This window comes from Amblyraja radiata, chromosome 4 (genome assembly GCF_010909765.2).
Source record: "Amblyraja radiata isolate CabotCenter1 chromosome 4, sAmbRad1.1.pri, whole genome shotgun sequence".
Taxonomy (NCBI): Eukaryota; Metazoa; Chordata; class Chondrichthyes; order Rajiformes; family Rajidae; genus Amblyraja; species Amblyraja radiata.
In genome coordinates, this window is record NC_045959.1 from 75113660 (window position 1) to 75185748 (window position 72089).

The 72089-nt window shown below is 42.2% G+C and overlaps 1 protein-coding gene across 1 annotated transcript; it reads right to left on the reverse strand.

The window, feature by feature from the left end:
• Positions 1 to 12415: 12415 nt before the first annotated feature.
• bpnt2 (3'(2'), 5'-bisphosphate nucleotidase 2) lies at positions 12416 to 54263 on the reverse strand. Its single transcript, XM_033019757.1, has 5 exons — positions 53625 to 54263; positions 30208 to 30370; positions 24512 to 24607; positions 22283 to 22444; positions 12416 to 13074 (listed from the first exon to the last, which is right to left on the reverse strand). Exons 1-5 carry the CDS (start codon positions 53970 to 53972, stop codon positions 12800 to 12802), a joined length of 1044 nt encoding a protein of 347 aa, XP_032875648.1. The 5' UTR covers positions 53973 to 54263; the 3' UTR covers positions 12416 to 12799.
• Between the last annotated feature and the right edge of the window lie 17826 nt (positions 54264 to 72089).

The window sequence follows — 72089 nt, forward strand, 5'->3', positions numbered from 1 at the left end:
TTGGAATGATTTGCAAGCCAGTTTCAAATTAACTAAGTGAAACGAGTGTAACTATGTTTTGAGATTTGTGATCCGTCAATAATTTTGTCAACAACTTTAACTAATTACCTTTTGATTTACTATATAATGAACTTCTAAATCGACATCTCTGTTCCAGAGCACTGGGGGAAAGGATTGCAGTTAAAGCCTGTCGTGTGGAGTTGAGTGCAAGAAACAAGGAGAGGTGTTGCCATGAGATTCAAATCATGAAAAAGTGAGTATATTTTCAGAGACCTCTGGAGTTTCTTTAGTGATGCAGTGGATCTTGGCTTAAAAAGTTTCACAAACTTTTTGCCATCACAGATAATCCATTTGTATCCAGCTATTTGTTCACAGTACAGCACGAACCATTGACTAAAGATTTTTTATGAAAATCAATATATTTGTGATTTGTAGTTATAGGTTTTGAGGGAACAGTGTGCTCAATTTTTTGTTACCTGGGCATAAGAATAGTGTGCAAGCTGAAAATACCTGTTCCTTTGGGTTAGGTGGAACATGGAGGAAATTCTTAGTTTGATTTTCCCGTCTCCCAATCAAGATCACTGAGGTTGTGGTATTTTGTTTTGCTGGGATAAGGTTGTTCCAAACAAGATTCTGTGGAAGATTCTGTAAAATATTGTGAGTACATCAGAACCTTGGTGGCTACAGTTTGAGTATTAATTTGTATGTTTCAGCAGTATAAAACAGTATGTTTCATCAGTTTGTATGTTTCATGTTTCATGCAGCAAGCAAGCATGTCATTGTCCTATCTGGGACACATGACAATAAAACTCTCTTGACTCTTGACTTCATCATTGAGTAGCACAAGAGTAAGACAGAGTATTGCATGAGGCATGGCACAGGGGTGGCACAGTGGTAGAGTTGCTGCCTTACATCGCCAGAGACCTGGGTGCAATCCTGACTATGGGTGCTATGTGTATGGAGTTTGTACGTTCTTCCTGTTACCCTGTGGGTTTTCCCCGGGTGCTTCACACTCCAAAGACGTACCGGTTTGTAGGTTAATTTGGCTTTGGTAACAATTGTAAATTGTCCCTAGTGTGCAGCATAGTGCTCGTGTACGGGTATCGGTGGTCAGCGAGGACTCGATGGGCTGATGTGCCTGTTTCCATGCTATATCTCTAAACACTACTAAATTAAACATTTATTTAAATTTTTTTATTTTTTTATTTTTTATTTATTTATTAGAAGTAGACATATTATAAAATGTAGTTACATATTATAGTAAAAAAAAAATTCATATACATGTCATATATTATTAAAATTTTCCATTATCAATTACTTCTGCTTCTAGTGTTTTTATTTTTTATAGAAAGAGGGAAAAAGAGAGGGTAGAAAGTTACAAATAAAAAAGAAAGGAAAAAAAACACAACAGAAAAACAAGGGAGGTGGAATGGGTTACCTGTAATACGTCAATGGAGATAGGTTCGTAGGTTATAAAGTATAGCTTTTCATCTGTTCCTGAGTTCAAGTTTCAGTTGGGTCCTCGTGCTGTGCCAATCTATCCCTTCAGATAGTTAATGAATGGAGCCCAAATTTTATGAAAAAGATCTTGTTTGTCCATTAAGACAAGTCTAATTCTTTCTAAGTATAGGGTCTCCGACATTTCCGTAATCCACATTTTAATTGTGGGGGTTGTAGGGCCTTTCCAAAATTTTAATATTAATTTTTTTTCCGGTTATTAAACTGTAGTTGAGGAAATTTCTTTGGTTTGTTGTGAGTGTTAAGCTTTGTTCTGATATTCCAAGAATTATTAATTTTGTGTCTGGGTCCAGTTTTGTATTAATAACCTCTGAAGTTATTTCAAAAATATCAGTCCAGAAATGTTTAAGTTTTATACAGTTTGCAAACGTATGTGTTAAATTAGCCTCTAGATGTAGACATTTATCACAAATAGGAGAGATTTGTAGGAAGATTCTATTTAGTTTTATTTTAGAGTAGTGTAGTCTATGTAAGACCTTGAATTGTATTAAAGTATGTCTGGCATTTAATGAACATTGATGTATTTGTTGTAAACTTTCGTCCCACATATCTTTCGTGATAGGGTGACCTATTTAATTTTCCCATTTGTATCTATATGGTTCGGTCGGTGGTACCTCGTTGTTTAGTAGGGTGTTATAAATATAAGCTATTAGTTTTTCAGTATTAGGATGCTTGTTCAGACATTCATCAAGAATTTCTGATTCCCTATTCCTGTAGACTTGTGTATTAGATTTAACATAATCTCTAATTTGTAGATATCTGAAGAAATTATTTGAGTGCAGTCCATAATTCTGTTGTAACTCTTGAAATGAAAGAAAAGTACCTTTCCCATAAAGATGTCCTATATTTTTGATTCCATAATTTTTCCATTGTGTGAAACCTTTGTCCATAAAGGATGATTTGAATAAAGGATTATTTACAATGGGAAGGCAGAGTGGTATATTATTCAATTTTAAATATTTTAATTTATTTCTACTGAAGCCTGATAACAAATTGTTCCTCTCTTCTTTGTCAATAATAGGCAATTTTCTTTGCATAGTTAAATCTCAAGTATAAAATTCAGGCAATTGTTTTGCAGTTGGGATTATTTTTTGTTTCAGTTTGCATATCAGGCCAATAGTAGAATTACATTTTAACAAACTTGTTAATTGTGTTGTCTCAGTTTTTTTCTCTCCTACCATTTAGATGCATTTGACTTGTGTAAGGGTTATCTGAAGATCACTTCTGTTATCTTGTCCCAAAAAAGGTTAAACATTGCAAATGTTGCTAATGCTTGAGAAGGTCCTGAAGAAGTGCAGGGTATTGCCTTTAATGATGTCCCTCTACTTGCGATGGTGTTCTGTACAGGAGGTAACTTGCGTAAGGTAATTATCAAGGTCATTCTAATTCATTTTACTGAGTCTAATTTTGAGGTTAATGAGAATTTAATTTTGTTACAAATGTTTAACAGAATTTCATTATGTACTAAACCTGCATGTATTTGGAGACAAGTGGAGTACCCTTCATTTTTGTAATTTAAGATCAAGAACACAACTTAAGAAATAGAAGCAAGAGTGGGCTGCAGTGTCTCAATCTTGTCTCAGCATTAGATGGCATCAAGGCTAATTTGATTTTTGAGGACTGAACCTCACCATCCTGCCTGTTTTCTATAACCCTTTACTCTCCTCCCAACCAAAAATCTATCCATCTATGTCTTCATACTATTCCGTGTTGTAACTCCACAGTACTTTGGGATAAAGAATTTCAAAGTCCACTGAAAGAAAAACATTCCTCGTCATGCTCATCTTTTTTGAGGCTCTTCTGTGAGGGTAAACATTTCCTTTGTCAAGCCCCTTCAATCTGTGTGATTCATGCAAATCATCTCTCATTCTTCTAAACTCAAATCTTTCATTCAAGCAAACCCATTTATCACAGAAATCAACTTGGTGAAATCCTCTTTGAAGTGCTTCCAATGTGTACAATGTGGGAGCAAATCTACAGGTCGTCCCCTAATATTTCCTTGAGTTTCTTCTCTCCTTCCTTTTCTTCTCTGGTTCCTGTTTACTCATCATAGTGGGTTGTGAGCCATTTTTATCAACTTGATGCTATCTTTAACTTTCTAGGCCATGCATGCTTGATCTTTTTCCTAGAATATGGAATATGAATTCAAAATACCTCCTTAAATGTCTCCCACTGCTTATTTACCATCTTCCCTTTTAATCTCTGTTATCATGGATTTGAAAAATAACATTTCTCTTCATTCTCTTGCATTGTTCTCGAGATAGAAATTTAAGAATGAGAATATTAAGTCTTGTGTTCTCTTCTTTCTGAGAATATCTGCAGTCGATCTCTCAATAATTTCCTCTTGGATTTGTATATATCACTTGATAGCTTAATGTCTGAACCTGATTAATAAGTAATTTTATCCTTTCAAGTGGAAAGATATCTGAACTATTATTTTCTAATTCAGGTTTTGAAACTGGAGCTTCATTCAACTTTATTTACTATCGAAAACTCCACGCTAAGTGGTTGGATCAGATTATAATTAGTTACAATTGGTGCTGGATACATTTAAAACATAACTACAGTCAGTTAAATGAGCATTATACTTCTCTTCATCTAAATCCGGCCCTGGACAGCATCAATCATGGGCTCTCGGGGGGCGGTAGCATCCTACAGCCGGGAGAGCGGAACGGCTTCAGGCGGGGTTGGTCAGAGCCGGTGGGGGAGGGGGCAGCATCCGGCAGCCGGGGAGGGGACGGATTCAGGCTGACGTTGTCGGGGACGGTTGGGGAGGGGGGGGGGGGTGAGCATCTGGCAGCTGGGGGAGGGGGACAGCTTCTGTCGGGGGCCGATGGGGGGGGGGGGAGCGGACTGCAGCAGGGGAGGGGAACGGCTCCTGGAGGGGGCTGTCGGGGGGGGGGGGAGCATCCAACAGCCGGGGGACGGCTTCAGGCAGGAGCTGTCAGCTGGGGGGGACGAGCGACCTATAGCCGGGAGAGGGGGACGGCTTCAGAGAGGGGATGGTGGGGGGCCAGTGCCTGGCTCCCTCAATCCCCCACTCACACGCCTCACTTCCCATGGATCTCGAGGTTGCAGCTGTCGGTCTCACAGTCGGCCAGGATCCAGGCGCACTCCGCACTCCCCGAATGAGCCCGGGGATTTATTCTCCTCGCCCCGGTGATTGGCAGCGGGTGCCGGAAGGGTCGTCGTCGTCCTGGCGACTGACAGGAGAGAAGATCAATCTGAAATCTTACGATATTTAAACCTTCACAACTTTTGAAATATTCCACCAATCGGAACAAAACTGGGGGTGCTTGCGCAAATTTAAAAACAACACAAACCGGAAGAGGACAAGATGAGAGTTTGTTGGACCCGTTGGGTCCCAGTCACACGGTATAATCACCTGGTATAATGTTTCTTTACCTAACAGAATTGTTTCCCACTAAGTGCTTTTTATCAAAACTATGTTATGTGATGTTTTATGATTGGGAACTGTCATTCAATGTATTTTGTAACCCTTATTGATGGTTGGCTTGTAGGGGTTGACCCGCCCATGTATTTTCACGCTAAGGGTCGTAAGGGTATAAAAGAGGGGAGAGCACATTGGAGTGTGCCGATCTTCTGGGATAGCGCATTGGAGTGTGCTGATCTTCTGGAGTTGTTCTATTCGCACGAGGCTGATGGGCTCAAATGAGTAGAGACAAGGATCGGACCCCCGGTATTGGACTACATATTGTATTGGTGTTGTATAATAAAGCGAGTTGGATTCGAGTGTTTCGTATTCGGTGTTTGACTGAACCAGAATAGAGGGGTAAGATTAGGACCGGAATTACATGTGGGGAAGAAATAAAGGCCAGTTATATGTTTAGTTTTACTTAATTACTGAAACATTTCTAGTCAGCGAAGTGTCAACTTAAATGTTTTTAGGATGTTTTCATGCGATATAGTTAAAAATGAATAACCAGTCACCATTATTCTCTCCCAGTCTGAAGAAGGGTCTCATCGTGAAACATCACCTATTCCTTTTATCCATAAATGCTGCCCAAGTGACTAAGCTAATCCAGCATTTTGTGTCTTATTTCCATTGTTTCCTTAGTTTGCATATGCACAAGATAAATAACTTGTTCATTTATAATTGGCAGTTTTCTCAATGGCGTCAATCAGTACAACTTTCTGCACATAGATATTTATTTTGGACCACATAAGATAATATTATTCAATTTGCATTGCATAGCATTCCTGTAGTATATAATGACCAGGTATCAACAATAAGGGTAACCTTCAAAGTAATAAAGAGACTGATATCAGATAGACAGGCACTAGCAAATATAAGGGGATGTCTAATCAAGCTATAGTATTTTTAACATTGAAATTTAAAAATGATTTATAAAGGGCTTTTCACCAGCTTCCCCCCCCTCCCAACTATTTTTCAGATATTCCCAACTGATTTAACACCAGCTAATTAATTTTGAAGTGCAGTCAATATTGCAATTAATGAAAAATGAGATAATTTGGACACAGTAAGACCCCACCAGTATCAATAATAATGACTAGAGCCAGGATTTTGCCATAAATGTCATAAATGCCTTTTCATGCCTTTGTTGATGATTTCACCAGGATGCCTTTTTCACAATTGCATGCCTAATCCAGCCTTGTTTTGCCGTTTTGCTAAAAGGTCGTGCTATTTTCTCTAGGTGTACCGTGATTACAATGATATATATATTTTTTTTTAAATATTTTATTTTATTAGAAGTAAGTACAATCATATGGCACCAAAGTGCCTAATATATATTTTCATAATACATTTTATGTACAGCTTTTTATTTTTTTTGTTATAATAAAGAAAGATGAGAATAAGAAAAATAAATTAGATAGTAAAGGATAGAAAGGCGTGAGATATATAGTGTGCGAAGAAAAAGAAAAAAGACGAATGAGTGCAGAAAGTTGAGGAAAATAAAATAGAAAAAAGAGAATAAGACATAAAAATTTTTTTTTTTAAAAGGTAAGGAGATCATTGTTTATAATCTTGACCAACCCTCGTCCAGTCCTGAAACAGTTAGTTTTTACAATTGTGTTGCACCATATGATTCCAAAAAGACGACAAATGGAGACCAACTCGTTATGAATTGGTTTGATTTATCCATTAGGAGGAATCGCATTTCCTCAAGATGTGCGGTGTCCAACATACTTGCAATCCACATTTTAAGCGTTGGTATTGATGTATTTTTCCAAAATTTAAGTATTAATTTTTTTGCTATTATTAAACAATAGTTAAAAAATAAATTTTGAGATGTGTTCAATTTATTCCCATCTTCCATTACTCCAAATATAATCATTTCAGTATTAGGTTCCATTCTTATCTTGAATAATTTTGTAAATATTTCAAAAATATCACTCCAAAATCTATAAAGTTTTATGCAGGAAACAAAGGAGTGTGTTATAGTTGTGTTTTGGGATAGACATTTATCACAAATGGGGGATTATATTTGGATAAAATTTGTTCAATCTTGTTTTTGAATAATATAATCTATGTAAAATTTTAAATTGAATTAGATTATGTCTTACGTTAATCGAACATTTGTGAATATATATCAAGTACTTTTCCCATGTAACCTTCGTAATTTTTATCATTAGTTCCCGTTCTGATATTTTCTATGTTAACACGTTAACATGAATGCTATTATTAACGTGTTAACATAGTATAACTTACAAGAAAACTTCCACCACCGGGGTAAAACCTGGGACGCCACCGTCAGTCAATCATTCATTCGTGCCGCTGCCCGCTGTTTCAGTCTTCTCCAAGATCTATTGAAGAAAGAACTGCAGATGCTGGAAAAATCAAAGGTAGACAAAAAATCCTGGAGAAAATCAGCGGGTGAGGCAGCATCAATGAAGAGAAGGAATAGGCGATGTTTTGGGTTGAGACCCTTCTTCAGACAGATGTAGGGGAGGGGGTAAAAGAAAGGAAGAAGCGGAGACAGTAGGACAAGAAAGAGAGCTGGGAAGGGAGAGGAGGGAGAAGATCAGGGCTATCTAAAATTAGAGAATTCAATGTTGATACCGCTGGGGTATAGACTACCCAAGCGAAATACCCAAGCTTGTCTCCCCGCTACATTTACTGCTGGCTCCAGTCGCAAATCTGAGTTTGAGTGATCTGTGCAAGGCGTTCATTGATGCTGGAATTCCACTGTGGAAATTGGAAAACAAATCTCTGAGGTGTTTTAGAGAAATACACAGAGGAACGTATACCAAGCGAGTCATCATTACAGAAGAATTATATTGACAGCAACTTCAACATTGTTGTGCAGAAAATTAGAGATGAAGTTGCATGCAATAAATATATGGATCTCAATAGTCGAGACAACCAATGCTGTGGGGAGATATGGTGCCAATGTGATCACCGGTACACTGGTGGCATGTCAACCATCAAAGGAGTATTTGTTGACATTGGAAGTATTGGAGAAGTCAAACAGCTCAACTATTGCTCAGTTGTTTAGATCTTCACTTGCTGTACTTTGGCCAGAAGATATAAAACATGAGAATGTTCTTGTTTGTGGTTTAAAGTTTTATTCCCCAAAATGTTGCATTTGACATGCTTAGCTCAAGGACGTCATACAATTGCCAAGCACATACGTAGCTTGTTTCCAAATGTCGATCGCCTAGTTTCCAATGTCAAGAAAATTTTCCTCAAAGCACTGTCACGTGTGCAGTTGTTCAAGGAATTGGCACCCTAGATTCCGCTACCTTCTCAGCCCGTTTTGACTAGGTGGGGTACATGGCTCTCTGCTGTACTCTACTATGCTGCACATTTTGAAAAGATAAAATAAATCGTCAACTGTTTTGAAGAAGAAGAATCTGCTGCAGTCAGGATCGTCAGTGAAATCATGCAGAAAAAGTCCCTCCACCGCGATCATGTGTTTATTGCTTCCAATTTTGCAAACTTCCCACAGGCTATCACTTCCCTTGAGAAACGTGGTGAAAAATTAGTGAATAACTTGCAGGTTTTCAACAAAGTAACTGACAATATTCGTAAAGTTCCTGGCGATGTAGTTAAAGACATACAAGGAAAATGTGAGAGAGTGACTTTAGCTAACAAAGATCTTGAAGAAATAGAAAACATAGCTAAAGTTCTCATAGGTAGTTGTAATGCACAAGATATCAATATGAATATAGTCTATAGCTTGTTTCGGGTATGCACCAGTGACCTCAGCTGGGGTAGAAACACGTTTTTCACAACTGCAGCGTATTCTGTCTGACAGGCGGCATAGTTTAACACCAGATAATTTGAAAAGATATGTTTGTGCAACTAGGCAATTTTGATCATTTAATGTAGGATACCTTTATGTTATCATTTTTTACCATATTTTGTTGGTGGAAAAAATGCCTTTATGCCTTTGTCAATAAATGCCTTTTTCGTGCCTTTTTTGTCATTTTATTATGCCTTTTTGCCTGCCCATTTCAGAGTTCTTTAGTGCCTAAACATCCTGGCTCTAATAATGACCATACAAGCCATTTCTGTAATGTTGGCTGAGGGGTATGTAGTAGACATGCTCTGACCAGGTCAAAGTAACATTAGCAAATTTGCAGATGAAACAAAACTGGGTGGCAGCATGAACTGTGAGGAGGATGCTATGAGAATGCATGGTGACTTGGACAGGTTGGGTGAGTGGGCAGATGCAGTTTAATGTGGATAAATGTGAGGTAAAAACAGTAAGGCAGATTACTATCTAAATGGTGTCAAGTTGGGGAAAGGGGAAGTACAACGAGATCTGGGGGTCCTTGTTCATTAGTCAATGAAAGTAAGCATGCAGATAGAGCAGGCAGTGAAGAAAGCGAATGGCATGTTGGCCTTTATAACAAGAGGAGTTGAGTATAGGAGCAAAGAGGTCCTTCTGCAGTTGTATAGGGCCCTAGTGAGACCACACCTGAAGTATTGTGTGCAGTTTTGCTCCCCTAATTTGAGGAAGGACATTCTTGCTTTTGAGGGAGTGCAGCGTAGGTTTACAAGGTTAATTCCCGGGATGGCAAGACTGTCATATGCTGAGAGAATGGAGCGGCTGGGCTTGCACACTCTGGAGTTTAGAAGGATGAGAGGAACTCTTATTGAAACATATAAGATTATTAAGGGTTTGGACACATACGCTAGAGGCAGAAAACATGTTCCCGATGTTGGGGGAGTAATAATTAAGAATAAGGGGTAAGCCATTTAGAACGGAGTTGAGGAAACACCTTTTCTCGCAGAGAATGTTGAGTCTGTGGAATTATCTGCCTCAGTGGAGGCCGGTTCTCTGGATACTTTCAAGAAAGAGCTAGATAGGGGTCTTAAAGATAGCGGAGTCAGGGGATATGGGGAGAAGGCAAGAACGGGTACTGATTGGGGATGATCAGCCATGATCACATGGCTCGAAGGGCCGAATGGCCTACTCCTGCATCTATTGTCTATTGCTAAAATTAATCTGTTTACCTATGTTTCTTTAGCGTGTTAATGCACATAATATCCTTTCAAAATAATAACTTGCATTGATGAATAAGTTTCCCGAATTTCTCAGCAGCATAAACAAAAACATATTTATACTTGCAATAGATTCTTTAGAATTTACAAAATTAAGTCCTTTCAGTTGCATGTGTTTGTATTTCACTCAGCACTCAGATTGCTTTCCCAGGAACAAGAATGCTAAATGCGCGAGCACTAAATGGGTGCACTGATCGGCAGAGTAAACATGAACAAAGTGAACACACTCAGCAAACGCTCTGGACACATTCCACAACCCAGTAAGCTTTGATCATTTTATAATTTTATTTTGTTTTATAGTATTTTTTTTGTAAAAATATTTTTCCCAGGACCAAGAACATTGTAACAGATCAGTGCTCTGCAAGACAGAGACAAGCAGGACCAGTGTACTTGCACTCAGAATGGAGAAAGTCTATATTACACAGTTGTTAATGTTTTAGGTTTTACGCTTACAAAGTTGCTAGATTGGCAGAGGGGATAACCACCTCTGCTCCAACTTCATTACACTTTTATTTATTTCACACATCACTCTGTCGTATTTAATTCCACAGTTTCTTCCTCGAATGGCTTCTTAGTCACAGTTGCCTTTATAGTGTCCAAAGGCAGAAATGGTGCTTGACAGTATCAAAAATGCACATTTCCAGAAGAGGACAAAAGATGGCGGGGAAGCAGGAAACCAAACAACATATTTTCCCAAGTAGAGCTACTAATGCTACTGCCTCGACAAAATCCATCCCCTTATTTCAGAAAACCCGAGGGAACAAACCTGGGATTTCTGAAGTATCACATTGAATAAATGTTGAGTCCTCCACGAGATTTGTATACGGACAGCTTTTAGACACACTTAAGCCATGATATTAAATGTAATCTAAAGCAGAAGCATTATTTTCAAAGTGTAGGCAACCTAGTCATTAATAAAAATAAGATCATGTAACCACTGCAAGAGAAAAGCGGCAAATTAAAATACTTTCTAATCATGATCAAGCTGAGTAAGAATGCAAATCCAGAGCTGTCTAAAATCAATAAGTTACAAGATCTTAAAAATAACGATCACCTTTGGATTATACTTTACAATAAGAGCACACAAAAAACTACTTTAGTTCCACAAATACTTCTATTTACATAGAAAGGTTAAACCACTAAGTAACTATGAAGATTTGTCTGAAAATACAAATGGCATTTGGACAGATAGATGTTCAGAGCAAGTACGGATAAGAAGGAATCACAGCAAATCTAAAACACAAGATGTACGCCATTTTGTTGGGGCTATTCAATTGTGGACAGAATAACAACTATCTTCATTCCTGAAACTAAGGTCAAGACATTTTAGACTCAAATTTGATTCTCCCTACACGTTTTGCAATTGATTCCTTAAAGTTCACCTTCAAAATGTAAAATCAGACTGCTTGAACTGCAAGGTATATGTATATTGGATTGTTTTAATATATTAAAAAAAAATCTGAATTTTGATATAGCAGAATTCTGTAAGCTGCCATTGATTGATTAATTGGTAATATGCCACCCACAACAGTAACCAGCTATATGAATGTTACATGAGTGCACAAGTCTGTGCTGGGCTGGCCAATTTCAGTGGAACAGCAAAGGGCGATTCTCTGACTAGTTTCTAGCAGTATTCCAGTTCCTAATCACAAAGCAGTGGAGGCTGCTGGAAAAGCCAAATCACCATCACTCACTATCAATGATTGGTTCTTTAGTTTAGAGATGCAGCGCAGAAACAGGCCCTTTGGCCCACCGGGTCCGCGCCGACCAGCGACCCCTGCACATTAACACTATCCTTCACCCACTAGGGACAATATTTACATTTACCAAGCCAATTAACCTACAAACCTATACGTCTTTGGAGTGTGGGAGGAAATTGAAGATCTTGGAGAAAACCCACGCAGGTCACGGGGAGAACATACAAACTCTGCACAGACAGTACCCGTAGTCGGGATCAAACCCGGGTCTCCGGCGCTGCATTCACTGTAAGACAGCAACTCTACCGTATGGTATTCATGGTACCCAGGTTCAATTCTAAACACATAAAGCAGTGACTTTGAGAGAAATATGAAGAGATAAGGATGCAAAAAACATAAAAATTCCAGTGCACTAAGATCTTCCTACTTAATGTAGTCTTGCATGTCGAATCATTCATTATTGCCGAGCTATTTCGCAGTAATCATTTAAATAAAGCTGATTTGCCAAAATAAATAAACCAGGTTCAATTCAAATATGACCATGGAATACAATAGAATGATTACACTAGTTTTAAATCATTTACTGTAGGTTCAGGATCTTGGAATGCCACAAAAGAAAATGTTTTCGATATTTTCAAACCCTGTTTTTGGGAAGATTATTTATAAAATCCAGTTTTCTTTAACAGTACACTTCATCCAAACCGAGTTAGGAAAAATAAAAATCTAGCTCTTTAATAGTAGATTAAACTATAGATTGAATATAATAGAACTAGAATTACAAGTTTCATAATTCTACACCCATAACTTATTAACTTAAACATATAAACATTCACATGAATACATTAAATTTTGCTACTGTTTATACAAATCCAGCAAAACTGCTCACCTGCCCAAATTTGCAATTTTAAAATCAGGATTGGTCCTACTGTAACCCATTTCTTGCTCTGCAATGCCACCCACATCTATATTGTCATCTTCACACATATAAATCTGCTCAATGATTCCAAGCGCGTGATGATAAAGATTAAATCAGACCAATTATGAGCAAATTCTTTTTTGCTTTTACTCTCCAATAACTGGTTGGAAAGTTCTACTGTGTTTTAACAGATTTCAAATCTGGCATTTTGTCAAGCAATATTTTGTGAGAGACACCAATGCTGGCCAAAATTCCACCTTCATTCAACTCACTATCGGTATAGTCAATCGTGTTTCCTTGGAGAGTGGTCATTTGACCACCAAGTGCTTCCAAAACAGCATTGCCAGCACAGATGTCCCACTTCTTGATATTGGTTACATGCAGATACACGTCAGCATGGTCTGGTTGTTTTTCATCAGCAATATTCAGCAGGGACAGGACTTTATAACCTATAGAAAAATGTAAGATGTTAGTAAATATTCGCGAACAAACATTCAGTCAAGAATTTCCCCCTTATTCTACTCTCTTTACAACCAAGCCTAAGTACAGCTTTAATGTCACCTACAAATTTACTGACGACATCACTGTGGTTGGCCGATTCACCATTGTTGATGAGTTAGCCTACAGATGAGAGAAAGATCATCTGGTTGAGTGTTGCCGCAAGAACAACCTCATGCTCAATGTCAATAAGACCAAGGAACTGATTGTTGACTTCAGAAAGGGGAAGCCAAGAGACCATGCGCCAGTTTTTATTGGAGGATCAGTGGTCTAGAAAGTTAACAGCTTCAAATTCCTGGGCATTAATACCATAGATGACTTGTCCTGGGCCTAGAATACGGATGTAATCAAAAGCGGGTCACCGACACCTCTACTTTCAAGTTTAAAGAGACTCAGTATGTCTCTGAATACTCCAACAATGCTTTATAGATTAGATTAGATTCGATTCAACTTTATTGTCATTGCACATAGTACAAGTACAGGTACAACGAAATGCAGTTTTGCAACTAACCAGCGTGCAAAGTAGTAAAGTGCTGATTAAGACAATATATACAAATGAGTGTATGTACATAGGCATATACATATATACAGATAGTTGTTAAGGTTCAAAAGATTGACATGTACTATATTCTGGTGAATAAGAGCTTAACTGTAAATTATATAAACTATAAATAATACTGATGAGAGTGGGGGGGGGGGGGGGGGCGAGCGCCGGGCCTGTGAGTTCAGCAGGGTAATGGTGTTGGGGAAGAAGCTGCTCCTTAGCCAGCTGGTGCGAGACCTGAGGCCTCTGATGGGAGGAGGGCAAACAGCCCACTGTTGGGGTGCGAGGGGTCCTTAATGATTTTGCCAGCTCGTCTCAGACACCGTGTGCGGTGAAGGACAGCCATGGCAGGGAGCGGGGCACCGATGATGTGTTGAGCGGTTTTCCCCACCCGTTGCAGTGCCTTCCTGTCAGCTGTGGTGCAGCTGCTGTACCACACAGTGAAGCAGGTGGTCAGGATGCTTTCTATGGTACAGCGGTAGAAGTTGGACAGGATCTGAGGGGACAGGTGAGCTTTCTTAAGCCTCCTCAGAAAGTAGAGGCGCTGCTGCGCCTTTTTAATCAATTTGGTGGTGTTGAGGGACCAGGACAGATCCTCAGAGATGTGTACACCGAGGAATTTGAAGTTGGAGACGCGCTCCACCTCAGTCCCGTTTATGTGGATGGGGGTATGTCTGCTGCCTCTGGTCTTCCGGTATTCCACAATGATTTCCTTCGTCTTCTGTGTGTTGAGGACAAGGTTGTTGTTGGTACACCAAGCTGCCAGGTGCTGGACCTCCTCCCTGTAGGCTGATTCGCTGTTGTCACTGATCAGTCCTACCACCGTGGTGTCGTGGAGGAATTGTACAGTTTGATAGCCGCAGGGAAGAAGGATGGACTGTACAGAGACTAGACAGTAAACTGGACTGGTCCAAGAAAGCTGAGGCCCCGTGCAAGGGACAAAGCCGGCTGTACTTTTTGAGGAGGCTCTGTTCCTTCAACGTCCGCAGTAAGATGCTGCAGATGTTCTACCAATCGGTGGTCGCCAGTGCCATCTTCTTCGTTGCCGTGTGCTGGGGCAGAGGGGCGAAGGCTGCGGACGCCAATAGGATGAACAAACTCATCAGGAAGGCTGGCTCCGCCCTGGGGGCGGAGTTGGATTCATAGGAGGTGGTCTTGGAGGTCACTCCAATACAGCTCACTCCCTTCATGACACACTGGTCAACCCGAGGAGTACCTTCAGCAGCAGACTGGTTCTACCAAGATGCAGGACAGAACGCCACAAGAGATCCTTCTTCCCTGCGGCGATCAAACGGTACAATTCCTCCCCCTTCTGTCATGGGATAGACTGAGAATGACTCCCCCCCGCCCCCCAATCTTTGCATATCCCCAATCCTTTCCACTCGTCACTTTAATTTCATGTTTCATGTATTTTGTGTTTTTATGACTGTTGACAGATCAATTTCCCTCCTGGGATAATTAAAGTTCTATTGTATCGTATCGTACAAAGTTTCCTGATTAGTTGCTTCATGACCTTGTATGGCAATTCCAATGCACAGGAACACAAGAGGCTGCACAGAGTAGTGGACTCAGTCCTGTCCATCATGGGCACCGCCCTCCCCTCCATTTAAAGCATCTACATGAGGCACTACCTCAAGAAGGCATCTATAATTAAGAATTCCCACCGTGCACTTTTTTCACCACTGTCATCAGCCAGGAAATACAGACGCTTGAAGCTCGACACCACCAGTTTCAGAAACAGCCACTTCATACAATTGTGTAGGAAGGAACTGCAGAAGCTGGTTTCAATCAAAGATAGACACAAAAAGCTGGAGTAACTCAGCAGGACAGGCAGCATCTCTGGAGAGAAGGGATGGGTGACGAGACATCTCTCATTTCCCTTATCCCGACTTTAGACAATAGACAATAGGTGCAGGAGTCGGCCATTCATCCCTTCGAGCCATTCAATGTGATCATGGCTGATCATCCCCAATCCCCAACCCCGTTCCTGCCTTCTCAACATATCCCCTGACTCCGCTATATTTAAGAGCCCTATCTAGCTCTCTCTTGAAAGTATCCAGAGAACCGGCCTCCACCGCCCTCTTAGGGAAAGAATTCCATAGACTCACAACTCCCTGTGTGAAAAAGTGTTTCCTCGTCTCAGTTCTAAATGGCTTACCCCTTATTCTTAAACTGTGACCCTGGTTCTAGACTTCCCCAACATCGGGAACATGTTTCCTGCCTCTAGCGTGTCCAAACCCTTAATAATCTTATATGCTTCATAGAAACATAGAAAATAGGTGCAGGAGTAGGCCATTCGGCCCTTTGAGCCTGCACCGCTGATCATCCAACTTGGTATCCTGTTCCTGCCTTCTCTCCATACCCCCTGATCCCTTTAGCCACAAGGGCCACATCTAACTCCCTCTTAAATATAGACAATGAACTGGCCTCAACTAACTTCTGTGGCAGAGAATTCCAGAGATTCACCACTCTCTGTGTGAAAAATGTTTTTCTCATCTCGGTCCTAAAAGATTTCCCCCTTATCCTTAAACTGTGACCCCTTGTTCTGGACTTCCCCAACATCTGGAACAATCTTCCTGCATCTAGCCTGTCCAACCCCTTAAGAATTTTGTAAATTTCTATGATCCCCCTCAATCTTCTAAATTCTAGCGAGTACAAGCCGAGTCTATCCAATCTTTCATCATATGAAAGTCCTGACATCCCAGGAATCAGTCTGGTGAACCTTCTCTGTACTCCCTCTATGGCAAGAATGTATTTCCTCGGATTAGGAGACCAAAACTGTACGCAATACTCCAGGTGTGGTCTCACCAAGACCCTGTAAAACTGCAGTAGAACCTCCCTGCTCCTATACTCAAATCCTTTTGCTATGAATGCTAACATACCATTCGCTTTCTTCACTGCCTGCTGCACCTGCACGCCTACTTTCAATCTGGTGTACCATGACATCCAGGTCTCGTTGCATCTCCCCTTTTCCTAATCGGATTCCATTCAGATAAGTCTACTTTCCTGTTTTTGCCACCAAAGTGGATAACCTCACATTTATCCACATTATACTGCATCTGCTATGCATTTGCCCACTCACCCAGCCTATCCAAGTCACCTTGCAGCCTCCTAGCATCCTCCTCACAGCTAACACTGCCCCCCAGCTTCGTGTCATCCGCAAACTTGGAGATGTTGCATTCAATTCCCTCGTCCAAATCATTAATATATATTGTAAATAGCTGGGGTCCCAGCACTGAGCCTTGCGGTACCCCACTAGTCACTGCCTGCCATTGTGAAAAGGACCCGTTTACTCCTACTCTTTGCTTCCTGTCTGCCAGCCAGTTCTCTATCCACATCAATACTGAACCTCCAATACCATGTGCTTTAAGTTTGTATACTAATCTCTTATGTAGGACCTTGTCGAAAGCCTTCTGAAAGTCCAGATATAACACATCCACTGGTTCTCCCTTATCCACTCCACTAGTTACATCCTCGAAAAATTCTATTAGATTCGTCAGACATGATTTCATAAATCCATGCTGACTTTGCCCAATGATTTCACCACTTTCCAAATGTGCTGCTATCCCATCTTTAATAACTGACTCTAGCAGTTTCCCCACTACCGATGTTAGACTAACTGGTCTGTAATTCCCCGTTTTCTCTCTCCCTCCCTTTTTAAAAAGTGGGATTACATTAGCTACCCTCCAATCCTCAGGAACTACTCCAGAATCTAAAGACTTTTGAAAAATTATCACGAATGCATCCACTATTTCTGGAGCTACTTCCTTAAGTACTCTGGGATGCAGCCTATCTGGCCCTGGGGATTTATCGGCCTTTAATCCATTCAATTTACCTAACACCACTTCCCGGCTAACCTGGATTTCACTCAGTTCCTCCATCTCATTTGACTCCCGGTCCCCTGCTATTTCCGGCAGATTATTTATGTCTTCCTTAGTGAAGACAGAACCAAAGTAGTTATTCAATTGGTCTGCCATGTCTTTGTTCCCCATGATCAATTCACCTGTTTCTGACTGCAAGGGACCTACATTTGTTTTAACTAATCTTTTTCTCTTCACATATCTATAAAAACTTTTGCAGTCAGTTTTTATGTTCCCTGCCAGTTTTCTTTCATAATCTATTTTCCCTTTCCTAATTAAGCCCTTTGTCCTCCTCTGCTGGACTCTGAATTTCTCCCAGTCCTCTGGTAGGCTGCTTTTTCTGGCTAATTTGTATGCTTCATCTTTTGTTTTGATACTATCCCTGATTTCCCTTGTTATCCACGGATGCACTACCTTCCCTGATTTATTATTTTGCCAAACTGGGATGAACAATTGTTGTAGTTCATCCATGCAGTCTTTAAATGCCTTCCATTGCATATCCACCGTCAACCCTTTAAGAATCAATTGCCAGTCTATCTTGGCTAATTCACGTCTCATACCCTCAAAGTTACCTTTCTTTAAGTTCAGGACCCTTGTTTCTGAATTAACAATGTCACTCTCCATCCTAATGAAGAACTCAACCATATTATGGTCACTCTTGCCCAAGGGCCCACGCACAACAAGACTGCTAACTAACCCTTCCTCATTACTCAATACCCAGTCTAGAATAGCCTGCTCTCTAGTTGGTTCCTCTACATGTTGGTTTAGAAAACTATCCCGCATACATTCCAAGAAATCCTCTTCCTCAGCACCCTTGCCAATTTGATTCACCCAATCTATATGTAGATTGAAGTCACCCATTAAAACTTTTACCATTGTTGCACGCATTTCTAATTTCCTGTTTGATGCCATCCCCAACTCCACTACTACTGTTAGGTGGCCTGTACACAACACCCACTAGCGTTTTCTGCCCCTTAGTGTTTCGCAGCTTTACCCATATCGATTCCACATCCTCCAAGCTAATGTCCTTCCTTTCTATTGCGTTAATCTCCTCTCTAACCAGCAACGCTACCCCACCTCCTTTTCCTTTCTGTCTATCCCTCCTGAATATTGAATATCCCTGGATGTTCAGCTCCCAGCCTTGGTCACCCTGGAGCCATGGCTCCGTGATCCCAACTATATCATAGTCATTAATAGCTATCTGCACATTCAACTCATCCATCTTATTACGAATGCTCCTTGCATTGAGACACAAAGCCTTCAGGTTTGTTTTTACAACACTCTTACCCCTTATACAATTATGTTGAAAAGTGGCCCTTTTTGATTTTTGCCCTGGATTTGTCTGCCTGCCACTTTTACTTTTCACCTTGCTACCTATTGCTTCTACTCTCATTTTACACCCCTCTGTCTCTCTGCTCACACATTTAAGAAACCCTTTACCTTTAACTCCATCCTTGACTATCCCATTTGACACCTCACCCCCCTTATTCAGTTTCCCCTCTGCAATAAGATCCCCTTCTAAACTCCAGAGTATACAAGCCCAGCCGCTCCATTCTTTCAGCATATGACAGTCCCGCCATCCCAGGAATTAACATTGTGAACCTACCCTGCACTACCTCAATAGCAAGAATGTCCTTCCTCAAATTCGGGGACCAAAAGTGCACACAATACCTGGTTTGATCTCTCTAGGGCCCTATACAACTGCAGAAGGACCTCTTTGCTCCTATACTCAACTGTTATGAAGGCCAACATGCCATTCGCCTTCGTCACTGCCTGCTGTACCTGCATGCTTACTTCCATTGACTGATGAACAAGGACCCCCAGATCCCCTTGTACTTCCCCTTTTCCCAACTTGACATAATTTAGATAATAATCTGCCTTCCTGTTTTTGCTACCAAAGTGGATAACCTCACATTTATCCACATTGAACTGCCCACTCCCCCAACCTGTCCAAGTCGCCCTGCATTCTCATAGCATCCTCCTCACAGTTCACACTGCCACCCAGCTTTGTGTCATCTGCAAATTTGCTAATGTTACTTTGAATCCCTTCATCTAAATCATTGATGTATATTGTAAATAGCTGTGATCCCAGCACAGAGCCTTGCGGTACCCCACTAGTCACTGCCTGCCATTCTTAAAGGGACTCGTTAATCCCTACTCTTCGTTTCCTGTCGGCCAACCAATTTTCTGTCCATGTCAGCAATCTACCTCCAATACCATGTGCCCTAATTTTGCCCGTTTTCTCTCCTGCTCCTTTTTTGAAAAGTGGGATAACATTAGCTACCCTCCAATCCACAGGAACTGATCCTGAATCTATAGAACATTGGAAAATTGTCACCAATGCTTCCACAAGTTCTAGAGCCACTTCCTTAAGTACCCTGGGATGCAGACCATCAGGCCCTGGGGATTTATCAGCCTTCAGTCCCATCAGTCTATCCTACACCATTTCCTGCCTAATGTGGATTTCCTTCAGTTTCTCTCTCACTCAGATCCTCTGGCCACTAATACATCAGGAAGATTGTTTGTGTCCTCCTTAGTGAAGGCTGATCCAAAGTGCCTGTTCAACTCATCTGCCATTTCCTTGTTCCCCATAATAAATTCACCTTTTTACAGTCTTCAAGGGTCCAACTTTGATCTTAACTAATTTTTTCCTCTTCACATACCTAAAGAAGCTTTTACTATCCTGCTTTATATTCTTGGCTAGCTTACCTTCGTACCTCATCTTTTCTCCCCGTATTGCCTTTTTAGTTATCTTCTGTTGCTCTTTAAACATTACCGAATCCTCTTGCTTCCCGCTCATCTTTGCTACGTTATACTTCTTCCCTTTTATTTTTATACTGTCCCTGACGTACCTTGTCAGCCACGGTCACCCCTTACTCCAATTGGAATCTTTCTTCCTCTTTAGAATGAACTGATCCTGCACCTTCTGTATTATTCCCAGAAATACCTGCCATTTTTGTTCCACTGTCATTCCTGCAAGGGTATCTTTCCAGTCAACTTTGACCGGCTCCTCCCTCATGGCTCCATAGTCCCCTTTATTCAACTGTAACACTGACACCTCCGATCTACCCTTCTCCCTCTCCAATTGTAGATTAAACGTTACCATATAATGGTCACTACCTCCTAATGGCTCATTAACCTCGAGGTCCTTTATCAAATCCAGTTCATTACATAACACTAAATCCAGAATTGCCTTCTCCCTGGTAGGCTCTAATACAAGCTGCTCTAAGAATCCATCACAGAGGCACTCCATAAACTCCCTTTCTTGGGGTCCAGTACCAACCCGATTTCCCCAGTCTACCTGCATGTTGAAATCTCCCATAACAACCTTTGCTACATGCCAATTTTAACTCCCGATTGAACTTGCACCCTATGTCCAGGCTACTGTTTGGGGGCCTGTAGATAAGTCCCATTAGGGTCTTATTACCCTTACAATTCCTTAGTTCTATCCATACTGACTTCACATCTCCTATGTCACCCCTTGCAAGGGACTGAATTTCATTCCTCACAAACAGAGCTACCCCACCCCCTCTGCCCACCTGTCTGTCTTTTCGATAGGAGGTATACCCTTGAATATTCAGTTTCGAGCCCTGGCCCTCTTGCAGCCATGTCTCTGTAATTCCTACGACATCATACTTGCCAATTTCTAACTGAGCCTCAAGTTCGTCCACTTTATTTCTTATACTTCGCGCATTCATATACAACTCTTTGACCTCAGTATTCACCGCCCCTCTCGCAATTGGCCCTGACCGTACTCTCTTATCTCTTCTCGAACTTTCCTTCCCATTAATTCGGGAGTCTTTTGTAACTTTTCCTGTACCCTTCGAGCCAGCACCGTCATTCAATGTGATCATGGCTGATCATCCCCAATCAGTACCCCGTTCCTGCCTTCTCCCCATATCCCCTGACTCCGCTATTTTTAAGAGCCCCATCTAGCTCTCTCTTGAAAGCATCCAGAGAACCTGCCTCCACCACCCTCTGAGGCAGAGAATTCCACAGACTCACCACTCTCTGTGAGAAAAAGTGTTTCCTCGTCTGCGTTCTAAATGGCTTACTCCTTATTCTTAAACTGTAGCCCCTGGTTCTGGACTCCCCCCAACATCGGGAACATGTTTCCTGCCTCTAGCGTGTCCAAGCCCATAACAATCTTATATGTTTCAATGTTAAATTTAACAAAGGTTAAAATTAAATTTAACAAAGATCCCAAATCTCCACATTTTGGATTATTTTATTTTAAATCAGACAAGTATTTAGTCTGAAGAAGGGCCTCAACCCGAAACGCCACCCATTCCTTCTATTCAGAGATGCTGCCTGTCCCGCTGAGTTTCTCCCGCATTTTGTGTCCATCTTAAGTATTTTTGATCATTTGCTCTATATGTTCTCCATGTTCTGGATCCCCGACATCAGTTTTGCTCTGGAATTGGAACCAATCCTAAAACAGCAGTTCTTCAGGAACACTGCCCTCAGAGAAGCAGCATCCTCTGTAATTTGAAATTTATATTTTCCAATGTCAGGCATCACAGCTAATGGACAGACCGCACAGTGATAATGCTGAACGTGTATTGATTTCAACACTTCATCTTCTGATCAGGCAAAATCACCTTCCACTGATCTCATTACTGAGTTTCCACTAGATGAATTATAATCACCACCTTAAGTTGTGAAGTAGCTTAAATTTCAAACCACTTTCCTGAACTCAGTAAAATGTGAAAAATAAAAACTTCTGAAAATGCTGTATTTTTCATCCAATCTTACCTGCCCCTCCAGCTTCTCTAATGTCAGTGTCATTGCCAAATGCTTTCTGAGCAAATGCTTTACCAGTGCCTGTATGTGATCGGGAAATTATAACTTTGGGATTATTCTCATTGTACGATTTGCGCAGGCTCACGTTTGATCCTCCATGTACCATTGCCCATGCTGTCAGAGAGAAAATTATCATTAAGACAAACAAGTAGCTCTAGTTTGGGCAGAATGCATTTAAATAAATTAAAATACTTTTTTAAGTTGTATGCAAAATCATGAGAGGAACAGACCAGGTAGATACGAAAGATACTAGAGTGGAGAAAGATGATTCACTCCTGCAAAATCCAATGGACTGACGTGTAGTACGCAACGGAGCATAACTTCCGCCATTTCAGTAAACCCGACCCGACTTCAGTTATGCCTCCTTCGCCCTGCTCCGTGTGTGTGCGTGTGCGTGTGCGTGCGCGTGGGCGTGTGCGTGTGTGTGTGTCGGAGTCTGAGTGGAGAAGCGCTGGCACCAAGAGCGAGCGTACGCACGGACAGACGGATGAAAGCAAAGATCATAGAGCGGAATAGGTGACATTTCGGATCGAGACCCTTCTTCAGACTGACAGTCAAGGGAAAGGGAAACGGGAGATATAGGCATATCTTCCATTCATTTGTCCTTAGTACCGTCTATATCTCTTGTTCCTCTTTCCCCTGACTCAGTCTGAAGAAGGGTCTCGACCCGAAATGTCACTTATTCCACTCTATGATCTTTGCTTTCGTCCGTCTGTCCGCACGTTCGCTCGCTCTTGGTGCCGGCGCTTCTCCCCTCAGACTCACACACACAGCATGTCGGGCAGATTGGTGCGGGCCGAGACCAGGAGCAGGGCGAAGGATGACATCAAACGGGTCATGGCAGCAATTGAAAAAGTACGGAAATGTTAAGGGGGAAATTTAAAAAACACCCGAAGGAAATAGATCTTTAACAAAAAAAGGGGGGCCGGCGATCGCTCCATATCCATGTCAGAGGGAAGGATAGCTTGAGTGGGTGCAGGATTTTCTGGAGCTCCTTCCTAATGGCAATATTTTGTATGTTCAAAGTTAATAAGGAAGACTAGGCAGGAATATCAAAATGATCACCTGCAGCTGAGAAAAAAAAAAGATGATTTATGTGGTATTTGGTAAAATAATAGCAATATGAAGACGCCATGACCAAAGCAAAGATATTAGAGCGGAGACGGAAGCCAGTTACAGAAATGGCGCTAAAGTTTACCCATGACCTACTATGGCTTTTTCGTCGAATGGACTATCTTGCTCCGCTATTGTATCTTTGGTAGATACACAGTAGCCTCTTGCACAGAGTAGGGGAATCGAAAACCAGAGGGCATAGGTTTAAAGCGAGGGAGAAAATATTTAATTAGAACCTGTAGGGTAACTTTTTTCTCACAAAGGGTGGAGGGTGTATGGAACGAACTGCTGGAGGAGGTAGTTGAGGCAGGTACTATTGTAATGTTTAAGAAACATTTAGACAGGTTCATGGATAGGACAGGTTTAGATGGATACGGACCAAACGCAGATAGGTGGGACAAGTGTGTGGGAAATGTGTAAGAAGGAACTGTAGATGCTAGTTTAAACCGAAGCTAGACATAAAAACGCTGGAGTAACTCAGCGGGGCAGGCAGCATCTCTGGAGAGAGGGAATGGGTGATGTTTTGGGCCGAGTCTGAAGAAGGGTCTCGACACGGAACGCAACCCATTCCATCTCCCCAGAGTTGCTGCCTGTCCCACTGAGTTACTCCAGCTTTGTGTATATCTTCAGTGTATGGGAAATTTTGGCTGGTGCAGGCAAGTTGGGCCAAAGAGTCAGTTTCCACACTGTAAGACTATGACTCTACAAGGACATCTTGTGGCTTGATTAAAACAGTGAAGTTTTGGTGTAAGTATTTGTAAGCTGAGAACTTTGGTTAAAACTCCACAAATATGAAGGGATTAAAATTAAAAATCAATCCATCATAAAAGAGCATAAGGGAAAAATTGAGACAATCTAATTCAGGTAACGGTTATATTCCTAAATTACTTTACCAAATTAATTACAAACATTTTATATTACTATGAATTGTGAAAAACAAAAAATATAAATATTAGGAAATATTAGAAATATATATATATACACACATTAGGAAAGCTGGTAAGAAGGATAAATAACAAGGTACAAACTTTATTAAACTGGATTTTCAAATGTAATTGCTTTCCATACCTGTAAAATCAGCAAATGGCTTATGTATTACTCCAATAATTGGTTTCCCATTCACGGCTACACACACCATTGTGGTGACGTATTGCAAAAGTTTTTCTACATAAAGGTGAAAACAATAAGTAATTTATTAATATGCATGTGCTGGAACATTAAAATGTTGATTTCCCATTTTGTTGCATTCCCAATGGCATACAATCACTAGCTATAATTATAGATTTCTTTTTAAGGCAACCCTGGACATACTCAAGTGAGGTGACAAATGGACGACCTTTTAGTTCCCAATGTTCTTACACTGTAGCATATAGAGAGAATAGAAACAATTGACTTATTCAGGTATCAGCAGACTGAAAATCATATTTCATTAGCAGATTCAGGTGGGGTTAGGTTGTGATATTGTGTTCGACTCTGAAAACCATTCAAAGGCGGGGACAGATATTTTGTTTCAGGCACTTAATTTGATGTTCTGCAGAACAGAGGCTGGTGTCAGATCTGACTAAACCACTTAAACCTATATTGCTTGTAGCTGTTCTTGTTGTGTTCTCCATTAACAACTGCAAACAGTTCCAATGTCCCGCCTCTGGCATCCCTTCTTCTCATTTAAATCAAATGTCTAATGTTTCATCAGTCCTTGTTCCAAAGTCAAGTTTTTCTTCACCTTTCCCCCTAGTGTCTGTTCCAGCTCCTCCTTCCCTCGATTCCATTTCCACTAAATTGATCTATGCCTTCAGTAGATGTTGTAAATAGCTGCTTTACCTCAAATTCAATATCTCCTCTACTTCAAATCATTATCCCCCTCAAAACTCTCAACCCTCCTCTGTTTCAAATGATCACTCTTGTTAATCTCATATTCTTCTCAAAAGTCTTTGGAGTTATTGAGGGCTCCCAAAACAGCTCTGATCAAAATGAGCAACAGTGTTTAATGTAATTGAGGCAAAGGCAACTTATCCCTTCACCACCTTTTATGATTTGACTACAGCCTTTTAAACGGCCACTTTACCATTCTCCAACACACCTCCACTAGGGTCCTGCTCAATTAGTCCTGTTCTGAACGAACCAATAAGTAACCAACAATCCTCCTCCTTTTCCTGGCCTATAACCTTTGATCTAATTAGCTTTTACTTCACGTTTATAAGCTGCCCCTTGACAAACTACCAGCAGAGAGGGATGAAATGCAGTAAAAGGACGCATGGCAGGAATTACAAACATGATAAAAAGCTAGGGATGATAAATTATACACAGCAGGTCTCAGTCTAATACTAATCTAGCTCAGCAAGATGACAAATTTACAGGCAAATTATATTTTACATTCTGTATAGGAAATCAGTTAAAGATTACAAAATTGCTCTGGTTAAATAACCTCAATTCCGATTTATTTCCCCTTAATCTTTCTTTCATTTTTAATAAGCCTATTCTCCAATGACTTTCATGTGATTTTTTTTCTCTACTTTTTAAACTACCCATTCTGATTATAAAACAGCTGAAAGGAATTTTTAATAGAATAGTTCTCAAAATTCATATTCTTTTAAATTAGTACATCTTTTAATTTACATGAAAGGCACTATAAGACCGGAATTAAAATTCAAGTTTAAGAATAAGGGGTAGGCCATTTAATAATAATGATAATAATGGATGGGATTTATATAGCGCCTTTCTAATACTCAAGGCGCTTTACATCACATTATTCATTCACTCCTCAGTCACACTCGGTGGTGGTAAGCTACTTCTGTAGCCACAGCTGCCCTGGGGCAGACTGACGGAAGCGTGGCTGCCATTCTGCGCCTACGGCCCCTCCGACCACCACCAATCACTCACACACATTCACACACATGCAAAGGTGGGTGAAGTGTCTTGCCCAAGGACACAACGACAGTATGCACTCCAAGCGGGATTCGAACCGGCCACCTTCCGGTCGCCAGCCGAACACTTAGCCCATTGTGCCATCTGTCATCCCATTTAGGACTGAGATGAGGAAAGACTTTTTCATCCAGAGTTGTGAATCTGTGCAATTCTCTGCCACAGAAGGCAGTGGAGGCCATTTCACTGGATGTTTTCAAGAGAGAGTTAGATGTAGCTCTCAGGGTTAACGGAATCAAGGGATATGGGGAGAAAGCAGGAAAAGAGTACTGATTTAGGATGATCGGCCATGATCACATTGAATGGCAGTGCTGGATCGAAGGGCCAAATCACCTACTCCTGCACCGATTTTCTATGTTTCTATGTTTCATATTTACATGTGAACTGTTGTCTGTAACAATATCAGTCTTTGGTCACCAGATTTACTAGATTATATCCCAGAAACGACACAATACCCCAAAAACTCACTCCTTTTCCATCTCCCAATCCACTATTCCTTGTTTACTAATTTCCATCTGCATGCTTACTTTCGTTCATCAGTCAATAAAAGCGTGCAGGTACAGCAGGCAGTGAAGAAAGCAAATAGCATGTTGGCCTTCATAACAAGAGGAGTTGAGTATAGGACCAAAGAGCTCCTTCTGCAGTTGTACAGGGCCCTAGTGAGACCACACCTGGAGTATTGTGTGCAGTTTTGGTCTCCCAATTTGAGGAAGGACGTTCTTGCTATTGAGGGAGTGCAGCGTAGGTTCACCTGGATGGCGGGACTGTCATATGTTGATAGAATGGAGCGGCTGGGCTTGTATGCTCTGGAATTTAGGATGAGAGGATATCTTATTGAAACATATAATATTATTATGGGTTTGGACACGCTAGAGGCAGGAAACATGTTCCCGATGTTGGGGGAGTCCAGAACCAGGGGCCACAGTTTAAGAATAAGGGGTAAGCCATTTAGAACGGAGATGAGGAAATACTTCTTCACACAGAGAGTTGTGAGTCTGTGGAATTCTCTGCCTCAGAGGGCAGTGGAGTCTGGTTCTCTGGATGCTTTCAAGAGAGAGCTAGACAGAGCTCTTAAAGATAGCGCAGTCAAGGGATATGGAGAGAAGATCAGTGGATGATCAGCCATGATCACATTGAATGGCTGGCTCGAAAGGCCGAATGGCCTACTCCTGCACCTATTGTCTATCTGCATTCTCATATCTTACCTCTAATGGATTCTACTTCCAACCATCATTTCATACTTTTTAACAAAATATCCATACTGTATTCTTTCTTACCCAAATCCAATCTACCAGCATAAAGTGCCTTCAAAGAAACCCAATATCCTATAATCAAAATGTCCTCTTTCTTGACCACATATGTGGCCATTTTGGCCCATCGAGTCTATGCTGGCTCTCAGAGCAATCCAATTGCTTCACAAACCTTAACCTATTTTCCGTGCGTTTTCCGTCAACTCCCTCCAGATTCTATTATTCACCTATACTGAGGGGGCGCCATCGAGTGTGGCTGCCCAGCCTGCAGCTGTCCGTCCTTTCACCCTTTAAAACATTTTTTAGTATGTTAAAAACTTTCGTTTGGAGGTCTAATCTTTTTTATGTAGGGGGTTGGGGAGGGGAGGGGGAAACTGCATTTCTCAGTCCCTGGTAGACAGAAATGCTGGAGAAACTCAGCGGGTTAGATTAGATTAGATTATATCCTTTATTTGTCATTCAGACCTTTCGGTCTAAACGAAATGTTGTTGCCTGCAACCATACATATAATAATAAACAACAAAACACATAATAAACACAAATTAACATCCACCACAGTGAGTTCACCAGGCACCTCCTCACTGTGATGGAGGCAAAAGTCTTAAAGTTACTGTCTCTTCCCTCCTCATTCTCCCTCTGCGCTGAGGCGATATGTTGTTACCCCACCGGGCGATGGTAGTCAGTCCCGCGGCTCAACCGAGCTCCGCGAACGGGCCGGTTCAAGCTCCGCGGCCCGGGGTGGTCGAAGCTGCCGCCCTCCAGTCCAGCGGACGCAGCTGTTGCCGAGGGAGCTCCGGAAAACAGGCACCAGCCTGTGACCTGCGAGCTCCCGACGATGTCGTCCACTGGCCCGCCTCAGCCACCGGAGCACCGTCTCAGCCCCGAGTCGGGCCGCCCTCACCGGGGCGCCGTCTCAGCCCCGAGTCGGGCCGCCCTCACTGGAGCGCCGTCTCAGCCCCGAGTCGGGCCACCCTCACTGGAGCGCCGTCTCAGCCCCGAGTCGTGCCGCTGCCACTGGAACGCCGGAACGCGGCCGCAGCTCGAAGACGGCCAGCCTCGCGTTGCAAGTCCTGGCTGACTCTGCTTCCGGAGCCTCGAGGTCGGTCGCAGTTGGAGGCCGCCAGCTCCGCCATTAGGCCTCAGTGCAGACGGAGGCAGAGAAGGGGGGATACGACAGAAAGAGTCGCATTCCCCCAAAGGGAGAGACAGAAAACCATGTTTCAGCCCCCCCCCCCCCCCACACATAACACAACCTAATAACTAAAATTTGACTAAAACAAGACAACAAAAACAACATTAAAAAAAAAGACAGACGGACTGCAGGCGAGCCGCAGCCGTTCAACAGCGCCGCCATTTCCCGGTGCGGTAGCATCTATGGAGCGAAGGAAATAGGCAACGTTTCGGGCCGAAACCCTTCTTCAGACTCCTCAGACTTCTCAGCCCCTACCTGGTCGGAGATGCGGCTTTTCTCCGAGCCGTATCTTTGCCCCTTCCTTGCGGCCTACCAACGGGACTGGAGCGACGTTTCCTGCCGGGACCGGCCAGAACTTCAGCGGCAGCGCAGCGCTGGGGGCCCCAACATTGCGGAGTTATCGTTGCAGAGCTTCCAGCCGCTGTGGCGTTGGGGGGGCCTAAACACCGCGGAGCCTGGGATCTCTTGCCGAGATCGCCAGTGTCGGAGCTCCGACCAGCGCGGCCTGTGGACTTCGGGAGCCGCGGTCTCTGGCAGCAAGCGGCCGTTCCAGACACTCCAAGCCCCTGAAGAGTGTTCCCCCGACGGAGGAGCCCCATCATCCGGCGAGAGGGCCTGAAACATCGGGCCGCCGTTGCGGCGACTGCGGAGGCCTCAAATAGGCCCCGACCATGGGTGAACAAGAGAATGAGGACTGGACTTTGTTGCCTTCCCTCACAGTGGGAACCATTGTGGGGGGATGTTTTTATGTTTTATGTTAAATTATTTTTTAATGTGGTGTCTTTTATTGGTGTGCTGCAAATGGCAACTCAAATTTCACTACACCAGAAATGGTGTATGTGACAATAAATGTCCTTTGTCCTTTGTACATTAAGGTTAACTTATGTTACCAATATGTCAGGGCCTCCACGGCAAACCCACATAGTCATAAGATAAATGTGCAAACTCTACACATTTAGTACCCAAGGTCAGGGTCCAACCTGGGGTGCTGGAGCCGAGGCAAAACTGCACACTAACTGCACCTCTGCACTGCCCAACATCTTCCACCTTTAAAAGGACAACACAAGGCATCTACAGAATAGTGTAAAATAAACAGAAAGGCAGAAAACTGCAATGGAAGAATAATTGTAGATGTGGGGAACGAGGGAGAGATGGAGACAAACACATGTGCATGTGGAAAAATACAATATCACAATATCAAAGTAGCAGGACGTATCCTTTGACTTTTGATCAATGTCACAGTGCACCAGTCTAAACGTAAAACTATCAATTAAATTGTACATGGTAAGAATTGCTTTTCTCACAGAGAATAACATTAAATAATTATAATCAAAAGTCACAATTTGCTTCACTTCACTTCCTGATTTCAAATATATATAACTAAATAATAGATGTCACACCTGAATATTCCTGGGTGGCATCTAGGGGATCAATCCATACTGTAATGCTGTCAGAAAAGGCTTCTTCAGTTGTGGTTATTTTGTCCAGGATTTCCTTTGGAATTACATGATCCCATGGAACAATTTCTGCTACGTTACCGGCATCATGTTCTTCAGAGTACACCTAGTGCAAAGGGAACTTCAATCAGATTAATCCCACAGTCAATTTCACATGCCTTTCACAATTTATTATTAAGGGTCCTGGTACAGAATCTGCCTATCTTGGTTCGCAAAACAAAGACAATGTAGTTAGTGGAATCTATCACAATTGCCTTCCATAATCACTGCCCGTGTTTCCTGTGAAAGTAAACCATTTTACACCATGAGATATTCCTCCAGGGACACAAGAAAATTTGTACTTTAACCAAGGCTGGATTTCAACATTGATGCCTGCTTGTTTTGGATTTGTTTTTCTCATCGGTCATTACACAAAGTCTGAAAATGACTTTGTTTCATGAGGGTCTCCTGTTGGTGCAGACTTAACTTGCCTTCATTTTTATAGAGGAACAGTAACGTAAGGAATTCATAATTTTTATATATGTACCAATATGCATGCTCACTGTTATGCAACCACACGTTTATACTAGGTTCAATAAATTTCAATCTCTGAACAAAGGATTTAGTTTAGTTTAGAGATACAGAGCGGAAACAGGCCCTTCGGCCCACCGGGTCCGCGCCGACCAGTGATCCCCACATATTAACACTACCCGACATACATTTGGGGCAATTTTTACATTTACCAGGCCAATTTACCTTCATACCTGAACATCTTTGGAATGTGGGAGGAAACCGAAGATCTCTGAGAAAACCCACGCGGTCTCGGGGAGAACGTACAAACTCCGTACAGACCTATCGGGATCGAACCCGGGTCTCTGGCGCTGCAAGCGCAGTAAGGCAGCAACTCTACCGCTGCGCCACCGTGCCACCCTACTTATTAGGAGCCTGTTGAATTGTTGTAAAAGCCAATTGATGTTCTTTAAGCAAACATGTACTCCTTATCTGTTCTGGTCCATAAGCAAATTGGTTCCCACAACAATGTGGCTGATTCTCAAAACACCACAATGCAACTTAGTAAGCCACTCAGTTGTATCAAGCTGCCAACAGCAATTGCAGGTCCACGACGTGTTTCTCAGGGTAAATTGGGATGGGCCATAATCACTAACCTTCCCACCATAGGAATACATTTTAAAACCCCAAGAAATACAAATTCTTTTTACTGGCCAGTAGATAGGACTTGGAGGGAGATGACTCGCTGGCCAATCAAAAGGATATAAAAGAACAAGTGGATATTTTTAAAGCAGAGATAGATAGATAGCGGGATTAAAATGCAGTTTTGTACTGCCTGTCTGAGGCAGACTTCCTCGGGCTGCTAGCTGCTGATGAAAAAAATCAGACTTCCATTTGCGCTATATTTAAAAAAAATTCACTGGACAATTTAATATTTGGATTAAAATAAAAGCGACTTCGAACGCCCTCAACGCCTACAACGTGACGGATCGCAAGAACGGGACAAAACGAAGGGTTCGTCGTTTATTGTACATATAATCTTGCATCTTGGGATGGCTTTAATCTAATTTTATGAAAATGTTATTTGGGCCCCTATACGAACCGGCAGTGTTTTTCCTGCCGATATGGAGTTCAAATTCACTGCAAATGCAACGTTCCAATCGATCACATTCCAGAAGCAAGATGATTAAAATGCCCATTTTTTTTTTGGACAATCATGTCATAAGCCGTCCAAATTGTCTATATTTTGTGTTATTCTCTCTCCATGATCATTAATTTTAAACTAAATATTCACAACAGTTTGAGTCACATGTATTGTGCAAAAAACAATAATTTTGATTATATTTTGAGAGGATGTTTCTGGATTAAATTATGGGAATTAAACATTAAATTCCTTCCATCTGGCATATAAATTCATGACAGTGAGATTTTAAAATCATGTTATATTGTGAATTCCTGTGTGAATGGGATTAGTTTGTCATTTGGACACTTAGGCTATTTTTTTTTTAAATCTCCTTTTCTTAAGAAATGGAATCTACAGGACATTCTTAATGGGAAAGTAGTAGACAGAAAGGCATGTCATGCATGGTTTGAAGAGCAAAAACTTGTAGTTTACAATGCCATAATTGAAAAGTTGAGGAAAAACAAGGTGTACAGAGTTGCTTATTGGTTACAATCTGAGGGGTATGATGATGCTACTGATTATGATATGCCAATGTACCAGCTAGCAACTGATCTTCTCCATAAAGACTTGGTCTATTGCTAGAAATTGTAATTTATTTACCTATCTGTTACGGACTTACAGCATATTATAAAATAATATTAAAGTTCTGATCTTGAGAATATCACATTTTTGAATTTTCAAGGCAGTCTGGGTGTTTATTACTACTTCCGTCACAGCGGTCAATTATGTAATTAGCTACAATTAGGTAATTAACTAATTATATGCTTTAATTTCAGGTCATCCATGTAAGATGTTTTATATTTGTTTCAGAATGCTTCAATCTATAACTGAACATTTCAGTTCTCTTAATGTTTAAGAAAGTTATGGGCTTTTGACTGTCCTCGATCACAGCTTTTGTGTTAAGTCAATGGAAAAGCAATAGGGAACAAGATGCTAATTTCCAAGTATGAAAATGGCCATAACCTTTTTTAATACTGAAGATATGAAAGTGAATTAGGTGTCAAATTAAACTTATTTTTATGCTTTATCTGATGGGATAAATTGCAGACTTGATTTTTTAAATCTCAAAATGTTGTAACATTGCTAGATAATGAAGAACCATGGATTAAAAAGTGCTGGACAAATAAAGGCAAAGGTTAGTGAGATTAACAGAAAGATCAGATTTAAAATCATTGGATAAATAAACAGGTTTGTTGTCAATCAAAAAACTGAGAATGGAATTAAATACAAAATAATTATACTGCACTAGAAGTAGACAAATATTAAATGTGTATTGTGGATGGCGAGGAGGATTAAAAGCAAATACAACAGCAAGTAAAGTTATAGTTAACATTTAAATGACAATGAGGGAGTAGTAGGGAGAAGATTAGGATAATTGGAAAGGCTAAAAGGAAGTAAGAGTGAAGGATAACAGGCAGCAAAATGCATGCAGTTAATAATCATACAGAAAGAGTGGGCAGATGGGGCTACCAGAGTGAAGGAACGAGTCAACTGTAAAGCAAGAGAAGCAAGTGTCTTTTAAAACTCGAGGCCTGGTTGAATGGGAGTTTTTAACGGCATAGCACCTAACTTGCAAACAGCTCTCTCCTCTATTTCAGTGCTTCAGAACACTCTCCTGTACAGAAACATCAGTCTTGGTCTACACATTCCTAGCTTCAAAGTCAATATTATGATTCTCTTCTGTGACACCCCCAGCAACAGTTGCTGACCCCTTATTTTCTAATCCAGTTTGCTATGAAATACTCCCCGACAATCAGGCTAATTTCTAAGCAGACAATTTACAGAAATAAGACAGAGCAGGTGCATTCCGCAGGAAGGCCATGTTTACTGATTGATGCTTCATTCCCTGTTTTTGCAACCTGCCTGTCATGATCAGAGCCAAGTGACTCCCTTCTGTGCTACACACTTTTATAATTCTGCATATAAATGGAATCATAATTAGGTTCCAACTAACTCGTGTCTCTAAATAATCCAACTAGATTTTCACCTGAAGAACAGCTGCTTGAATTGTGGTGCATTGACACAAAATGCAATCAGCATGATGCAGCAGCTTCAGGGAGGAAATAGAAAAAACTTGAGAAGGGAAAATATTTGAAAAGGATTTAATAATATTCAGAAGTTCAAATACAAGCAGCAATCTGTAGAAACATGGGTTGCATAGACTTCAGAGGATTGCAAAGACATGAAATTAGGTCCAAGGTTTGTAAATAGTGAAAATTAACCAGCAGAATAAATGGACTGTGATATCAGCTACCCTGAATACACCTGGAAATACTCTTACTACCATTTGAGGACACTGGATGGACACTGCAGGAGGATACTGCTGATTCTTGTCTGCCCCAAGTCCGTGATAGGAGGAACTGGCTTTGCAGGTGACAATTGGGCTTGTACTGCTGTTGAGGGGTGGGAGTGGAAAAAGATCTTGGGCAATGGGTGGGTGGAAGAGTAATGAAAAATTGCATAATTGGCCCAAGGGTGCTCAGGATCACAGCCATGGATGAGGCAAGTGGTGAGGGAGCAGGCAATGTGATGTTCAAAGGATTCATTATGAATCTCAACAGATCATGGAGTGATGGAATGAATTGCAGTCTGTGGGATGGTAGGTATAATTAAAATAATAAGGGAAATACAATATAGGACATACCCATTCAAGAAAAGAGTGGTCCAAGTACAGGGAATAAAGAAATTCTGTGTCTCTGATATGGAATTCGAGTCTGAAAAATGTGACTAATGGGGTCACATTCTTGAAACAGTTAAGTAAAGGCCATTAGCAGGGAGAAGAGCTGATTGGCTGAAGCCCGTGGGAAAGGTGAGTAATTCACAGAGGGAAAACAGTTTAAAACTGAGGAATTTGGTTTGTAAATTGGTAAACTAGGTAATTTATCAGTCAATATAAGCAAGGCTGCTCTAAGGGAGCGGCCTTGTGCGTAGTGTGAGTCTTTGGCTCGAGGGTTGGCAGACAGGAAGCAAAGAGTAGGAGTGAACGGGTCCTTTTCAGAATGGCAGGCAGTGGTGAGTGGAGTGTCGCAAGGCTCAGTGTTGGGGTCGCAACTGTTTACCATATATATTAATGATTTGGAAGAGGGAATTAGGAGCAACACTAGCAAGTTTGCGGATGACACAAAGCTGGGTGGCAGTGTGAACTGTGAAGAGGATGTTAGGAGGTTGCAGGGTGACCTGGACAGGTTGAATGAGTGGGCAGATGCGTGGCAGATGCAGTATAATATAGATAAATGTGAGGTTATCCACTTTGGCGGCAAAAACAGGGGGGGCAGATTATTATCTCAGTGGGGTTAGGTTAGGTAAGGGGGAGGTACAGTGAGACCTGGGTGTCCTTGTACACCAGTCACTGAAAGTTGGCGTGCAGGTACAGCAGGCAGTGGAGAAAGCTAATGTAATGTTGGCCTTCATAACAAGAGGATTTCAGTATAGGAGTAAGGAGGTTCTTCTGCAGTTGTATAGGGCTCTGGTAAGACTACATCTGGAGTATTGTGTACAGTTTTGGTCTCCTAATTTGAGGAAGGACATCCTTGTGATTGAGGCAGTGCAGTGTAGGTTCATGAGATTGATTCCTGGGATGGCGGGACTGTCATATGGGGAAAGATTGAAAAGACTAGGCTTGTATTCACTGGAGTTTAGAAGGATGAGGGGCGATCTTATAGAAGCATATAAAATTATAAAAGGTCTGGACAAGCTAGATGCAGGAAATGTTCTCAATGTTGGGCGAGTCCAGAACCCGGGGCCACAGTCTTAGAATAAAGGGGAGGCCATTTAAGACTGAGGTGAGAAATAACCTTTTCACTCAGAGTTGTGAATTTGTGAAATTCCCTGCCACGGAGGGCAGCGGAGGCCACATCACTGGATGGATTTAAGAGAGAGTTAGATAGAGCTCTAGGGGCTAGTTGAATCAAGGGATATGAGGAGAAGGCAGGCACGGGTTATTGATTGGGGACGATCAACCATGATCACAATGATGGCTTGAAGGGCCGAATGGCCTCCTCCTGCACCTATTTTCTAAAGTCTATTTTCAATTGCAAAATACTGGAAAAAAGTGTAATGCAACTGAATGTCTATGATTAAGGGAAGAATGCAAGAATTTTTACTGCAACTTTCCCCCTTTTACATTTCTGGTAACCAAAAAGATATAAAAGCGTAAATGTCAAATTTAATTTTTTAAATGGAAAAGCAACCATCAAAAATAAAATGCGGGGATGCACATATCAATGTTACAAGAAAGGTTACTCCTGGGTGTCATTGTAATTTCTGCGGAGGCACAACAACAAAAAACACATTTACATGTGCTGATCTCACCTGCCATTTTCCAGGAATGTAACAGGACTGGCCTTCTATTTCATTTAGTTATTAAAAAGGACAACACAAACAAAAAATAATGCAGGTACAAAGAGCACCAAAAGGGAAGAAACAGTTCAATAAAGAAACACTATTACTTCGAAACATAGAAAATAGGTCCAAAAAATATTCCTTCCACATTTTCAATATGGACATCAATCACTCGTCTTTTATCACACTTGATCGTATACTCTAGGCTATTGCAGATACACTAGGCTATTGCATATACTCTAGGCTATTGCATATACTCTAGGCTATTGCATATACTCTAGGCTATTGCTTCAAGCCAGCACCGCCATTCAATATGATTATGGCTGATCATCTAAAATTAGTATCCCGTTCCTGCTTTTTTCCCCCATATTCCTTGATTATTTTGCCCCAAGAGCTAAATCTAACTCCCTCTTGAAAACATCCAGTGAATTGACCTCATGTGGCAGTGAAAAATGTCCCCTTCAGATCTTTGGAATTAAAAAAAATGTATTTAAAAGAAAATGGTAATGAGACACGATCAAATATGTTGGCAGCTAGTGAGTGGAAACAAAACAAAGCAAAATGAAGACTTTGATTCAGAAAGTTCACAGCTAAATTTGACTCAAAAACATTTTCTTTCCCAACGAAAGGAGAAAAACCTTAGAAGCATTCAAAAGTCTTTCAATAACAGATTCAGAAAAAATATCCTATTCAAAAATTAACGTGGAAAGGAATTTCTTCAATATTAAAGATATTCTTTACAGATATTCTTTACAGATAATAGAATGTGAGATTGCAAAATCTGTTGATCACCATTGATTGATCATCTGTTAACTTTAAACTTGAAAATACTTAACACATTGAGAGCATAAATTTCCTCCTGTGATATTAACTAGTAAATAGTTTCCAACATAAAAATTGGATTGAAATTTAGAGAAAGCATGATGACATGACACATCCCACACTTAGCATGTTTAGTGGTTGCAGTCTGAAAAATATACTTGCAGCTCAGAAATGTGGCTATGCCACCTCCTCCCTCTCACCCATGATGCCAATCTATGTTAATCCCATGTGCCACTATTAGGTCTGTATCTCTATGTTTTTCCTATCTAAGTACCTGTCCAAACGCCTTTTAAATGCTGTCATTGATTTCCCTTGATCTAGATAATCTCCAGCCTCTGTGAAAACTACCCCTCAGATCTCCTTTAAATGTCTCCCCTCTCACCTTAAATTTGTGCTCTGCGAAAAAGACGCCCACAATCTATCCTATCTATTCCTCTCGTAATTTTATAAACTACTGCAAGATTACCCCGCTCAGCCTCCTGTGTTCCAGTTAGAATAAACCCAGCCTAGCCAACCTAACCTTTTAAATAGTTCCAGGCAATTCCAGGCAACATCCCATAGGTCTTTTCCACACCCTCTTTATTGCTACCACTTCCCTCCTGCAGTTATAGGCCAGAACTGTACATAACACTCCAAATTCAGTCCAACTGCTGCAACATAACATCCCAACTCTTATACCCAATGCCTCAGCCTAAGAAGACAAGCAAACCGTATTCACTTGTGCTGCATGGTCAGAGAGCTATGGACCTGCACCCCAAAGCCCCTCTATACATCAACGTTCGCCAGATCCCTACCATTTACTGATGTCCTGCCAGAATTTGACTTCCCAAAGTGCATTACCACACACTTGCCTGGCTTAAATTCCATCGACTATTGCTCTGCACAAATTTCAGCTGATCCTGGTCTCACTGTATCCTTAGATAACCTTCTTCATTATCTACAATTCCAATTTTATGCAGTTTTCAAAGTTACTAATCAGACCAACTATATTCACATCCAGGTCTTTTATATACATTATTACAAACAACAAAGGTCCCAGCAACAATTTCTGTGATACACCATTTGTTACAGACTTCGGTCAGAATACCCCTCTATCACTAACCTCTACATCATTGAACAGCACAGCACAGGAACAGGCCCCACAATCCACTATGTCCATGCAGAACATGATGCCAAGTTAAACTAATCTCCTCAACCTGCATGTGATCCATATCTCTCCATTCCCTGCATATCCATGCACCTATCTAAAAGCTTCTTAAATGCAACTATGCCTCAAGCACCACGCTTGGTAGGGTGTTTAGGCATCCATCTTCTGCATAAAAAACTTTATCCACTCATCTATTATAATAGTCCGAGGGCCAGAGGGGCCCACCGTGCACCCCCCTCCCCTATGATCCTACTTCTTGGGTGTCATTTTGTTCATTGGTATCTCTTCTGTCGGAAAAATGATGTTCCCAAGAAAAAAACTCATTTGGATTATGTTTTTTTAACCCTTATTTCAATATGTCAAAATTGTGTTTTTTCACACTTTGCCGTCTTTCTTGGGGTCTGTGAATTTGGTACATGCAATTGAGTCCGTTTCTTAGTAAAGATACATAAAAAATCCACTAAATTAGGACCATATCATCTTCAACTATGAAAATCACCAACCTCTGCCAGGGGTTTCACAAATTTATTACGCTGTTGCATCAGTTTGATTGGCTTGACTTTGCCGATTCCTTTGAAGGCACTTGTTGAGTCACAGCCTGAGAACGCATGCAGTCCAAGTAATGCTGAGCAGTATTCTGAGGAGGACTGCTTTGCAAAATGGGTGACATCTATTAGCCTTTGCCTGTTGCCTCTCCCTGTGTCAAAGAACACTGTAGTGTCTTGAATGCTGTTTGCATTGTGAAGCAAATATGAAAAATATATCGCGGTCTGGGCTTTTGACTTGTACGTGGTCATATCCTTGCTCTTTGCCACAGTTGCAGTATAGGATAACTTGCTAATCTGTTTCTTCTTGGTTTGACTTCAGGGATTGAATCTCAGACTGCAGTGTCTCTTTCCCATTCTGCTCATTCCACACATCAAGAAGTAGTTCAATGAGTTGTTTCTTGTTCTCATTATTTGTCAAGAACTGCTTCCAATCTCTTGGTTTTTTGGTCTTTCCTCCTTTGATTATTCTCATCTCCGCACACCCACGCCATGTCCGTTCACTGAATCTGGTTTGTACATATCGGTACATTAGATGACAATGCATTGAAGATTTAGATGCCAATCTGAGGTTTGCAGGATTCTCTTTGAGATAGTAGAATGCAGCATTGCCATCTTCCACTATCAATATCTTGTTACTAGCAGGAGGTTGTGAGTTGTCTACATCTTTCAATAGCTAGTGTAGGCCCTTGGATTTATCAGTCTTTGCAAAGAAGTTGTCTGAAGTACCAATGGATTAGGGTGCAGGTGTCAGAGAGTACTTCATAATCTCCCGTAGATTGAGTTGACTGCCAGAACTTTGTGTTTTGACCATCAGTTGAAAAGCAATATCTCCTTGGTGCTTGTACTCTATAACCTTTCATTCAGATGCTTTCAGCTTCACTCTTTTCTTTGTTTCTGCCATGGTTTTGAGCTTCAGATTCTTGATGGGTTTGGAGAATGCTGTCTTTTTCTCAAGTTGCTCTTTGATGAACTTCTCTTTCTGTTCTTTCCTTGTGGTAAGTACCTTTATGACATCTTTCTCAACTTCAGCCGGAACACGTGCACCAGAAGAGAATCTATACGACCCAGTCTTGTCATATGCATCAAAAGGATTTGCAGTATCAATGGCTTTCTTTACACATGCCTCCCTTTTCCTTATCTCAGTTGGTTGTTGATCTCTGTGTTTGCTTCCGCGATTGGTACCAGAAGTCATGTCTGAGAGGCTGAGAGTTGCAGAGAGAAAGCGTGCTCTTTCTGTGGAGGTTCGCACACAAAAATCTGAATTTGCTTTCCGGTTGACATATGATGATGGAAGAGGGCCACAAGAAAGAGGGCAAAGTGTGAAAAAACACAATTTTGACATAGATTGAAATAAGGGGTTAAAAACCATAGTCCAAATTAGGTTTTTTTCTTGTGAACATCATTTTTCCAACAGAAGAGATACCAATGAACAAAATGTCACCCAAGAAGTAGGATCATAGGGGGGTGCACGGTAGGCCCCTCTGGCCCATGGACTATAAGCTTTGCCCCTCTCAGCTTAGAGCTATACATTTAGGTCTTTGACATTTCCACCCTGGTAAATAGGTTCTGACTGTTTAAGCTATCTATGCTTTTCATAATTAAATAAAGTTATATCAGGTCTCCCCTCAACTTTAATGTTCCAGAGAAAATAATCCAAGTCTGTCCAACCTCTCACTGTAGCTGATGCTCTCTATCCAGGCAGCATGGATAGACCTCTTCTGCACCCTTTCCAAAGGCTTACTGTAAATGAATGACCAGAATTGCACAAAATACTGCAAATCCAGCCTAACCAAAGACTTAAAGCCACAAAGTGACTTCCTGACTGCTGTAGACAATGTCCCCGACTATACCCTCTTTCCCACTAGTACTTGCATTGCCACTTTCATCGCAGCTATGGACTTGGACCGCAAGATCCTTAGATACATTGTGCTATCACTGTAGAAGGTAGTCGTTTGATTTACAAAGATTACAAACAAATATTTAATTGTACCATTAGAATAATCAAGAAATATGCCTTCCCGAACAATACCACACCATGAACTCATTTTCCTGTGACTTCTAATTTGGACTTTGGTAGGGACTGGAAAAGAATAGGGGGCAAGTAGGATAGTGTAAACCTTTTGCAGACTAAAGTATTTATCTAATTGCAGCTCACAGAAATATTCAACGTGTTTATTCTAACCGTGCTTAGGTTTTTTTTGCACCATAATTAAAACATTTGCCTTGCTGCAAATTTGTCTGTAAATAGAACCCTTTAAATTGTCCCTTCCTTCCATGTACATTCTCTTTCCTCCAAATGTCATATTTTGAATAGCACAATCTGTTGATGGTAAATTAATCTTAGAGCTTTAAATTTAAATATCTGTGAAATTAATGTTTGAAATAAATGGCAAAAATGTACATCTTACCACAACAATCCCTTGCACCAATCAATAATGCAAGGGCATGGGACATTGTAGGCATAATTGCCAAAGTTATTTACAAGCATTATGAAAGGTATTGGAAATTTAGATGCAAGGCAATTTCTAAACTAGAACTTTTTTCCTGAGAGACTGAGGGGTGATCTTACAGCGTTGTATAAAATCATGAAGGGCAGGATGAACGCAGGCAACCTTTTCCCAGGGTTGGGAAAATCAAGAACAGGAGGGGAGAAAAGGTTTAAAGTGAGAGGGAAAAGATTTAATAGGAACCGGAGGGGCAGCTTTTTCACAAAGTGGGTGGGACCATATGGAATGAGCTGCTAGAGAAAGTGGTTGAGGCAGGTACAATAACAACGTTTGAGGAACATTTGGACAGGTAAATAGATAGGAAATGTTTAAAGGTATATGGATCAAATATGGACAAATGGGTCAGGCATGAGACAGGAAAAAAAAGAGGAAGAGAGATGGGGGTCCAGGAGGCATTGCCCCCTGACAGGGTTCCAAGGGGCAACACCCCTGGCGGGGTAAAAGGGGGCAGTGCCTTCTTTATGCAGACTTTTTTTATAATTGTACCTTGAAATGACAGTTTTCTTGCCAGTTTACCCTTAATTTATACTGTCATTTTTTAAATTGTACCTTAAAATAACACATTTTACTTGCTTGTCACTTCTTAATTTACACAGAAAAAGTGTGATAATCATACCTTAAAATGACACCAACTCCTTGCTTGTTTACACTTAAAGTCATATTGAAAATATTTTATATTACACCTGCACCTACTTGTAACATGCTACCTGTTCCTTGCTTGTTTACTCTAATTATTGAGGTATCCTTTACCATTGCATTTAAACGACAAATTAATTTCAAATCCAACTCGTAACAGTTAGGATGAAAATTATGATCCATCTACTTCAAAGATGATCATATTGTGCTACATAGCTACTCAGTCAAATTAAGTACAGTGGACAAAATATTAACATCTCAACCTGGAATTTAAAACATTATTTGAAAATAACAGTTCCCAAAATTTAAAATTAAAGATTTCATTTTTTTTGATCTATGGTCAAATTATCTTAAAAAAAGAAAAAGAAGCAAATAATCTTTTATCTTATTATTATTGCTGAACATTTTCTGATTGACAGAATTTGCAGTCAGTGACAATTAAGGAATGCTAATTGCTGACTCAATGGCGAGTCCGTTGGAAATGCAACAATACATTTTATTGCGCAGCCAGAAGGCTTCCTGATGGCCCGCTCGGCCAGAAGGCATCCCGACGGGCCGCAGCTGTGGTTTGGGAATGCGACCAGAGGCCTTTATCGAAGTGCCGCGGTCTCGATGCCTCCTAGATCGCCACATAGAACCCCGGCCGAGGCCTCGCGAGTAGAAGACCCGGACGGACGAAGCGGCAGACTGCCCCTGCGTCTGTGGCCCGGGTCGGCACCACGGAGGCGTGAAGTGGGGCATCACAACGGTGAAGCTTACCGAATTGTAAAATCCATGGAAATCCGCAGAGAAATCTCATACCTGTATTATTTAATTTTTTCCTGGTTATTATAATGTTTGCTTTTTTGTTCGTTCCCAGAAAGTTAACAAGATCACTGTATATTGATAATAGTATCCTGGGCTTTAAATTTAGTTAATGACCCAAATGCTTTGATATTTAGTAATACCAGAATAAAGATGGATACTTTATCCTGGCAAGTGGAGATAACGCAGTTGTGGAAAATAGAAAGGCTTTGGGGAAATCGTTTCTTGTGCGATATGAAGCTGATCTGTTCTTAAAGCAATAGCACTTGAAACCAGTTTTACTAAAGCACTGTCAATAATTATCAAAAACATGTTAATAATGGAGGACTTCACAATGACATTGCATTGAATATCAAAGGGAGGCAATGGGATAACCCTTTACTGGAGATGGTCAGTGACATTTGTGACACAAATATTGCTGGCTACTGTCAGATCGCATCCAAATATTGTCCCAATATACTGCACGTAGACAAACAACTTTATTACCCAACAAACAGTAAATGGAGTTGAACATTGTGTAATGTGTCAAAAGGAATTGCAGATGCTGGTTTAAACCAAAGGTAGATACAAAAAGCTGGAGTAACTCAGTGGAACACGCAGCATCTCTAGAGAGAAGGAATGGGTGATGTTTCGCGTCCAAACCGTCATGCATTCCTTCATCCAGAGATGCTGCCTGTCCCGCTGAGTTACTCCAGCTTTTTGTGTCTATCTTCTGAACATTGTGTAATCATCATCAAATATTTCAATTTCTTCCCTTGTATTGGAAAATTAGTTTACTGTAAATGGTTAAATCCAGCACACTGCCATAGGAAGTGGTGTTCTGGGATGAGGCGATTGATTTTCAGAAACAAGTTCCATAGCCTTTGCTATATCCAGTGCTCCTAACGGCAAGTGTACAGAGCCAGTGTGAAATGTCTGGAGATAAGGTTCTGCATTGATGTCTCGTCATGTTATGAATATTAGTGCACTATTAAACAACTGATGAAATGTGGAGGAGGTTATGTGAACATCCCATCCTCAAGGATGGGTGAACCAATTATGTGGGAACAAATGATGAATAAAGAATTCGCAGCCCACTAGGGTCAAAATAGTTAAGTGGATAGTCAATTGTAACCTTCCCCCATCCCTGAAGCCAGCCTAACAAATTTGATTCATTCCACTTAACATTAGGAAAAGGTCAAGAGTGCATACATTGTTCATTGCGTGTTTTTTATACTCCCGTTGACACTTCATTTTTAATGTACAGCTGCTGCAACGCATGCCCTGTTCTTCTACACTCATTGGAACTCTGGCTTGATATAAGGAGAATGAGTTACACATTGTGATGGAATACGATTATGCTACTGCTGACACCCAGTTTTCAGCAACTGAATCTATTCTGAATTCATCCAGTATAGTCAAATATTAGTGATGCACAGTGAGATTGAGCACGTCCTTGCTGTCAACATGGACACCTGCCATTGTATTGTGCAACACAACCATTGCATCATCTCCGCAAGAACTGGTAGGTTCACACCTGCCGACAGTATTATGGACAGATAGACACAAAATGCTGGAGTAACTCAGCAGGACAGGCAGCATCTTTGGTTTAGTTTAGAGGTACAGCGTGGAAACAAGTCCTTTGGCCCACCAGGTCCGCGCTGACCAGCGATCCCCGCACATTAACACTATCCTACACCTTTAAGGGACATTTTTTACATTTACCAAGCCAATTAATCTACAAACCTGTATGTCTTTGGAGTGTGGAGGGAAACCGAAGATCTGGAGAAAACCCACGGCGGTCACGGGGAGAACGTACAAACTCTGTACAGACAGCACCCGTAGTCGGGATCGAACCCGGGTTTCCAGCGCTGCATTCGCTGTAAGGCAGCAACTCTACCGCTGTACCAGAGAAGGACTGGGTGATGTTTCGGGTCAAGACCCTTCTTCAGACTGATGTCAGGGGAGAGGGATATATAGATAAGGAAGTGTAAGGTGTGAAAATAGGACAACGGGAATGGAGATCAAGGAAAATGTAGAATAGATCATTGCTAGCTGGGAGAAGGTAACAACATGTAGTTCGGAGACAGTAAGACTGGTCAGAGAACTGGGAAGGGGTGGGATAGAGAGATAAGGAAAGCAAGGCAGTTAGAGAAGTCAATGTTCATACCGCTGGGGTGTAAGTTGCCCAAGCAAAATATGGGGTGCTGTTCCTCCAAATGATAAGGGTGACTTTAGAAAATAACAGAACATGCTGAAAACACTCATGTCAGATTGGAACTGTGGGGAGAAAAACAGAGCTAATGTTTCAGATCGGAGACTTCTGGTTACAACAGTTCGGGCGAAGGGTCTATGACCCGAAACCTTATCTACGTTTCTCTTCCCACAGATGCAGCTGACCTGCATGTTGCTAATATTTTTTGTTTTATTTCAACTTTCCAGCATCCATAGTTTATTTTTTAGATTTTCAATAAAATGAAAGGGGCAGGGACACGAATGAAACTACATCCTGTATTTGAAACATAAATTGGGGTGACTCCGAGTACAGAAAAGCTGAATTAGCAAAAGTGAACTGTCAAAGTACTTCAAGGGATCAGTCAGTCAAGATGCAGTGGCGGCTATTTAAGGAAATCTTTCTCTCGGTACAAAGAATAGATATGTTTGTTTGAAAAATGAAAATTTCCAAAGGGAGTCTCAAAATCCACAGTTAACCGGAGAAAGTTAAAGATAACATTGAAGTTAAAGAAAAAACACATAATTATATATGGCAGTTGGCAGACTAGAATAGCAGACAGATTACAAAAAACAGACTAAAAATGACAAAGATTAATAAGAAAGCAAAAAATTGAAAATGAGTTTGAAGACACCAGAACACAAGGAGTTAGCAGAAGAATTATGCAGATAATTTACATCAAAGCTAAGCAAAATGCTGGAGTAACTCAGCGGGTCATGCAGCATTTCTGGAGAAAAGGATTAGGTGATGTTTCAGGTCAAGACTCTTCTACAGACTGAGAGTCAGGGGAGAGGGAAACTAGAGGTATGAAAAGCTACAGAGAGCTGGAGGAATCACAGAGGGGAAGCAGTGAGAGAAGATGTTGCAGAACTCCCACCACAGAGAGGAGGAGAACTTATTCAAAGTAGGTATACCTTGTGGAGATTTCACAGTGGACCAGACAAAATATGTAGGAAGGAACTGCAGATGCTTTTTACAACAAAGATAGACCCAAAATGCAGAGTAACTCAGTTACCACAGAGGCCTTCTTTACAACCTTTTCCACTTGTGTTGCCACTTTCAGAAAACTATGAACTTGCAACCTTAGATCCTTCTGTATATCAATGCTCCTGAAGGTCCTGCCATATATCGTATACTATGGACACCTGCAGATTCAGGGACAGTTTCTTCCCAGCTGTTATCAGGCAACTTAACCATCCTATCACGTGGAGAACAGTCCTGAACTACTATCTATCTCTTTGGAGACCCTCGGATGATCTTTACAGGCTTTAATCTTGCACTGAACGTTATTCCCTTTGCCACGCATCTGTACACTGTGAATGGCTTGATTGTAATCAAGTATTGTCTTTGCACTGACTGGTTAGCACGCAACAAAAGCTTTTCACTGTACCTCGGTATAAGTGACAATATACAAATATAATTAACGAACACCTTCACTCAGCCCGTCTGAACCTACCTGATCTCCCGATTTGTAAACACTTTAATTCTCCCATTCCCACTCAGACCTTTCTGTCCTATGTCTCTTCCATTGTCAGAGTGGGGCTAAATGCAAATTGGAAGAACAGCATCTCATATTTCTCTTGGGCAGCTTACAGCCCAGTGGCATGAATCTTGATTTCTCTCACTGCAGGTAGCCGCGGCATTCCCTCTCTCTCTATCCTACTCCCACCCAAGTCACACTAACCTCGTTTTCACCCAACAAACAGCTAACAATGACCTTTATCATCATTACTTTTTTGCATATCTTTTATTATTTGCTCTTTATCTCTCCACATCATTGTCTATATCTTATTTCCCTTATGTCAAACCAGTCTGAAGAAGGGTCTCAACCCAAAACGGCATCCATTCTTACTCTCCTAAGATGCTGCCTGTCCTGCTGAGTTGCTCCAGCTTTTTGTGTCTATCTTCGGTTTAAACCAGCATCTGCAGTTACTTCCTACACATAACTTTCCTCTTACATATGACGTAAAATAATGTAGCACCTCACACTTATGCAGATCTGCCATTTATCTGCCAAAATTTTCAATTGATCAATATCCTGCTGTTCACATTATTTACAGCTCTACCTATTTCTTACCAACTCATCATGGATCTCTTAATGTCCTTGACCAGCAAACTATGAGGACCTTCATCGAATGCTTTACTAAAGTCTATATAGACCACCTCCATTGTCCTACCTGCATTTTTGTCACTAAAAAAAAATTGAGACTGATGCTCTCCCACACAAAAACATGCAGGCTAACCCTAATTTCCATGCTTTTCCAAATCCCCCCCAAAAAACCTGTCCTAAAAATTTTCAACTATTTTCCTGATGTAAGGCTTGGGAAAAAAGTCATGTTAATCAAACTAAGCCAGCATATTTTGTGAAAGGGAAACCACAGTCTATGAATTTATTGTTTCTTGAAGTAACACGAGCTGTGAATATTGGAGAACCAGTAGATGTACCATACTTAGATTTTCAGAAAGCATTTGATAAGGTGCTGCTTCAAAGGTTCATTGTGGAAAATAAAAGAACATGGGGAAGCTGATAACATATTGGTTATCAGAAAATTGATCATCTTACAACTAAAGGAATGGGAAGAAACCAGTCTTTACTGTTTATTGTGGGAAGATGTAACAAGTGAGTGCCTGCTTGTACCCGCTGGAGTTTAGAAGTACACTAAGCACAGAGACCGGCCCTGTTGCTCAGAAAGGTAGGGAAAAAAAGAGGGCAATAGTGATTGGGGACTCTATAGTTAGGGGGTCGGATAGACGATTCTGTGGACGCAGTCGGGAGACCCGGATGGTAGTCTGCCTCCCTGGTGCCAGGGTCACGGATGTGTCTCAACGCGTCCAAGATATCCTGAAATCAGAGGGAGAGGAGCCTGAGGTCGTGGTACATATAGGTACCAATGACATAGGTAAAAAAAGAGAAGAGGTCCTGAAGGAAGAATTTAGGGAGTTGGGAGGAGAGTTAAGGAAAAGGACCAAAATAGTAACCATCTCAGGATTACTGCCTGTGCCATGCGACAGTGAGAGTAGGAATGGAGCGAGGTGGAGGACAAATGCGTGGCTGAAGGACTGGTGCAGTGGGCAGGGATTCAAGTTTCTGGATCATTGGGACTTCTTTTGGGGAAGGTGTGACCTGTACAGAAAGGACGCGCTGCACTTGAACCCGAGGGGGACCGATATCCTGGTGGAGAGATTTGCAAAGGCTACTGGGGAGACTTTAAACTAGAATGGGGGGGGGGGAAGGGACTCAAATAGAGAAAGCTAGTAGACAGAGTGTGAGGCAGGAGGCAGAGAAGGGAAGCACTCGGACCCAAAATCTAGGGGAGAAAGAAGAAAAAGAAAATAAACAGAGAATAAGAGGCGGTGGATTTCTTAAATGTGCATATTTTAATGCTAGGAGCATTGTAAGAAAGGTGGATGAGCTTAGAGCCTGGATTGATACCTGGAAGTATGATGTTGTGGCGATCAGTGAAACATGGTTGCAGGAGGGCTGTGATTGGAAACTAAATATTCCAGGATTTCGTTGCTTCAGGTGTGATAGAATTGGAGGGGCAAGAGGTGGAGGTGTTGCATTGCTTGTCAGGGAGGATATTACAGCAGTGCTTTGGCAGGATAGATTGGAGGGATCGTCGAGGGAGGCTATTTGGGTGGAACTGAGAAGTGGGAAAGGTGTAGCAACACTTATAGGGGTGTATTATAGACCGCCAAATGGGGAGCGAGAATTGGAAGAGCAAATATGTAAGGAGATAGCAGATATTAGTAGTAAGCACAAGGTAGCGATTGTGGGAGATTTCAATTTTCCACACATAGACTGGGAAACACATTCTGTAAATGAGCTGGATGGTTTGGAGTTTGTAAAACTCCACCAAGGAGAAGGATATTGAATTATGTGAGGTAAGGGAAACAAGTAGAGTAGCTATGGATACTATGAGATTCAAAGAAAAAGAAGTACTGACACTTTTGAAAAATATAAAAGTGGATAAGTCTCCAGGTCCTGACAGGATATTCCCTAGGACAATGAGGGAAGTTAGTGTAGAAATAGCATGGGGCTATGACAGAAATATTTCAAATGTCATTAGAAACGGGAATAGTGCCCGAGGATTGGCGTACTGCGCATGGTGTTCCATTGTTTAAAAAGGGTTCTAAGAGTAAACCTAGCAATTATAGACCTGTTAGTTTGACTTCAGTGGTGGGCAAATTAATGGAAAAGATACTTAGAGATAATATATATAAGCATCTGGATAAACAGGGTCTAATTAGGAACAGTCAACATGGATTTGTGCCTGGAAGGTCATGTTTGACTAATCTTCTTGAATTTTTTGAAGAGGTTACTAGGGAAATTGATGAAGGTAAAGCAGTGGATGTTGTCTATATGGACTTCAGTAAGGCCTTTGACAAGGTTCCTCATGGAAGGTTGGTTAAGAAGGTTCAATTGTTGGGTATAAATGCAGGAGTAGCAAGATGGATTCAACAGTGGCTGAATGGGAGACGCCAGAGAGTAATGGTGGATGGCTGTTTGTCAGGTTGGAGGCAGGTGACTAGTGGGGTGCCTCAGGGATCTGTGTTATGTCCACTGTACATCAATGATCTGGATGAAGGTGTGGTAAATTGGATTAGTAAGTATGCAGATGATATTAAGATAGGTGGTGTTGTGGATAATGAAGTAGATTTCCAAAGTCTACAGAGAGATTTAGGCCATTTGGAAGAATGGGCTGAAAGATGGCAGATGGAGTTTAATGCTGATAAGTGTGAGGTGCTACATCTTGACAGGACAAATCAAAATAGGACGTACATGGTAAATGGTAGCGAATTGAGGAATGCAGTGGAACAGAGGGATCTAGGAATAACTGTGCATAGTTCCCTGAAGGTGGAATCTCATGTAGATAGGGTGGTAAAGAAAGCTTTTGGTATGCTAGCCTTTATAAATCAGAGCATCTATCTATCTATATTACTAAAAATCTGTTCTTGACCGGTTTTGGCCATCTTTGCTGCGATTTCCGAGAGAACGCCGCCACCTACGGCCGCCATTTTTGGCCACCTTGCTCAGAGCCCCCCTCCGCCGCATGTGTGCCGAGGATTTTTCCCGTCGATTAAAAATGACAGAGATATTAATGTTTTTACAAAATTCCCCATTCTCTCTGCTGCCCCCGCTGGCGGGAGGGACTATAAAACCAGGAAGTGGTGTGCCACACAGTCTCTTCAAGATGGAGGAAGGCAGAGGGTCACGTTTCTCTGAGCTGTGAATAACACTGAACACATGTCTACTCAAATGTAAGTGCCCTTAGTGGTTCTAAAATGCTTGCAGAATGTGTCTATTGGTTCTAAAGCTTGCAAAAAAGTGTCTATTGGTTCTTAAGCTTGCAAAAAAATGTCTATTGGTTCTAAAGCTTGCAAAAAAATGTCTATTGGTTCTAAAGCTTTCAAAAAATGTCTATTGGTTCTAAAGCTTGCACAAAGTGTCTCTATTGGTTCTAAAGCTTGCACAAAATGTCTATTGGTTCTAAAGCTTGCAAAAAAAATGTCTCTATTGGTTCTAAAGCTGGCAAAAATATGTCTATTGGTTCTAAAGCTTGCAAAAAAATGTCTATTGGTTCTAAAGCTTGCAAAAAAAATGTCTATTGGTTCTAAAGCTTGCAAAAAAATGTCTATTGGTTCTAAAGCTTGCAAAAAAATGTCTATTGGTTCTAAAGCTTGCAAAAAGAGTCTCTATTGGTTCTAAAGCTTGCAAAAAGTGTCTCTATTGGTTCTAAAGCTTGCAAAAAGTGTCTCTATTGGTTCTAAAGATTGCAAAAAGTGTCTCTATTGGTTCTAAAGCTTGCAAAAAAATGTCTATTGGTTCTAAAGCTTGCAAAAAAATGTATTGGTTCTAAAGCTTGCAAAAAAATGTCTATTGGTTCTAAAGCTTGCAAAAAAATGTCTATTGGTTCTAAAGCTTGCAAAAAAATGTCTATTGGTTCTAAAGCTTGCAAAAAAATGTCTATTGGTTCTAAAGCTTGTAAAAACATGTCTATTGGTTCTAAAGCTTGCAAAACAATGTCTATTGGTTCTAAGGCTTGCAAAAAATGTCTATTGGTTCTAAAATGATTCATACTAGCGTTCCAGAAAGGCACTACTTACTGCAAATGATGGCTTGGGTGTGGCTTGAAGGTGAAAGGCACTACTTACTGCAAATGGTGGCTTGGGTGTGGCTTGAAGTTGAAAGGCATTACTTACTGCAAATGGTGGCTTGGGTGTGGCTTGGAGTTGAAAGGCACTACTTACTGCAAATGGTGGCTTGGTTGCTTTGACTTGAAGTTGAAAGGCACCTCTTACTGCTAATGGTGGCTTGGGTGTGGCTTGAAGTTGAAAGCCACTATTTACTGCAAATGGTGGCGTAGGTGCATTGGCTTGAAGTTGAAAGGCACCACTTACTGCAAATGGTGGCATGAAGTTGAAAGGCACTACTTACTGCAAATGGTGGATTGGGTGCTTTGGCTTGAAGTTAAAAGGCACTACTGTAAATGCACTTACTTCCTGTTTGCACTGTATATTGATTTTAGATAAAACGCTACCACTTACGGCTGTGATTTTTGGCCATCTTACTCAGTCCCCCTCCGCTGAGCAGATGCAGAGAATTCTTCCCATCAATGAAAAATAAAAGTGTTATTAGTTTAAAAAAAAATGTTGAGAATCTCTCTCGTCAATCACTCCATGAAAGCCACACCTTTTCCGGTGGGGGGGGGGGGTTATAAAACCCGGAAATGTGGGTGTGGCTCAGTCTCTGCAAGATGGAGGAGGGAGAGGTCATGACTCGCTGTCTTTAGTGGCTTTGCACCCTGCTAGAAGTGGTAAGAAACTGCACTTGAATTTGGTGGCCTTATACCCTGCTTGAAATAGAATTTCAAGGATTAGCCGTGAGTCAACTACCAGCCCACCAGCCGTGAGTGAGTTGCCAGCACAATAGGCTTGATTGACTGAGACGCCAGCCCAAGAATCCATTTGGCGCACAATTTGCATACTAGCCCTCTGGAAACCAGTCCCTTCAGCCCACAACACTCGGCCTAGCACTCCAGAAAGCCCCCCCCCCCACAAACTGGCCACCAATATTAGAATTGGTGGAGAGGTGGAATATTGCGTTGGATGACCAGCCCTCCTGTGTGATGCTGGGACCCAACGGGTCCCACTTAGTCTAGTAATCTTATATGTTTCAATAAGATATCCTCTCATCCTTCTAAACTCCAGAGTATATAAGCCCAGCCTCTCCAGTCTCTCAGCATATGACAGACCCGCCATCCCGGGAATTAACCTTGTAAACCTATGCTGAACTCCCTCAATAGCAGGAATGTTCTTTCTCAAATTAGGGGAGCAAAACTGCACACAATACTCCAGGTGTGGTCTCACTAGGGCCCTATACAACTGCAGAATTACCTTTTTGCTCCTATACTCAACTCCTCTTGTTATAAAGGCCAACATGCCATTCGCTTTCTTCACTGCCTGCTGTACCTGCATGCTTACTTTCATTGACTGATGAACAAGGATCCATATCCCATTGTACTTCCCCTTTCCAAACTTGACACCATTTAAAAAGTAATCTGCCTTCCTGTTTTTGCTACCAAAGTGGATAACCTCACATTTATCCACATTATTAAACTGCATCTGCCCACTCTCCCAACCTGTCCAAGTCATCTAAGTCTCATAGCATCCTCTTTCTTCACAGTTCATACTGTCACCCAGCTTTGTGTCATCTGCAAATTTGCTAACGTTACCTTGAATCCCTTCATCAAAATATTTGATGTATATTGTAAATAACTGCGGTCCCAGCACCGAGCCTTGTGGTACCCCACGAGTCACTGCTAGTTAAACTAATCTAGTTTAGATTAGTTCAGTTTAGTTGATTCCCACGTGTACCGAGGTACAGTGCATGCGGAAAAACAATATATGATTACAATCGAGCGAACCACAGTGTACAGACATATGATGCTTAGTGCAAGATAACATACAGGAAAGTCCAATGAAAGATAGTCCGAGGGCTTCCAATGAGGTAGATAGTAGCTAAGGACTGATCTCTAGTTGTTGGTAAGGTGGTTCAGTTTATCTCTAAGGTTTATGAATCTTTAAACTCTTAGACAGATATTTGATCAAAAAGGGGCTGTATGGATGGTTGAAAGGTTACCACCAGCAGATGGAAATGTTGAATTTACAAACAGATCAGCATTGATCAGCTTTGAGGGACCGAGTGAGCCATTCCTATTCCTAATTAGTATGTAAGACCAATGATGTGCGATCTGGGATGTACTGAATAAGCCTTACATGAAACTAGGAAACACCAAGTAAAAATTTCCACCAAAGCTATCTGTGCAATTTTAAGAGTATTTTCGAAAGAACAAGCCATCTTTTTCAACACTATCCAAATTGTTTAGGGTGACGCTTGCTTAAATTAGAAATGTCATATGAAATCTAGGAGTTATAATTTGCACCCTACCCGTGATTGGCATGTCCTGAGAACAATGTAAACGCTTTAAATTATTCCGGCCATATTTGTTTACACCTTAATCTGGAAAACCCCTGCATCACTCGATACATCGTTTCAACGTGAAATCCAATTGAAAGTTTCACTGCATCCCCCCCTCCCCCCTCCCCCCTAAAAAATAAAGCATCCGTTGTATCTGCCGCATTGCCTTGCTGGCGCCCCTGCGCTCACCTGTATGGATGGAAATGTGTTTTTAATTAAATGATACATCTTTTGATGTGACTTCAGGTCTCCGTTGGTGAGGATCTCATCGTCCCCTTCCTTAGTCTTCCCTTTGACTTTGCCGTGGAGCTCGTCCTCTTCCATCACCCGCTTCACTTCTTCCCCTCCTCGGACGGCGGCTTCCACCGACAATGCCAGCATCTCTCTCAGGTCGATCCTCTCCGAGCCGGGCATCTTTCTGAAGATGGCGATCTTGCCAGCCAGAAAGCCCGAGTAGAAGTGATAGAGCACCCCGACGGTGAGCAAGGCGAACACGGCTACGCCGAGCGGAGACAGCCGTATGCCCATCGGAGCCATGGCCGTCAACCAGCCGCTGTGCTGCAGACAAAGCGCCCAGTGAGCTTGCAGTAGCTGCTGCTGCTACCGCTGTCTGCAGATTAACGTGGCTCGCGGTGCGGAGTCTTGTCCTCCCGGGCGCGGGTCCCGGAGCGCGAGCTCCAGGCTCCGCTGTCTACAGCTCCCACTCTTCGCAGCCCTGGGCGCTACCTCTTTGGGCGCTGCTACCACCGCCAGTCAGTCAACAATAACCCACTCGTTTTTGCACCTTCCAGCTGCCGTTCCCGTCCACGTCCTCCATAGGTCATAGGGTAAAGGTAATGCAACTGCTTCTGGGTCATTACAGCCGTTTTTCTCTTCGGCGTGAAGAGCAGACGTTTGTGATCCAGCAAAAAAAATTACCTTTGGCTGTGATTTAATAGGATTTTATTTGAAGGGAGGTGCGGTGCGGGCCTGGGCATAAGTTTGTGGTGTGTGGAATCCATGGCGGAGCTGATCGGCAGTTCATTGTGGGTGATATTTGTTGTAGTACTAAATAAATCGAGTATTTAATTAAGAATACTACTGCACGCCCAAATATGAACTATAGCTTTTTTTAAATGGGTATTTTAGGTGTACATACTAAATCCTTCGACCACATATATTAATCTACGGAAAATACTCAAAAGCAAAATAAATACTGGAATTGGAACTGATAAATGTTGGCAATATTCAACAAATCGAACACCATCTGTGGAAGGGGAACCAAGATGAACATTTCAGGCAAATGGACTTCCTTAAAACTAAAAAAAAAGTTACATAGAAAAGGGGTGGAGGGTAGAAAAGCAGAAGTCTCCAATAGATGTGCATCAGGACAGATTGAGTAAGGCAGGAGACAGTGCTGGTGGCGAATGAATACTCAACGGTAACTAGGAGAGATAAATAAGCTCCAACTTGAGGAGCACTTCATGTTTTGACTGCCTTCTTTTTCAAAGTTGAATTTGACAGTTTCAAAATACTTATCACTTCCAGCCATGCAGCCCACATTGCAACATTCATATTTTTTTTAATTTCTGAAGTTAGAGTCAAAGAATTATACAGCACGGAAACAGGCCATAGCCACAACATACTGGAGTAACTCAGCGGGACAGGCAGCCTCTCTGGAGAGGAATGGGTGACGTTTCGTGTCGAGAAGGGTCTCGACCCGAAACGGCCCCCATTCCTTCTCTCCAGAGAGGCTGCCTGTCTCGCTGAGTTACTCCAGCATTTGTGTCTATCTTCGGTTTAGATGATTAGATTAGATATAATTTATTGCCACACAGCCAGGCTGGTGGAAATTTGGGTTGTCTGCAGCGATACAATAATAAAGAACACACAACCACAATAAAACTGTAACACAAACATCCACCACAGCATTCATCACTGGTGGAAGGCACAAAATTTGGCCAGTCCTCCTCCATTTCCCCCCCGTGGTCAGAACCACAGTCCAGAGTCAGTCCAGGATCGGCTCTTCCTCACCGGAGACCGCGGCTTTAAGTTGTTGTAGGCCGCAGGCCGGCGGTCAAGATTTAAAGTCCCCGCTGCAGCCAGAAGCACCGTAGACAGCAGGGCCGGCGGTCGAAGCTCCCCTCCAGGGGTGATGGTAAGTCCATGCCGGATCCGCGGTAGAAGTTGGCCACGGGCCGGCAGTGATGGCTTCTTCTTCCCCCGGGTCCCCAACGTGAGATCCCGGGCTGTAGACGCCGCACCAGCTGGAGCTCTGCAGACTGCGACTTCAGGCTGCCGGCTGCCCCGGGTCAGCGAAACGGAGCGCTCCCCTCCAGTGAGCCCCAGCGAGGGCTCACTCGCTCCACGCCGAGAGTCCACGCTGCGCCCGCCGCTGAAGCCCCGGGCGCGTCTCCGGGAAAGGCCGCGTCGATCCTTGATGTTAGGCCACGGGGGAGGCGACCTGGAAAAACTCGCCTCTCCGTGGAGGAGGCGACCGAAGCGGTTTCCCCCTCACCCCCCCCCCCACACCACCCCCCACATAAAACACACAAAGAAACATTAAATACAGACTTTAAAACATACTAAAAAAATAAAAAAAGGTTGAAAAACTGACGAGCTGCATGACATGGCTGCTGCCAGAGCAGCGCCCCCTACAGAAGCCAGCATCTGCAGTTCTATCATACACCATTTGGTGTAGTGTGTCAACGCCAAACAGTGCGCATTAATCCCTTTTTTGGCATTTGGCCCATCGTCTTCTAAGGCAATTTAAGTGCTTGTCTCGGCACTCCTTAAATGCCATCAATGACTTGTTTCCAGCAGTGCATTCCAGTTACTGAGCACAGTCAGAGTGAAAATGTTTCCCCTCTAAACCCTTACTACTAATTTTATGCACCTCTGGTAAGGAGAAAGGTTTCCTGAGGTATGCCTCTCATACTTTTACATATCTCAATCAAGTCCCATCCTAACCTCTCCAGAAAGAAAAGACCTAGCCTCTCTTTATAACTGCATCCCAGGCAACATCAAAGATACTAGAGGAGCAAGATAGACCACCAGGCGAAAAAGCCGTAGTAGGTCATGGGTAATTTTTTCACGCCATTTTGGGAATCAAATATATGAGGGTGTTTTGGAATCGGCTTCAGTCATGGCGTCCACATCTACAAGCGTAATGTGCTGTTCTGCTATAAAGTGCTTGAACCGCCAATGTAAGTGACCCAACCTGCCTTTCTTCAGGTTCCCCACTAAAGACGAAAGGTGAGAAAAAAATAATTACTTTCTGTCGTGTAGCCTGCCCGATCTCTTCCTGTAGCTCAGATCGCAGAGCCGGGGGTCGCCAGAAGAAGTGCTCCGATCGCTGGCCGATAATATCCTGAAGCCGCGGTCTGCGGAGCTTCTAGCCGCGGATGTAGCGTGGACTTCCATCGCGGAGTCTGGGATCCCTCGCCGGAGAAGAGCTCCGACCGCTGGCCTGCGGCCTATAACATCGTGAAGCCCAGGTCTCCGGTAGTAAGCGGCCGATTCGGGACCTCCAAGCCGCGGAGGTCCCGAATCGGCTTGTGTTTAAGCCGGTTTGCAATGGTGTTTAAAATACAGGATACATTATGTTAAATGGACACAATGTACACGGATCAATGGTGTTTAAAATACATGATAAATGGTGTTATAGGGAACAACGACATGTCAAGAGGAGCACACATTAAAGCCTTAATTTCCTTGACTAACATATACAATTCTATTCTTATGATCCCAACAATGTATTATATTATATAAAACATCATTTTTTGGTACATGAGCAAGTTATTAGAAAGTCTTCTTTTATAGATTTAGACTTACCACAATAATAAAGGTGTCAATTTTTACACTGCTGTACATTTTTGGTTTTGTTCTTGTTGTAAGGTATGCATGCTAGCGTAAGCTCTTCTATATTTAAGATAAATTGACCTATTAGAGGAAAACTGCATCTTCAATATACATGTCTCTCCCCACCCCTGAAAACAATTGCATTGTGATATATCATCCATTCTGCAGGTATGTGGTTATAATCAAATTTGTTCTTATAAGTTAATTCTATATTCAGATTCAGATTCAGATTCAATTTTAATTGTCATTGTCAGTGTACAGTACAGAGACAACGAAATGCATTTAGCATCTCCCTGGAAGAGCGACATAGCAAATGATTTAAATAAATAATAATAAGTGATAATAAGTGTCCGGGGACACTATATGATATTTTACTGTAATTTCAGATGTCGACAGTGGGTCCAGAATACTGGAACCGGAGCAGTGAATAGCCGCAGTGAGCGCCGGGTCCCGCCCCGCCGTTTCCTCGGAGACAGTAACACGCAAAGATACTCAAGCAAATTTGTATACCAACTGATACAATTGGTAGTGGCACAATATTTAATAGCATGCATGGCACTTCTATTTTCATTTGTGAAATGTTTACAAAACTATAATCACACATAAGGCTACACAGTGTAGACTAATAGAATGTGTACTTGTAAGTAAGAACATCCATTTAAAACTTCCTCAAGCATAATTTAGACAACATTTAAATGATTTAATGGGACTTCAAAAAATCAAGACCATGATTTTCTTTTGGTAGACTGAAATTGGTGCATCACATCTACGTTAAATGATAATTAGCAGTAAATGCTGATTTATTTACATGTATATGCTAAATTCATTTCATTTGTATACTTCTCATTTTTCTCCCCTTTCTAATTTTTTTTTTGTCTTGGCAGTGTCACACAACATACAGGCTTAACATTCTTCGCAGGTCACATCTGTCGCAGAATCATCACTTTTCATGAACTGTCCTCAAAATGCCACACATGCAGAGAAGTTCTACTATGACCTGATGCCACTTTAGTTTGTTCCTGCACTCGTATTCATCCATCATAAAGCATATGACGCATCAACGTCTGACTTCGGCTCCTTGATGGTGCCTTCTGAATACTTTCTAGCGTTCTGTGAAGTGTGTGAGATAGTGTTTCGCACAGAATTTTACAATGTTAACTTGACCAGGAACAGGGCTGCCAACATTGGGCGAGAGTTGAGAGTGAGAAATTGCGAGGGAGCTTAGCGACCGGGGGGAGGGGGGGTATTCGGGTTTTTCCGATTATGGGCCGGATTCGGCCCGTGTGCCGTAGGTTGCCAAACCCTGTCCTAGATGTTTGGCCTCATTGTGGTCCTCCCCATGTTTTACAACCAATTCACCTGGTTAGTTCTATCTCCGGCTGCTTCATGTTGTCGGCAGCTGCACATCCAACCAAGAAAGAAGAGAAGAGACATGACGTCACTCGCAGCCGCCAACTGACGCTCTTCCACAGACCGCACAGATCGCTCTGATGTGGCGCAAAAGAGACAAACTGTGCAGGGACTGAAGTTGGCGTGAGAATTTTGTCACCAGCGTGAGAATTGGCTGAAATGCGTGACTCTCACGCTCAAAGCGTGAGAGTTAGCAGCCCTGTCTAAGGCCAGGATGTGACAACAGACACACAGGGAGACACATACACAAAGGAAGACACACACACACACACACAGGGAAACACACACACACACACACACACACAGGAAGACACACAGGGATACACACATACACACAGGGAGACGCACACACACACACACACACAGGGAAACAGACACACACACACACACACACAGGGAGACGCACACACACAGGGATACACACATACACACAGGGAACACACACACACAGGGAGACACACATACACACACACACACACACACACGCACACAGACACATACACACACAGGGAGACACGCACACACACAGGGAGACACACACACAGAGAGACACACAGACACGCACACACACACAGGGAGACACACACACAAGGAGACACACACAGGGAGACACAGAGAGACACACACACACACACACAGACACACACACACACAGGGAGAGACACACAAGGAGCCACACACAGGGAGACAGACACACACACACACACACACACACACACACACACACACACACACACACACACACCTTTCCTTCCCCCTCCATCCTCCCCTTCCTCCTGCCCCCATCCCCCCTCTCTCTCCCCCTCCCACCCTCTTTCCTCATCCTCCCTCTTTCTTCCCTTTCTCCTTTCCTTTCTTCATCCCCTTTCTACATTCCCTCCCCTTGTCTCTCTTTGCCTCCATCCCTCCCTTTTATTCTTTCCCTCTCTCTCTCTTTCCCCCCTCCCTCTCTCGCCCCGGCCGCCCAATGGGGAGTCTGGCGGGCACGGTGTAGCGTGGATTGGCGGCGCTAGCGCTGCCGTGTGAGTTGAAGAGCAGGAGGGAGAGAGGGAGCGAGGCTGCAGCGGCGGCTGGTAGCGCTGCGCTCACAGCCGGCAAACCGATGCGCTGACACCCGGCGGCTGCAGATCCAAACAAGAGAGAAGAGACGTGACGTCACTCACAGCCGTCAACCGACGCGCTTCCCCAGATCGCTGTCGTGGCGCAAAGAGACAAACTGTGCAGCAAAGATCGTATAGCTCCGCTATAGGATCCTTGATGTGCAGGGACTGAAGACCAAAGATCTTATAGTTGACGACAGCGTGAGAATTCTGTCTTCAGCGTGAGGGCGTGAGAATTCGCTGAAATGAGTGAGTCTCACTCTCAAAGCGTGAGAGTTGGCAGCCCTGCCAGGAACAACATTTCCCATCTAATAAACACAGCAATACACAATACACTGGAATACAAGGACATGAAATTGTGCTGCCATAGATTCAAGGCTACTATTGTAGCAATCTTTGTGAGTGTCCACATACATTATGGACTCAAAGTTAAGAATAGAAAAATGCATGAAATGACCATTAAAAGGAAGTGTAAGAAAGTTCAAAAAGTGGCACATAAGTAAAATACATCATTTTCTTAAATTATTTATTTGAAGTAATACACTTGTTTATATACATAGTGTGAAATTGTGATTTGTTAGTCTCACAAAATAATGCAATGGCGATTTATTTATTATTGTACATACATTGGACATTTTGTCCTTTGGGGTAAGCAGGGGTGGGGCTATCATTGTTTGAAATACATTGAATTTTACATCACAGGCTAACTAACAGAAAAAGTGTCATGTTAAATGTAATTTTTATTTTTGCAAGTTATGAGTAGAATCAATGGTGGAGCATCAACGATTTACCACCATATTAATAATTTAAATTAGTATATATTTGTAATTAAATTTGCCGTGATTAAAAGGTGGAAAAGAAAATTGTGAAGAGAGTGCAAAGAGTCTATAGAGGAATATGGATAGTTCAAGTGTTTGGGTAAAAAATTGGCAGATGGACATGAATGTGAGGAAATGCAAGTTCCTCACTTCGATAGGAAAATAGAAAAGGATGATATTTACATTAAAAGATAATACAAATGCTCTAGAGAGTAATCTGGATAGTCTTGTGCATTAAATGAATTTAGCATGCACATACAATAAATGATTAGGAATGTTGGCCTTTTTATTGCAAGAGATGAAGTATAAAAGCAGGGTTGTATTTGCGACAACTGCACAAAACCCTGATGGGACCAAGGTTTAGTCTTTAATCAGAGGGTGGTGAATCTGTGGATTTTTTTTGCCATAGAAGGCTGTGGAGGCCAAGTCAATGGATATTTTTAGGGCAGTGATAGATAGATTCTTGATTAGTATGGGTGTCAAAGGTTATGGGGAAAAGGCAGGAGAATGGGGGTAGGAGAAAGAGGTAGCCCGTGTACAGTAATGTATGGCATCATATATATTTACACAAGATTCAAGAGATTCAAGATTCAAGAGAGTTTATTGTCATGTGTCCCTGCTAGGACAATGAAATTCTTGGTTTGCTTCAGCACAACAGAACATAGTAGGCATTGACTACAAAACAGATAGGTGTGTCCATATACCATTATATAAATATATACACACATGAATAAATAAACTGATAAAGTGCAAATAAACAGATAATGGGCTATTAATGTTCAGAGTTTTGTCCGAGCTGAGTTTTAAAGATTAAAGATTAAAGATTAAAGATTAAAGATTATTCCTTTAATAATCCTTTTCAGGAAATTACAGTGCCACGACAGCTTCAAGACAAACATAACACCACGCTTTCATACATAACAAGTTAAAATACGTTAAAATACAAGTTAAAATACAATTAATTTTAAAAAAAGTGCAGTTATTTATGCTCATTATAAAGTCTTATAGCAGCTGGTAAACAGGACTTCCTGTATCTCTCCGTTTTGCACATTGGTGCAATCAGCCTCTGACTGAAGATGCTGCTCTTGATCACCTTCAGGGCATGGAGTGGGTGAGTGGGGTTTGTCATTATAGAACCTAGTTTATTTAGAGTTCTGGCCTCTGCCACCTGCTGGACCGTTCGTTGCTCAGCCCCGACCACTGAGCCGGCCTTCCTGATTAGTTTGTCCAGTCTGTTTTTATCCGCTATACGGGCGCCATCTCCCCAACAGGCCACAGCAAAAAACAGAGCACTGGCCACCACTGAATGGTAGACACTGCACAGTAGGGGTTGGCAGATATTAAATGACCTCAGCCTCCTTAAAAAATACAGTCGGCTTAATAGCTTAATAGCCTGATGGCTGTGGGGAAGCAGATATTCCTGAACCTGGTCATTGCAGTCTTCAGGCTCCTGTACCTTCTACCTGAAGGTAGTGGGGAGATGAGTGTGTGGCCAGGATGGTGTGGGTCCTTGATGATACTGCCAGCCTTTTTGAGGCAGCGACTGCGATAGATCCCTCGATGGAAGGGAGGTCAGAGCCGATGATGGACTGGGCAGGGTTTACTACTTTTTGTAGTCTTTTCCGCTCCAGGGCGCTCAAGTTGCCGAACCAAGCCACAATGCAACCGGTCAGCATGCTCTCTACTGTGCACCTGTAGAAGTTAGAGAGAGTCCTCCTTGACAAACCGTCTCTCTGTAATCTTCTCAGGAAGTGGAGGCGCTGATGTGCTTTCCTAATAATTGCATCAGTGTTCTCGGACCAGGAAAGATCTTCAGAGATATTCACGCCCAGGAATTTGAAACTCTTGACCCTTTCAACCATCGACCCGTTGATATAAACGGGACTGTGGGTCCCCATCCTACTAATTCCAAAGTCCACAATCTGTTCCTTGGTTTTGCTGGTGTTGAGGGGCAGGTTATTGTGCTGGCACCATATGGACAGCCGCTCGATCTCTCCTCTATACTCTGACATCCCCATCAGTGATACGTCCCACAACAGTGGTATCGTCAGCGAACTTGATGATGGAGTTCACACTATGACTGGCTACGCAGTCATGAGTATAGAATGAGTAAAGCAGGGGACTGAGCACGCAGCCTTGAGGTGCTCCCGTGCTGATTGTTATCGAGGCTGACACATTTTCATCAATACGAACACACTGTGGTCTGTGAATGAGGAAGTCGAGAATCCAATTGCAGAGGGATGCGCAGAGACCCAGTTCTGTGAGTTTGGTAACCAGCTTGGAGGGGATGATTGTATTAAAAGCCGAGCTGTAATCAATGAATAACAGCCTGACAAGTACACATACAAGTAGAACAAATGGTTTGCTCTTTTCTGAATTATAAGCCTTCAGTTTTTGTTCAGGAGCAACAATTTTAATGATAACATTTTAGAATCCCTGTATCTTAAAATTATCATGGGCATCTACAGGGATGTAAAATTAAAAGGCAACCTAAGGACGTTTTTTTTTACACTTGACGGAACCGAACACGCATAATCCAGGTCTGTCGGGTCCTTGGTCAGATAGTTAGGCTTTACCTGTCACTTTTCCTTGAAACCTTTGCATCATATAGTGGGTGAAAATTGTACCAATCTTCTGTGCAAGATTAGAATAATTAACTGGATTTATAATCAAGTGATTGCCACTCTTGTTAATGACAGGAGTGATTTATTTGCAAAGTATGGCTAAATCAATTTTTTTCACAGGATAACAGGAGTCACGAACATATATTTGGTGACAGTAGATCAATGTATTTTATTACATAGTGAGTTCACAGCAGCTGGAAAAAGCCTCGCCTCCATGTTCGCAGTGATGAAAGGAGATAAACAATGGGTAAATTCATGGATACTGCACAATCAGCCGGAGGCCACACACAAAGAGAATGTGGATTAGATAACAGCACTGATTCCCTATCCAGCTTTCCCTTCCATCATAGTTCCTCATAGGAAATGTATGATCAGCAAATATATCCAAAATTCTTGTTCCTACGAGGATCCCAGAGAAGTCATAAACTGCACTCAAGATTGGGGGGAATCTACAGTTGAAGCTTGGATCAGCACTTACATTTTAAGCAAGCAGTGTACTCAGATTGATGTGATAGAAACAGTTGCTAGGGAGCTATATGTTATTAAATTATTATCTCCATTAATATGAAATTCAGAATTTCATAACACAAAACAAATTACAGGGCAGTTTCATTCTAAGGTCATGAGGTTAAAAAGTGCAAAGTTGCATTGTAAATTGAATTTGTAAAAATATAGTAAATAAGTAAAGGGAAATTCACTGGAACTGGCTTCCATCATTCTGAATCATAAACAACATGAATAATTCCATGCTGCATAGAAACTGGACAGATTTCTGTGCTAATCAGTCTGAAGCAAAACATTAAAAAAAAACTAATATGGAGATATTGATCAATGGAATGTAGACAATAGGTGCAGGAGTAGGCCATTCACCTTCGAGCCAGCATCGCCATTCACTGTGATCATGGCTGATCATCCACAATCAGTACCCCGTTCCTGCCTTTTCCCATATCCCCTGACCATATCTTTATGAGCTCTATCTAACTCTCTCTTGAAAGCATCCAGAGAATTGGCTTCCCCTGTCTTCTGAGGCAGAGAGCTCCACAGATTCACAACCCTCTTTGTGAAAAAGTTTTTCCTCATCTCCGTTCTAAATAGCTTACCCCTTATTCCTAAACTGTGGCCCCTGGTTCTGGACTCTCCCAACATTGGGAACATGTTTCCTGCCTCTAGCATCAAACCCTAAATAATCTTATAAGTTTCAATAAGATCCTCTCTCGTCCTAAATTTCAGAGTATACAAGCCCTCTATCAACATATGACAATCCCGCCATCCTGGGAATTAACCTCGTGAATCTATGCTGCACTCCCTCAATAGCAAGAATATCCTTCCTCAAATTTGGAGACTAAAACTGCACACAATACTCCAGGTGTGGTCTCACTAGGGCTCTGTACAACTGCAGAAGGACCTCTTTGCTCCTATACTCAACTCCTCTTGTTATGAAGGCCAACATGCCATTCGCTTTCTTCACTGCCTGCTGTACCTGCATGCTTACTTTCAGTGACAGATGAACAAGGACCCCCAAATCTCATTGTACTTCACCTTTTCCCAACTTGACACCACTCAGATAATAATCTACCTTCCTGTTTTTGCCAGCTAAGTGGATAACCTCACATTTATCCACATTATACTGCATCTGCCATGCATTTGCCCACTCACCCAAACTATCCGTCACCCTGCATCCTCATAGCATCCTCCTCACAGTTCACACTGCCACCCAGCTTTGTGTCATCTGCAAATTTGCTAATGTTACTTTGAATCCCTTCATCTAAATCATTGATGTATATTGTAAATAGCTGCGATCCCAGCACAGAGCCTTGCGGTACCCCACTAATCACTGCCTGCCATTCTGAAAGCGACCTGTTTATCCCTACTATTGATTTGTTTTCACATGTACCGAGATACAGTGAAAAACTTTGTTTGCTTGATATCCAGTCAAATGATAGTGATGAAGTAGAGTCATTGTTGTGCTTTCTTGACTGTTTCATCAATGTGATTGGCCCAGGACAAATTTTTGGTGACATTTACATCCACTTCAGCACCATTGGGGAAACAAGTTGTTTCCTTTTTTTTATCGTCAAGCTATTGGCAGAGAAACAGCATGAATGTTTCAGATAAAATACTTTTCTTCAGCATTTACCTCCAGGCTGCTGAATGATTGATTGTTAGAAATTGCAACCTAGAAATTCTTTGGGCCTGAAAAGGCACATAAAATTAATGAAGCACACTGAACAAATGGATGTTGTTCTCAAGAAATTGCACAAGGCACAAGACATGGCAGATTGCAGGTTTGGTCTGCAGGTAACCAGGGAAGAAATGTGGATTCCGGCGAAATAATCTGAGTGATGGGGGAGGGTGCACTTGTTTGGGCACATTTTAGAGTTGAGGGGATGAGGGTTGAGTGATGGGGTTGGAAAATGAGAGTAGTAAAGGAGCAAGGCATGAGAGAAATGGGGGTTGCAATCCCAGGGATGTGTGCCAGAGCGATGATGGGTGACGATCACGATTTAGATAAAGCAGGCTTCCATGACATTAAACCTGGAACCAGCAAAGGAAGATCTTCTTTGAGGTAAGCTTCATGTGTGCTGGAAAAGATTTCATCTGCGTGAATGCATCAGATGTACATTGAACGCAAAGGGAAATCATGGGCAACAGAACATGTGTTAAAGATCTTGTTTACTTTTCTAACTTTATAGAAGCTGTACCTGCATTGTACATAAACATTGCACCATGCAATAACATTTCTCATCCTAGTTGTTTAATGCATGCATTGGTAGCACTCAGTATGAAAAATAAGATAACGGCTGAGTAAGTGTTTACAAGAATAAAGAAGGAACTATGGTAAAACATAGTCTGAAGAAGGGTCTCGACCCGAAACGTCACCCATTCCTTCTCTCCAGAGATGCTGCCTGTCCCGCTGAGTTACTCCAGCTTTTTGTGTCTATGGTAAAACATTGCTGATTTATGTTCAACATCGATTGACAAACAGTTGAGGTAATTTTTACCGGCTGATGAATAGATATAGGCTTGGCTATTGGCTTATCTGTAGATAATACAATCACTTAAAGGGCCAAACATGGCCTCCCATCATCTTATTCCATTTTAATAATCCCACCTATAACTTATTTATTTTTGCAGGTCTTTGCGGATCAAGTGCCAGTGTTCAATGAAATCAATCAATCAACCTTTATTGTCATCTTGCAAAGCAACAATTGTACAGTGCAAAATGAGAAGACGTTTCCCAGGGAATACCGGAGCATCGCACATAAAACTTAAACATTTCACACATAATAGAAACAATAAAAAACAATCCAGTCCCTGATAAAACAGTACGAATAATTAAAAAGTGCAAGTAAAAACAGCAACATTTAAATACAAGTAAAAACAGTCATAAAATGTCCAGGGCAGCTGATTTAAGTGGCCAGTGCCAGAGTTATTAAAATGTCAGTGCAAAGCAGCAGAATCAGGTGGAGTGACTGTTTAGCAGCCTCACAGCCTGTGGAAGGAAGCTGTTTAGCAGTCTGGTTGTCCGGGCTTTGATGCTGCGGTATCTCTTGCCTGATGGCTGGAGATCCAGATGTGTGTGGAGGGGGTGCAGTTTGTCCTTTGCTATGCTCAGTGCTTTTTTCAGGCAGCGGCTCTGGAACAGTTCTTGTACCGAGGGTAGGGAGACGCCAATAATCCTCTCTGCTCCCCTCACTACCCTCTGCAGAGACTTCCTGTCTGAGCAGTTACAGTTGGAGTACCACGTGTTCATGCTGTACGTGAGTACAGACTCCACCGTGCCCCTGTAAAATGTCCTGAGGATGTTGGTGGGGAGTGAGGCCTGTTTGAGTTTCCTCAGGTAGTGCAGTCGCTGATGGGCCCGTTTGACAATCCCAGTGTTGTTCCTGGACCAGGTGAGACTGTCTGTAATTTGCACTCCGAGGAACTTTATGCTCTCCACTCTCTCCACCGTGGTGCCACTGATGTTGAGGGGTGTGTGTTTTGGCTGCGACCTCCTGAAGTCGACAATCATCTCCTTTGTTTTGTCGACATTTAATGCTAAATTGTTGTTGCCGCACCAGTCCACTAGTTGTTTCACTTCCTCCCTGTACATTGTTTCATCATCTCCACTGATGAGTCCCACCACTGTGGTGTCATCTGCGAATTTTATAATCTTGTTGTCCCTGAATCTGGCAGCACAGTCATGTGTGAGCAGTGTGAACAACAGCGGGCTGAGCACACAGCCTTGAGGGGAGCCAGTGCTCAGCGTGATCGAGCCTGAGGTGTTCTTGCCAACACGGACTGACTGCGGTCTCTCTGTCAGAAAGTCCAAGATCCAGTGACACAGGGTGGTGTTGAGGCCCAGCAGGGTTAATTTCTCCACAAGTCTCTGTGGGATGATGGTATTAAAAGCTGAGCTGAAGTCAATGTATAGGATTCTGGCGTAGGTGTTTTTGTTTTCCAGATGAGTGAGTACTGTGTGCAGCGTAGTGGAGATGGCATCTTCTGTAGAACGGTTGGGGCGATAGGCGAACTGGAGGGGGTCTAACGATGAGGGGAGGCTGGCAGTAATGTGAGGTTTAACCAGGCGTTCAAAGCACTTCATTACTATGGGGGTCAGGACGACAGGGCGGTAATCATTTAGGCAGGCCACAACTGATTTCTTTGTTAATGGGATTATTGTGGAAGTTTTGAGGCATGTGGGGCCAATGGCTTGACGAAGGGAGATGTTGAAGATGCCCGTTAGCACATCTGCTAACTCATCAGCACATTCCTTGAGCACACGTCCTAATCGTGCATAGGACGTGAAATAGTTGCCTAATCTCTGATTGGTCTCATTAAATAAAGGAAGTCACATCAGGAGCCCAGAATGGAGTAGAAGAGGTTGGTAGAGGTGCTCACCTGGAAGAGCTACTGATCTTCTTGCATTGGATGTGAGATCGGAGATGCAGGTGTTGCATATCATGTGGTTGCATATCCTGTGGTTTCAGGGGAGAGTGCCTGGGGAGGAGAAGGATTGGGCAAGAAAGGTTGAATGAACCAAGGAGTTGCGGAGGGAGTGGTCTTTACAGAAACCAGAAAGTTTAGTTTATTGTCACGTGTACTAAGGTGCAGTGAAATACTTTGGTTGCATGCTATCCACACAGCAGAAAGACAATACATGATTACAATTGAACCATTTACAGTGTTTAGATACATGATAAGGGAATAACATTTACTGCAAGGTAAAGCCAACAAAGTCTGAACAAAGATAGTCCGAGGGTCACCCATGAGGTTCAGGGGTGAGGACATGCAAATGTGATTGGAGAAGAGAGCACTTTGAAGTGTCGAAGAATAATGTGTTGGATATGGAGGCTAGTGGAGTGAAAGGTGAGGACCAGAGAAACTCTCCCAACTTCTTCCAATGCTCCAGTCATACTGCTCCTTTCCCTTCCTTCATTTGCTCATCTATTCCAGAATTCTACATTTCCCTTTTATCCCCCTTCCTTCCACTCCCTCCTGTCCACTCCCACCCCATATCCATCCCTCCAGCTTTACATTTCACTCTTCTTTTCATATCTGACACCCGTTTGTTTCCTTTTCACCTCTAGCATTTCTCATTTACTTCACTGATCTGCAAATCACCCACCCCTCACCTGCATCTATACATGACTTGCCAGGCTTTGTCTCACAGCCACCTCACTTTTTCATTAACTCCTCTACTCCAAAAGGTGTCCAAATTCCCGAAACATCATCTGTTCATTCCCTTCAAAGAAGCTGCTGGACCCACTGTGCTCCTCTAGCACTTTGTGTTTTGCTCAAGATTCCAGCATCTGCAGTTTCTTATGCATCTAATATACATCTAATGTTAAGAAATGTTCAACTTGAGTATTAAGCTTACAAAACCAGAAATGTTGGTGAAATTAGAAGAATTAAATAAGAAATGATGGTTAGTCAAAACTTGCATGTAAGCAAACCAATGGCTGTTAAAATTCAGAGCAAACATACATAAAGTACTATACATTGGAAGGAAAATGGCAGTGAGACAATTTGAAGGTGTTATTCATTTTAAGTATGCATGCTTCTCTCGGGCTAAAGTGAAGTTACGTCCAGCAACATGCATTTTAATTTAATCCTAACAGATAATCTATCTATATAATTAAAAGTCTCATCTTGACCACTTCCTGTCCGCGCTGTATATTGATTTTAGAAAAAACTCTACCCTGTATCGCTGTGATTTTTGGCCATCTTACTCACAGTCCTCCTCCGCTGAGCCAGCCTCAAGAATTTTTCCCATCGATGAAAAAAAAAAGTTAGGGATGTTTAAAAAACTTTGAGATCAGCTGATTGGTCCTCTCGCCTGTCAATCACCGCAATGAAGGTCCGGGGGCAGGACTATAAAACCCCGGATGCCTGGACGTGAGTCAGTCACTCTGAAAGATCAAGAGGGAGAGGCCACAATTCTGATTCTGCTGTGAGTCTACTAAACTGTGAGTCTACTGAACTGTGAGTCTACCCTTTGTGTGGTTTATGTGGTTATGTGGTTAACCCTTTATGTACTTGCAACAAATGATTTGTTAGCCAGCAATGTGCTTGAAATGTATGATGATTTGTTAACCTTAATGTGCTTGCAATAAATTATTTGTTACCCCTCCCCCCATTGGCCACCAATATTGGAATTGGTGGAGAAGTAGAATATTGCGTTGGGGGACCAGCCTTCCCATGTGAACCTGGGACCCAACGAAACTCTCATTCTGTCTGTTTATATGTTTGCATGCGTGTGCGCAATATTCCAAAACCCTGCCAAAACAGTATATGATAGCACTACCATTTTTGGCCCACCTTACTCACCATTGTCCTAGGATGTAAAAGAAATATTTTTTGTTTGGATTTATGTTATATTTTACGTTATTGATATTTTAAAGTTTACGAAAAACATTTTTCAAACCACTTTTCCACTTGCCCTGCCCGTCAGCCGCACTCGACAGATGCCACAATGGGATCCCGAATCTCATTACATAAAAAATCGCGATTTAAAAAAACCCCTCTGTTTTAATCAAATTCTTCCGTTTTCATTAACTGCTAACATTGTGTTTCGGTTATTTTAAAGAAACATTGCGGTTTTCATTGTGGGGGGGAGGGAGGGGGGTGGGGTGGGATAGGAGGAGGTTTCTTTTTTTTTTAAACATTGCGATTTTCATTGTGGGGGTGTGGGATGGGGGGGGGGGTGAGGAGGGAGAGTGGAGGAGGAGGCGGGTAGAAGGGGATAGAGGGAGAGGAGTGGGGGAGGTAGAGAGTACAGATAGAGGGAGAGGAGTGGGGGAGGTAGAGAGTGCAGATAGAGGGAGAGGGGGGCAGTGGCTGAGGTGAGGGGGAGAGTGAGATAGGGGTGGGGAGCAGGGAGATAGAGGGAGAGGAGAGGGTAGGCGTTATGGGGGAAGGAAGGTGTGACTAAGGGTAGGGGAAAGGAGAGGGCGGGAGAGGTGAGGAAAGGAGTGGGGGAGGAGAGGGGAAAGAATAGGGAGGGAAGGGAGTGCTGGGGATGAGGGGGAATGGAGGAGGATAGGGGTAGGAAGAGGGATGGTGAGGCACAGTTGGGGGAGAATGCCGTGATTTTAGTCACAATGCAGATCTCTGGCATCACATTGGGAACCCTTCAGCCGCATGTGCGCAGTTGGGGGCTATGGGTGAGTGGTGGAATATTGCGTTGGGGATGGGGCCCAACAGGTCCGCACCTGGTCTAGTATGATACGAAAACTTAAGCAATTCATTGTCAACGTGTTTATTTTGGATATTAGTATGCAATTAGACTGATGCCATGGTGTTCATTTACCAGGAACAATTTATCTTATCAACCAGTTCCTGGATCGGTCCCCTGAACAATCTCAGAAACTAAAACTAAATCTATGGTACACATCGTCCTTCAAGTGAGGAACAACTGATGATGTCAAGGAGATGCATGGGAACATTGTATCCTTTCTTCAGTCCAGTAGTGGTGATCTGACCAAAAACCGGATGTGAGAACAGGATCTCAGATGCTAAAGTGTGATTGGAGATGGGAAGAGACACCTATAGAATCTATTTATGCATGTACTAGATGAGTTTAATAACCTGTATGAACACTGATATTTCAATGTAAATACAATTTATTTGAGCATTGCTGCATATTCCATAATTTCATTGTTCTGGCAATCTACAATAGACACTTTGTTACCCAATTTAGAACTTAAAGTCTTAAATTACAGTCCGTTTGTACATGTTCGTTCTCAAACTTACAAGACACAAAATTCCAGAGTAACTCAGTGGGTCAGGCAGAAGCTCTGGAGAACATGGATCGGTGATATTTTGGGTCAGGGCCATACTTCAGACTGATTGTAAGGGGTGATGAAAGAAAGCTGGAAAAAGGGAGGGGCAGGACAAAGTTTGGCAGGGAATAGGTTGATACAGGTGAGGCGGGTTTTTTGATTGGCAGATGATTGGATAAAGGCCAGAGTTCAAAAGACAGGAGGTGTGAGATAAAAGGATGGAAGACTTACAAATTGTGAAGCTAGAGGAAGGAATGTGGCTAGATGGGGAGGGGAGAAATAGGTGGGAGATCAGGTGGGCCACAGGGAAGGGAGAGCGGGAGGATTTGATACCTCCCCACTATACCCCCTCCCTCCCAACCCCCCCATTCTCCCTCCCCTCCCTCCTCCCCTCCCTCCTCCCCTTCCTCCTCCCCTCCCCTCTCCTTCCTCCTCTCCCCCTCTCTATTTCCCCCTCTATATTTCCCCCTCTCCCTCCTCCCATCCCTCCTCCCTCTCCCTCTCCCTGACCTTCTCCCTACCCCTCTCCCCACTCTTCCCCCTTAGTGTGCGTGTGAAGCCGCAGCGGTAAGTATGGAGTTCGATGAAGATTATA

Coding starts and splice junctions, on each gene's coding strand:
- bpnt2 (XM_033019757.1), bottom strand. CDS start 53,972: ATGGCTCCGATGGGCATACGGCTGTCTCCGCTCGGCGTAGCCGTGTTC. Junction 24,608..30,207: donor TGCCACCCAGGAATATTCAG/GTGTGACATCTA, acceptor ACCTTTATGTAG/AAAAACTTTTGCAATACGTC. Junction 13,075..22,282: donor TAGAGAAGCTGGAGGGGCAG/GTAAGATTGGAT, acceptor ATTTTTCTATAG/GTTATAAAGTCCTGTCCCTG.